A 70,339-nucleotide genomic window follows, 5' to 3' on the forward strand; every position below is an offset into this window, starting at 1 on the left:
AGGGACATAAACTGTGAGTCTATGTGGAGGAAAAAAAGAGTTGGTTTAGTGTATGTTTAAGGATAGTATTTAGGAAATGCACAACAGCCTTTATACCGTTTCTAAAAGGGAGTGAAGAACACGTGCGTGCGTGCGTGTGTGTGTGTGTGTGTTGCACACAGTGCATGATCTGGCTCGTGTTTTAACGTTTAATTAATTCCTGGAGATCACACCCATGCAGGTGGATGACACATGCTGAATTTCACACCTTAAAACATTCTTGGAAGCACAAACAAAGAACAGTGCCAGGACTTTGTGTGTGTCTACCGGGGATTGCTTTGTAATTAGACTCACAACTTCATAAACATCAGAAGTTTCCAAACACGACGGGTCATATTTGCTTCCAACTTCAGCGGTCTGAAATGTAAACGTTTTATTCTGTGTTGAGTTCGATTGAGTCGGTCTATCAGACTGCTCATTATATTTAGTTTTTTGGGTAAAAGAAGTAAGTCACGGAGCCTCTCAGTCACGGCTTGTCTGTTGTGTTTTGTTATATTTGTTTCTCAGGTGATCAGGTGGTCTATTGATAATAAATCCCATTTGCTTGGCTTTGGTAAGGTGTATTTTGTGCGTTATTTGTGGGCTGCCTTGTGGTGGGGCGTAACACTGGTGTACATTCAGACCTTTAGACACTTCTGTCGTCTTTCTACAAGTTTGGCTTGAAAATAATCACAAGACCGCCTCGTACTGACTTAAATAACAGCAGGATCATTTCATAAACTGAAGTAACTTCAACAGCATCACCATTTTACAAACGTGTAAGTACGGTTTTGCCTCATCTCTGTCAAGTACTGGCTGGCTTGAAGTCTTTAGCGTACTCCATCTGTTGGTAAATGTATGCATGGTATGTGTGGTTTATGGGACCAAGTTGCCCTCTGGGATACATAAAGATTTCCAAGTCTTCATGTAAGTCACCATATGTTGGACGAGGTGTTAGTCTGCACTGTTGGTTGACTCTGTAGATATGCGTCGGATAAAGTCATTCAATAATTTGCATAGACATTAATGACAAAAATGTTGTGAAATAAGGAGCAAGAGGTTAACGTAGTACAAAATGCAAATACTCAAGCAAATGATTGCTTTCTCAGGTGTGTGTTTAGGTAGACTGTGTAAACCTTCCCTTCTGACTATATGCAAATGAGGAGAGGAGTACGTGCATGTCATGTACAAACCGGTTTGTTGTATTTGCATAGCACTGATGCCTGTTTTCCGTCAAACATCTGTCCTCTGCGCTCTGAACACAGCGGGTCAGAAGGTCGTCAGAGGTGCAGGTTAAAATGCAAACGCCGTGTAAGCAACGACGAGTTGTCAAAACTTGTTTTTAAGCCCCCACAATTAACCGATTTGAGTATCAGCTGCACTGAATGAGGTCAAAGGAGTTGATCAGATAATAAGTGTATCAGATAACAGAGCGCATGCAAGAGTGGAAGAAGGTTACTGACATTTTAAACGCTTCACAATGTGCCATTTCGTCACATACAAGTACCAGGCGGTGTGTTTGCAGGAGGCAGGAGCTGAACACGATGAGCCGTGTGGTCAGTGAGTTTGCTTCACATTGTGTGTTGTTGCATCGCGAAGCTGCCAGAGACAAGAAAAGAAACAGAAGATACAAACATGTCTGAGTCATTCCCAAAGACAATTCTTCATTCGTGTTTTTTCCCTGCATACATTACAAGTTGATTCTGACTCAAAACAAATCGAAAGATTGAAATATCTCACACCGACCTGAATTTAAATGTGGAACATGAATATTTTACTTCAGCACTAAAACGTCACAGATTTGTGTGTGTAGGTTCGGCCGCTAAGGACTAGAGTTGTAATTTGAAGAGAGAAAAGGTCACCTCTGGTTTCGGTTCAACAATTAGTTCCTGACAGGACCTCAAAGGAGGGGGGGGGGGGGATTTGCAGGAGGTCAGAGATGAACAGAGGTGCAAAAACATTAAATGATGAATTTTGAAGGAATTTTAAATTGAACAGGGAGCCAGTGGAGGGCGGCGAGGGTGGGGTTGATGTCTTCACGCTTGCAGGAACCTGATGAAAGACAAGCAGCAGCATTTTCAACAGGTGGTTCTCAAGGGGTGGGTCTGGAACCAAAAGTGGGTCACAGGGATGCTTTCAGTGGGTCGCGAATGTGTGCCTGGATAAGATAAGCACTTTTTAAACATGTTTGTTTTTTTCTGTTTCTTATCTATTATGTTTTGTAGCTTCTGAGGTCCAGACTGTACAATTTTTCTTTAATGAATGTGATTGGCTGAAAATAAAACAACTGTCATTTGGGTTGTGAGTTTCCTTGAAGTGTTGTTTAAAAGGAAAAAACACAGAATGGACTTGTTACCCATTTTTGGGTCCTGATCCACCAGCTGAGAAAGATGGGGTCAACAAGAGAAAGTACTATTCAAGTCCAAGTCCATTTACCATGTACCTGAACTGAACTCCCACCACCTCAATCATATCCAATTAAACATAAATACAAGGCCTGGTACAAAAAGCCTTTGGGTTCTACTGCTTATATTCCCTTTAATGAACACTGAACAGCTGAAGACAACTATTAATTACTGACGTTAAACGGAGAATTATCAGCTCAAGCACAATCAAGGGAAGGGCTGCTTTGCGTGACAAGGCACTACCCATAAGCATCCCCTTTTGTTAAATATAGTTTTAATTTTAATTTGGTGCATTGCTCTGATTTAAATATTGATTTTATTTAATTACATTTTGAACAAATAATCCAAATCCACATGATGATAATCATGTGGCGGTGACGCCCACATGTAAAAGTGTCAATAAAGGCTTCCAGGTATCTAAGCCGGTCTGACTGCAGGGCTGGACACACTGTTCTGATCACGTCTGTTTTAAATGTCATCTTTAAGCATGACTCATGTTCTGTCTGCACCTTAACATAATATGCAAATCATCTGGGTGGACTACATGAAAGGATACGCTTCACTGAAAGTATGCTCAAGTCAAGACATGACGTGCTGTTTTTAGAGTTCAGTTTCAGAGCTGAAAGGAGTCCTCAGATCTGGACTAAAGCAGGCACAAATACCACACTGAAGAAATACACTGAAAACAACTTAATGAGGAAATTAGATAGAGTCAAATTATTCCAAAAGCACCAACAAAAAAGTACCAGTTTGCTGCACAGCTCATGTCGGACTCTTATTTAATATCATAAGATTAAAGTTAGTGGATCAATATAATCACAGTCTTTTGTTGCAGCTTTTAAAGATGCAGCTGATTTTAAAAACTTCATTTACTGTCTGTACATATATCGTGATTAGTTTGCTGAGTCATTGTTTTTATCAACGGTCTGACTTTGCAATTTTTCCCAAAATCAAGCTCAATAAATGTGCTGAAGTATTATCGTACAAAAATGTATTTTAAATGAAGTCTAGGTGACTTTTAAATAGCAAGAAAAGTCAATAAAACAATTTTCTCTATAGATCAGCATGTACTGTAAGTCAAAGTTCAAGATTCAAGGTTTCTTTATTGGTACCTGGAAAGGTAAGTGTGTTGTGCAGACAGGTGGTCCAATAGCTACATCAAACACATAACGATACAAATTAAAAGGTTAAAAAGACCAGAACATCGTCATCACATCAGGTCATGGCAAAGTCCTTCCGCTCAAAAGTGTAAATACCCGTCTGAGCTCCTCATCCGGCACACTCCCACCCACACTCTCTGCTCTGTTGATGCAAACCTCCTGCCCCTCGCCCCCCCCTTGCAGGACCAACCATGGGTCCTGGGAGGACAGGGGCCTTCTCCATCGCTGCTCCCACCCCTCTGAAACTCGAATCAGAGACTCTCCCTTACGCCCCACTTTCAAGAAACCCCTAAAAATTCAGGTTCATTATCACCTCTTTAACATCGCCTACACAACCACTCCTCCTTCTCTCAGGTACTTCTTTGTTGTATTGTTCTCATTGTTTTGTTTTGTTGTTATGATATTTTAAGCTATAAACCCAACATAGGCTTTGTTAACTATGATAGCTCTGCAGGTACAAAAGGATTAAAGACAGAGACTATGAGTGTGTTTATATGCAAATGTTTTGAAGCATGATGTAATACACTCTGAACGTTTCTAAAGGCCTTTGTTCATCCTGTAGAGCTTCAGCTGTGTCATGAACTTAGAAGAGAGGCATAAAGGGTTTCACACAGCGTCACTGACACAGCTTGTGTCTGACTTTGTACAGTCCGGTTCAAACTGACCTGCCCGTTTAACAGCTGAGGAGGGTCTGGATTTGTTTTTTTTAAATATTGGAAGGAACTTTTTGTATTTTGACCTCTTCAAAAAATAATGTCAATACACAATAATTAATTGCAGTGAGAAACTGTTGTGTTCTAATTTTTTGGAAAGAATAGTCAGGCTTTTATAGGTCTCCCTCGCTAACATGAAAAAGAAAAAAAAGAACGAAATATGCCATCTGACGAGGCCTGGGGCCAAAATCTTCTGATTCTTCGATTTGAAGTCAAGGGCCACAAAAAATCCACTCAAGGGCCACAAATGGCCCCCGGGCTGCACTTTGGACACCCCTGCTGTAAAACATCAGATACGTCCCTTCTATAGTTTTTGAATAGTTCATGGTCAAATGACGCCCCCTGCTGGTTTCAATGAATACACCCAATTGTGATTTTATCTGACGGTGAAGTTATTGATTTATAAAGTTGTTTTTTTGTTTTGTTATAGAAATGCTTTACAAATATACTTGGCGACCGTGTCACCATGAGCTGGGATTAATTTTTTTTCCTTAAAAAATGTCTTTATATTTGTGTGTAAAAAAAAAAATAAAAGGCAGAAGTGAACCAAAAAAGTAGGCTGGGACGGATCCCTTATATTGATATCCTTCCCAACTTTTGACGGCGATAAATTGAAAAAGGACCACGTGGTGGAAACGGGACTTTAAAAAAAAAAAACTTCAATAACCAGAAGGCAATTTGATCTCGCGCATGCGCAGTGTGATGACGCTGATTGTGTTGTCCTAACCCAGTTTACTGTAGCTGCTGCTACTCTGCCTCGTTTGTGAGAACTCGTGAATTTCATGTCGCAGTTATGTAGCACACAGGAGGAGGAGGAGGAGGAGGACTTTACCCCGCTGTGACAGCCTTTTATTCGGCTTGTTACACGACTGTGACCCCCCTGTTTGTCAACCAGCCAGCCAAGCTAGCTCAACTACAAGAAGCTGCTGTGAGCAATGCGACGTGCTGCTGTTTGTTTTTGTCGTCTCGGCTAGCTTTCTGACTCGGCTGGAAGAAGGAAACACACTACATTGTATTTTTTGTTTTGACCCTCACGTGCAGCTAAGATGTGGCAAAGTGTCGGGCTCACACTGCTGGTCATTGTGGCCACACTGGTGTGTGCGCTGCTCTTCATGCTGTTTGGTAAGTTTACAGGACATAAAGCCTTAACAACATACTTGCATAACTCCCTCTGCAGCTGCTTTAGCTTGGAGTTGTGGGATAAGGGTTCTTAGAGGCCTGAGAGTCACTTCATTTAAAATGCTCAATAAGAAGCTCAGGATTCAATCGATGCAGTTTTTGTTGTTGTTCAGCTGTTCCTTTAACATGTCCCCTCGGACAGTAGGAGGTCAGAGGATTGAATGTCGGGAAGTTTTGTGCACAGTAAGCAGTTTTCTATTTTTAACACGTGAGGAGGAGGTGCAGGAACATGGCTGCCCTGCTCTCCTCAAGTCTGCTGCAGGTTTAAATTCACCCCCAGTTACACAAAACCATCTGTGACTCCTCTGCCCACACTAAACCAGTTCAGCTCTTACCTGGACACGCTGGTTGGTTTGGCCATAGCTGATCTTGATAATCAGAGTAGTTTAAAGAGGACATTTCCCCCCCCCCCCCTTTTTTCCCCCACCTTTTCAAACAGACCCACCTGTGCTCTAAATGAAACATCTGTGCTTTGGTCCAAATATATCATGAATCAAGCACCAGAGGAGGTTTGTGACCCTGTAGAAACCGGCTCCCTAAGAACGCTCCGTTTTGGTGTGTGTCTCTTTAAATGCAATAAGCCCCGCCCCCTGAGTTAATAAAAATACCAGACCTGGGGGTGGGGGATTTTCTTACCAGAATCCAACTTGTGATGTCACAAACTGTCTGTGTGTGGTAAGACTTATGCAGACCACAAACAAATGACTGGGTGGATTTATTTCAAATTTTGTGGGTCAGTAGACGCTCGGGTTACCCAAATAAATGTTCAAAAACACTGTGAAAGTGGATTTGTCATGATATGTCCCCTTTTAAATTTGTTTTCAGACGATAATTTTCCTTCGCGTCTGACTTATCAGTGAATAAGCAGCACAAAGATCTAATGTTAAAAAGTACATTTCTTTTTCTCTTCTTTCCCTCTTCAGGTTGGTATGTAGTGTGGCAGCTCTTCTTATCCAAGTTCAAGTTCCTGCGCGAGCTTCTCGGCGACGCCAGCACCCCGCAGGCCGAATCGCAGCCGTCCGAAACCAAGAGTGAGCGAACGGCGAACGCCCCGACGAGGACCCGGCCCAGGAGCGCACGCCAAAGAATCGCCGCCGCAGAAAGCACTTGAGAAACCAAACTCTCACTCTCACTGTGACTGCTCATCGGCCATCTACGCATGACACTCGACGTTCTTCAGCCCTCCTCTCCTAAGGACACTTTAAACTGACCAGGCAGACCTCCTGGTGTGAAGGGAAAAGCCATCGCTGTCCATTTCTCTGTCTTTTACTTACGGTCGTGTGTGTGTGTGTGTGTGTGTGTGTGTGTGTGTGTGTGCGCAGTGCGGTGAGTCTGACGGGCTCCACTCGTGCTCTCGTCTTGCAGCAGTGACAGCTGCCTTCTTTCATGAGACCACTGCTGCTTCCTGCCAGAACGAGGACAACAAAGATCCTCCATTTTAGATGTTTTTTTATTTACATATTTTAAACTTGTTTTTTTTTTTTTCCTCAACTTTTTTTTTTTTTTGTTGAAGAGAGTCGTCAAAGAAATGTCAAATACTAGCTTGTCTTCATCATTTCAACAACGGAAACAGTGACTTGTACAACTGACAGTTAGATTTTCCCTTAAAAACGTAACAAAGTGCAATGAAAGGAATCGTCTCGTTGTTTTTCTGCACAGCGTATTTATCATGGAGGAGGTGGAGACCGTCTCTCTCTCTGTAGAAAAATGGCCCATGAAGCCTTTTTTTTTTTTTTTTTCTTTCCTCGAGGAAGACGACGAATGGCACGGGTTCGTTCCAGTTGTGTAACATGTGACCCCCCTCGCGACTTCTCCTCCGCGCTTGATTCTGGACTTGAAGAGTCGGGAGAATGTTTTCGAGAAAATGACGACGGTTGCTGTTTTTCGCAGCAGCGCCCGGACATCATCGGGTGTTTTCGGACCAAACAGACCCCTCTGAGAGGAACCGCCCACTATGGGACTCTGCTTTACCCCTGAGGCCTCCTTATTGTAGTTTGAGTTTGTCCTGTCCAATCAGAACGCAGAAGGTGGCGTGTGGCAGCTGGGGTCTGGTTTTAGAAACATAACGTGGATGAACAACAGACGGAGGACAGAGTGGGTTTAGAGCTCTATTCTTGTTCAGTCTTTTGGGTCATGTGACGACAGAAAGGGTGAATTGAAAACTTCCCCGTCGCTCCATTTGTCCGTCCTTTGTTCCACTTTTTTAACGCTACTAGGCGAGCTGTTCCACGTGCTTCTGACGGCGCCTGCGTAGGAATGGATACAGCGTTGGATGAGGGATCCTTCTTTAAATTTTTACGGTAGCTCCTCATTGGTGCGTGACAACAAAGGACGTGGGTCTAATTTATTTACAGCTTCAGGATAACTTGAGCAGTGTTAATTAAGCCCCGCCTCTAACCACCAAGATTAACAACAAATAACCCAAACAGCTCGACATAAGCAGCCGTTTGAAGGTTATTTAAGGGTCTGTGTTGGGTCGTAAAAGCCCAACAAAGAAAACTAGCTGCTTAATGTAATGTAGGTACAGTAGATGGTAAAAGTGCTTTAAAGGCTGGAGCTGCTCAAACGTTTGACAAATCAAAAAATGCTTCCGTCATTACATGTTAAAGGCTCCTCTTGTGTTATAGAGACTAAAATGGTTCCCAGGTCAAGTTGGGAGCTTCTCTGGTCTGAGACCCCCCCCCCCCCCCCCCCCCCCCTCTCCCCCCAAGGCTGCGCTCTGAACCTCCTCCTGCTCCCTGTGCCTCTGTCTGCTCCAGTGCCTGTTTAGATGGCATCCACTGTTTGTCACATGGCCTCCTTTTGTAAAGCTGACTAGTTCCCATTGCAGGGAGCATTAAAGCTGACCGGGGCGTCTTCAGTGTTTAATTACTCTCCCTCCAGGTAAAACTCATGTAACTTTGCACCTTTTTATCGGCTGTTTGATTTTCCAGTGGAGCAGAAGCTTCAAATAAATATCGCCATGAATAAAGATGTCGTCCTGATCTCTGTTCTGTGAAAAAAAAAAGTCTCTTAAAGTTTGTTATCAGTGGTTTTAAGAACATGAAAAATGTTGGGAAAATAAAGTACATAAACAGCTACAAGCCGTGTACAGTCTGCTCGTGGTTAAAATGGCGGCTGGGACTCGGTACATTCGGTCATCTCTGAGCCGGGGAGGTCAGAGGCTCCCTCCCTGTCTCCTGCAGCCTCGTGTCAGACGCTTCCTTGGGTAAAACACTTCACCCCAAGTGGCTCCAACCGTGTGTGGATGGGATGAGTGACTTCTGATGGTCGCCTCTGACATCAGTGTGTGACCATGTGCAGTAAGGTGTGACCTACAAAACGCTGTACAAGCCCATTACGTTTACCCTTCACAATAAAAGAAAAACAATACCAACATACAAAGAGCAAAAACTACCACAGTGCAGAATGATTCTGTTACAAGTAAAAAGCACAGTATTCCCCAGGGGGAAAGTTACCGCTGCTCAAAAACACGTTAGAAGTAAAGAAATACTTTAGACTGTTTAATAGAATAAAATAGAGAAACTAAAATAAGCATAAATACCAGGTTGAATCATAAACTATATACAAGCACAAATGACTTAAAGTTAAATGTACATAAAGAACCCTGAACTATAAACGTGAACTTGAAGGTTCATGTTGTTCATAATGAAATCCTGATTTGTTGGTTAATATGTGAAGTGTGATTATAAAGCTGGAGACCAAAAGGAAAAACTGCTGTGCTGTGATGTGCTTAAACCAAGTTTTTACCACAAGGTGGCAGTATGACACCAACACAGAAAAAAAGAACTGCAACAACAGAGTTTCTCATTTTCAAGACAAATACATTCAATAATAGAAGATAGTCAGTGATTTATTAGAATCAGTGTTTGTCCAAATGATCATATTGTCATAATCTGATGAATAGGCCACGATAGTGGACTGTAATTAACATTTGTGTTTTGTGAAAAGGTAAAACCATTGAATGTATAATTGTAAACATGAAGTGTTTGAACGTCACTATTTGTTTAGAGCCAATTCCTACCAAACGTTATCTCGAGACGCGTCACAACAGAGCAGGTAAGACAGCCGACTCTTTGTTATGTTCCAAAAGAAAAATGGGATCAGATAAAGGACGGATTTCTCCTTTGTATTCCTCACGTTCCTGTTGTCCACACTTCCTTCCCACATGATGTGTGGCATGATGAAGAGGAGGGATGTTGTTCAGCAAAAATATAACAAAGACCGAAATGTGCCAGTGGAGAATGAGTCCATGTGGCACGAGAGAGAGAGAGAGAGAGGGAGAGAGGGAGGGAGAGAGAGAGAGAGAGAGAGAGAGAGAGAGAGAGAGAGCGAGAGAGAGCGAGAGAGAGAGGGAGAGAGAGAGAGAGAGCGAGAGAGAGAGAGAGAGAGAGAGGGAGAGAGGGAGAGAGGGAGAGAGCGAGAGCGAGAGAGAGAGAGAGAGAGAGAGAGAGAGAGAGAGAGAGAGAGAAAGAGAGAGAGAGAGAGAGAGAGAGAAAGAGAGAGAGAGGGAGAGAGAGAGAGAGAGAGAGAGAGAGAGAGAGAAAGAGAGAGAGCCTCACTGTGGTGTGGCTTTTAATGCCCGGGGAGCAACAGGACCAGGTGTTCTGACTTGGACTGTCCGATCCCTCAGAGGATACTGGAGACAGAACCAATTAGAAGCCTGACAGTAAAGGCGAGGCAGTGACCATCAAAACACTTTGAGACGGAAACATTGAACGTCAGAGCTGTCTGAATTGAGTTATTGACCTTTGATAAACATCAGGTGTGGAAATGTAAATAAGAAATGATTAATCTGTTTAAATATCACTAATAGGTCGATATAAGGTTGTTTTCATCGTTCAGGAAAGGGTTCATGAAGTTTCTCTCGCACGTTAGAAGAAACTGTGCAGCTGTTTCGTTTTTCAGTGGAATCAAAACACACAAACACTCAGACAGGCTGAAACATATAAAAAAAAGCTAAAAATAAAACAAACATTGACACAAAACACATGTGAGGACTGCAGTGAACTTTTCTGCTAACCAGTTTGAGACTAAACTTTAACAACATATGTTTTTTCAAATTTAATTTTGACATTTATAAATCCCAGAGGGCAAAGTCTGGTTTTTACACTTTGTTAATCTGAAGCACACGTCGGCCAAAATGACAGAAATGCACAAACAGGACCTGTGGACATGCATTAGAGGAGAGATGTCAGAGTGGGGCTGCTACACAGGACTGCAACAAACCTGTCCGGTGGGGTCTGGTGCCTTGCTCAAGGACAACTCTGCAGTACTCAGGAAGTGGCCTTGTATCTCTCCAGCTGCCAGACCAACTGTTCCACATGAGACTCAAGCTGGTGACCCTCCGGATCCCAACCCAGGTCCCTACAGACTCAGCTTCTGCCGCCCCCAATTAGTTATCACATTGCTGCCACGCGTTATCGTCCCCGACCTCAAAACGCAGTGAAGGTGCAATATTATATAATAATATCGACTTATTCTTAAACGTCTCGTACCCAAATACACTCCAAAAATTTAAAAAAAAATCTTAAACAGAAGCATAAGGAGGTTTTTTTCTTTAGCTATATGAACAGGTACAGGACAGGATCAGCAAAGAAATCGGACAGGTAGGTTTGGCCACAAGGGGCCGCCAAACTGAAGAAACGAAAACCTCATGGCTATGAAACATTTTAAGTTCAGGATTTACTTAAACGTCTCTCTTATTGCTGTTTCACTAAAGCAGAGGAGTTTTTTCCACCGTTGCAAAGAGCATAAATCTAACTCAGTGTAATGAAGAAATATTTAAAGAGCAGTATTTGATACATTTTACTGCGGTATGACTCAAAAGTTGAGAATCCAGCCTTACAAAATATCATTCGCTCATCATCCACTTTAAACACATGCAGAACATTAAGAAACCACACTTACAGTAAATTGACTTTGAGGCAAACCTTCACTGCTAGTTTAATTCATGCTAATGATGCCACCTCTCCCTAAGATCTGGCTCAGTGTGTTTCTGCCTGCAGCTGGGGCCTTTTTTTTTTTTGTTGCTGAAAACTAGGCCCCGTGGAGCTACGAAGCTGTAATTTTGAAGCCTGCAAATACTTCACAGGAAATGATTGTGGTAAGCCAAGGAAATGACATAGACTCTGCAACGCTCCTCTAACTTGCTCTCTCTCTCTCTCTTTATTTACAGCTAAGAGCCAGCCCAAGCTCTCCTGTAGTTGGCCTGTGGTAGTGCACATTCACCTCCCTGATGACCTTTTACTGTCAGTGTGTTCAACCGACAGGTGAGCAGCTGACTTCTTTTTTTCTGCAGATTTCCACCTCAGCAGTCCAACACCTGTTTGCTGTTTCTCGAGCTTCGACTAGACGGTATCTCATCGGGGAGCGAGGAGACAACTGCTCCAGGGGACTTAAGCTAAAATGCAGCTTCAGCCCTCTTTGTCTCTGCAGCACCTTGCGTAGTTAGTGTGCAATTGTGGCGAGCCAAAAGACAGCCATTTACGAGATGTTTGGCAGGCTGCCCCTGGTGACGGACACACACAGAAGCTTCTGCTGCTGTTCAGTGCACGACTGTGTGTACTGGCCTGTGTGGATATATTAGAGCTGCCAAGACTGAAATAGCCCATTGATTCACTGTTTTCTCCCCAGGTCTCAGGCATTAATCACCTAAGAGCTATTTTTCTCACTTGTTTGGAGCCACATCATGGCCTGAGATGCACTCATCACTGCCAAACAAAGTAAAAAAAAAGACAACTAAACAAAGAGAGGTTATAGCTTTAGCTTAAGCTAACACCCCTGAATATATACAATAAAAAACATCTGGGTATGTAATTTAAAAGACAACAGAAACAACACAAAAAGCTTCCCAGCGAAACACTAGCTAATGGTAACTTAAGACAAAGTATAGATATTTTATGTTGAGGATTTTTTTGCACATCATAACATAAATGTATATTTTTTACATTTAACAGCTTCCTAATGTGTTGATGGGACTCTTTGCAGTTTTTTCTCGTCTTTTTTATAAAATGTAGTTTTCTATCTTTCCGTTAAATGTTCTTTAAACTGTGAATCCGATGAAAGGGATTAAAAGCAAATCTATTAATTTGACTCAAAATCTGAATTTAGTCGTATTAGCATGCTAACATTAGCTCTCGACTACAAAAGCACCACAGGTCGCAGTTTTGCTGCACTTTTCGGACGCTTTTATCTTTAGTGTAAATTATTTTCTTGTATTAAATATTCATCCTAAAAGTGGCGTTAAATTAAACTTTTCTCTCAACTCCATCTTTGTTTCCTGCTCTCAGGCCTTTTAATGGCAGAGACTACGTGTTCAAAAACAGACTCTTTATTGTGACCAGAGAGACGTCTCCTGATTTACCACGTCGTTGTGGCAGTTTGTGTTAAATGGGAACTCTTTTAAAAGTCATTGCAAATTCCTTTCTCTCTCATCTCCCCGGAGAGCACAGCGAGGAATGCGTAGAATAATAAAAACAGTTAGATTGCTTGTAAGTGCCAGCCTGTGTGAGCTCGGAGGATTTTTAATGAGATTTCCTGATTGGGAGCTTAGAGAAGGGGGGCGGGGGGGGGGAGTGGAAATGTTACTGAGCATGTTTTCTTAACTCCAATCAATCAATCTTGAAAGCAAGTTCTCGACAGGGACATACTAAATGTCACTCAGATTATAAAGAGGAGCAGGTTTAGATGTGGAAAACACACCGAGCCTTTATGCTCCCTCTTTATGCACATTATATGGATTCACTACACTTTAAAGCAGAGGAAATGTCCGGTCCTGTCTGAAAACCATAATTCTCACGGTCCAGAGGATGTGTATAGCAGCGTCTTGTCCTTTCCTTGCCCCTCATTATTTTCTGTGTGTCACGTCTAATGTTCTACAAACTAAGGAAGTATTTGGCACAGGAACGTCATCCAGCAGCCGCGTCCCTGCTCACTGTGAAATCCGTTCAGCCCTCTCAGACTTTTTTTTTTTTTAAGATTAGAAGGTACAAATAACTCGGATCAGATATGACTCCAAATCAAAAACATCCCCCGGGGGCCGTGCTGGGATTTGATTCAATCTGACAGGACTTTGGACAAGCGCAGTCACATAAGAAACCAAAAACCTGTTGAGCTTTTGTATTTTCCGATGTAGTTCTTCTTGGTATTATTAGAAAAGCGTTGCTTGAATCCACTCTTTATGCAAGTTCTCTTGCTCACCACTAAACTGGAGATCATAGCACAGTGAATGTTCATTCCTGGCATGATGATGTTATGTGGGTAAGACTGTGAGATGTGAGAAGCTCAAGAGTCACATCAGATTCATAATCATTGTCCAGAGGCGGGTCACTGTCCTCTCTGAATAAAGCCCCAGAATACATCTTATCGATTATATAATACAGGGGCATTATATAATACATTTATAACCATTATTGGCCTTTGCACTCTTTTGATTTTATGAACGTGATGTAACAGATGGTCAAGAAGCTTAAAACTCATCTGAGCCTGTCGTTAGGTTGTCTGAAAGTTCGGGTGAGACAGCATTTCCAGCATGGCGGCTGCTGCTGATGAGACTCCGCCTCTGTATATATTAATATTTACAGTCTATGACTAAAACTGACTCCAATCACAGCTACTTTGTCTTCTATGTTACGCCAGAGGAAATGAACGACACAGTCCCACGGTTAAGAACAATCCTTTACTTTGTGGGGAGCTCCACACACGAGTACACACAAGTACACACACGCACACACATTTGCACAATAACATGATTTACAGGGAGATTTACTGTCACGTCCAGCAGTAAAGACACATCGACGACATTCTACAGGTAAAAATGAAAGAACAGGACTCATCTCATAAGGTGCTTTATGAATAATATACGACAGGAATGTTACGAAAAACATCTACATGATCCTACGGACACCAAAAAACTGCATCTACATATATATTCATACCATAATATAAAACAATCTAAACAAAAATAGAGCAGATATTTACAGAACTGACTATGTACAACGTCAAAAAAAGGCTTAAAGATGAGGAGCAATATATATATATTTATATATAAATGAACTGTAAATATATAGATTTATGCTCGAAGCATGTACACTTGGAGTCTGTGAGGAAATTCACCGGAGCGACGCGGGTGTAAATCACAAATTGGCCAACTGCATCAACTGTTCTTTGAACTGCTGCGAGTGATGCGAGAGATCCGTGACTCTGTCCACCATCTCCTGGATGGCGGCCGTGTTCGGGTAGTTCAGCGCGGCCGTTTTAGTCGCAGCCACGACCGTCTTTAACAAGTCACACAGCACGTTGCTGGAGTTCATCACCCTGTTGGCCACCTCGGGCGCCGTCGCCTGCCTGGACAGTGTGTCTCCGATGAAGACCAGTTTGTGCGCGCTCAGGATGACGAACTTGCTGTGAGCGACAAAGATGCGCGGGGGCTGCCCGGCGCTGACGCAGCCGAAAAAGGCGTCCACGGCGCTGAGGAGCGTGACGAAGTGCTGCTCGCACTGCTCCGAGTAGAAGCTGAGCAGCTGGCGGTCCCGGGCGCACACAGGGGTGGAGGGGGACAGGGAGGAGGAGGAGTCAGAGGGGGAGGAGCCCGAGTGTTGGTGGGAGATCCACTGTGTGATGTCGTTCTCCACAGGTTTGATCACTTCCTGCTCCAGCTTCTTGAACTGATTGATCTGTGAAGAGTGAAAGGATTGAAATTATAGACTCATTTACAAACACTCTTGTTCTATTTTTTTTCTGATTTAACAGAAATAATCTAATAGGGTTCGAAACGTGTTGATAAATCTTACATTTCTACATTTGTATGGCCTTGTGGAGCAGTCATTTCATGTCACTGCAAATCTATATGAGCATGTGACAAATACAAATCTTAACTAAATCAATAAAAAGCAGTTGAAATTGTGTCCCATTAAGAATCTGATGAAAAAAATGTGTTTAAAGCTTCTTAATGAAATCTCGGTGAAACGATTTCTACACTCTGTGTGAAACTACGAGACTCCATCTGGCTGCACAAAAAAAAAAAAAAAAAAAAAAAAAAGAGAAGTCCTCTGGCTTCAGTCTCGTTGCGTCTCTGCACCCACGAGACTCTAAATGTCACCAGCTGTGCGTGTCTGATGGCACGACATGAATATGTAAACATCTATGATGGATTATCATGTCGCGTTATCAATCTAAAAGCATCGTTCAGGGCAACATCATCATCATCATCATCATCGTCTGCATCCGAGGGGAAGTCTCACCTGTTCCTGTCCCAGCTGGACCTGGCTCTGCTTTATGATGTTTTCTTTGTCCAGGAGCTCCTTCTGCTGCCGTTCAAAGTCGTCTTTGCCCTGAAGAGAACAATTGATATTTCAGCCGACTGATTTAGGATGAAGGCTTTCTCCAAAAATGGACGATTAAGAAGCTGAAACTTTCCGGAGACTTTTCTCTTTTTAAACATTTACCTGCAGATGAACATAATCGTAGTCCTCCATCCAGCTCTTCACGCACTTCTCGCTGTTGTTCATGTTGTCTTTGTCCTGGCTGGAGGACACGGGGAAGGGTTTGGTCTGTCCTCCGTAGTTGTCGTTATCCGAGGAGGGCGAGGTGAGCGGGTGGATCACGTTCTCCTCGGGTGTGCTCCCGATGGAGAACGATCCGTCCATGTGCGTCCGCCTGAACAGCAGCTCCGCGTTGCTGCCTATCGTGGACGCCAGCTGCTTGGCGTCGTCGGGAACCGTCCTGGAGACCATGACGAAGCGATCCAGCTCGTCGCTCTTGTTGTGTTGTCTCCCCGACGACGCTAAGGCGTTCAGAGCCCAGCTGCAGTTCTCCAGGACCTGATAGATCTGCAGGAGGATCTGCTGCGAGTCCTCCAGGCGGCCCAGCTGTCGTCTGAGTTTACTGTGCAGGCTGGAGTCTGACAGAGCGGTGGCGTTGGCTGCAGCCCCTCGACCAAACACGACAAAGTCCCCCAGAGTGGCCCGCACCCTGTCCAGAACCGTGCGGACGTCGTTAGCGTGGCGCTCCATGAAAGGGAAAGTCCTCCAGTGAGGGGAGGCTGACATCGAGTGCAACGCCCCGACTGAGGTGTCAACGCACTGCTGCAGGCGGTACAACCTCTGCAGGGCGGCGTCCACGTCCAGCGCGAGGCGTCCCTCGGAGCTGGACCCCGTTGAGGACGAGGACGTGGACATGCTGCTGCGCGTGCTGCCGGTGCTCGAGAAAGACAGGCGATTCACTCCGTCCGTCACGTCTGCTACGGCGCGAGCGTCCTGAGCGGGGATGTCGTAGATGCCTTTGCCGCCGTCTCTGTCGGCCGGCGAGGTTCTGTGCTGCACGCCCCGAGGGATGTCGTACACATCCCTCTGGGACCCCGCCCCAGAGTGCAGAGCAGGCGGAGGTACGTCGTAAATGCCTTCGTTGCCGTTGGCGTTCGGTTGTTGGTGGTGGTGGACAGAAGGCTCCACGTTGGGGGGGAAATCGTAATTGGACTGGGGGCTCTGGGTGGGCTTGGTGAGGGCAGGCGGCGGCACGTCGTAGATGCCTTCCTGCTTGTGTTTGAGAGACTGCGGGAAGTCGTAGTTCCCCTCCTCGAGGGCGGGGTTGGTCCTGCAGGGAGGCACCGAGTAGACCTGCAGAGGAAGGCAATAAAAGATGTTTAGATCGGCTTTTAAAAAGATCCTAAACATGCTGAACGACAAAGACAAAAACATTTATTTTGGCTCGTGTCAGCTGTCTCCAACTCCACCCCCAAAACGCTGGATTCACTGAAAAGTCTTTTGGTATTCATCTTTCCGTTTGGAAAACCCAGAACACAACAGAAGAACAATAGGACACGAAACAGACTCTATCTTCAGTCTGCAGCTGCTTTAACGTGGCTCAGCCTCCACAGCATGTTCTTCATTTGAGCTCGTCCTGAACTGTAACAGAACTTTGTTCCTTGTAAATCAGGAACACGATGCGTGGAAGTGACCAATTGAATCAGAGAAAACCCGGTGATGCAGGTGAACAGAGGAGACTTGTGTGCTTCCTGTAAATCCGTGTTTAGATGCAGCACGTCGGTAATCAGATGGTTGGATGTTCATTATATGGTTTATGATGACATAGTACTTCTATGTTTTTTTTTAAATCCCTTCACTCGGGGAACCCTGACCCGTGTTCTCGACTCTGGTAGATTCATGTGGTCCAAACTCCTGTTCTCCAAAAGAACAGCGTTTCTATAAACTGGGCTCAGGTTTGATACCGTGACTCAACAGAGGATCAGATTAGGAATAAGAGAGGTTTCAGCTAACTTGATGTCACCCATCGGATTCAGGACGAGTTTTAAAGAATCAAGTCTGGCACTTTGGCCACCGCCATCTTGTTTTCGGAGCCTGAAGGGACATATTTGAGGCGTCTTGTCAATCGTCTTATTAATTCATTCGATTAGTTTTACTGGGGAAATACATCAAGTGAGGATCAGAAGAGTTTTTTCTCTCCCTGCTGGCCAAAAAGAAGAAAGCAGGTTGTATTCACTTCACTCTTCCTACATACAGTATCTGAGTTTTCCAAACTTCTGACAGGATTATTTGTCGAACAGAAAAAGTGTAAATTTGCCATGTCACACGATTTGTGGCTCAGAGGGGGAAGTTCTTTCCAATCAGAGGCTTGTTGATTGGCACTAGTTGCCCTTAAGTTAAAGATAAAATGCTCTAAAGGGACGACGGACGTCCAAGAGAAACCGCTGCTCTGGTTTACATGACAGTAAAGAAATCAGCTCACTGGAAAAAGCTGACTGCACTTCTGGTTTTCACCATCTAAACAGAACAGTTAGACGTTGAGGAAGTGAAAGCCTCCACTGGCTTGTGTCAATACTATATTTACAACCTCAAACTTTCTGCCTCAGATTCCTTCCTCTAACGCAGAGTCGAGAGCCCATCGGATCTCTGACCTCCCACTAACTCCACTCGGAGCGGCGAGCGCGATGGGAGCGCAGTGGGCCCGAGTGAAACGCCCGCCTGTGAGTGATTTCCATCAGCCTTGAAATGCACTCTTTACAGCTAGACAGGCTTACCCCAAAACTGTAATTAGGAATGACGCAAATAACAGGTCCCGGCATATTTCAGGTTATTACAAACAAACTGATGGCGCTCGGCCCGGTCGGGTCTGGCAGTCTGGGGAAATCTTAGAGGCTCTGGAAGGAGAAGAGTTATGTCCTCGACACTGAACCGTACTCTGGGAGTTTTGGTTTAACTCTACTGGCAGGCGAAGCTTTCATTTAAAGCCGCCACAAGAATGTCATAAATATGCCATTTGACTTTTTATTCATTTATTACGCACAATTAAAAGAAATACTAGAAACTGTATCAATAAACGTAAAATAATACTTTCTGCCACCGCTTCCTTTTAGACTGACTTCACTTGAGTGTCGGACTGATGAACCGTCTCGTTCTGGTGGAAAATCTGCAAAGTGCTAAAATGTTCTCTTACCCCCTGTGAAGAGGGAGGCACGTCATAAACGCCCTCATGTTGTCCCCCCGTCCTCAGGTCCATTTGAGATGGGGGGACATCGTAGACCCCCTGGTTTCTCGCAGCAGGAAACATCTGACCGGGTGGAATATCGTAAATCTGAAATGAAAAGGTCGACGATGAGTGAGTGAAAAAAATTGGACACTTGGAGCTTTGTTGGCTGCTCGGGAAAAATCTAATTCTAACAATAACAATAAAGCAGCTTAATGTCATTTAAAAAAAAAAAAAAAAAAAAAAAAAGACTGTTGCATTATGGGATTTGGTGTCTACATGAGGCGACAGAGGCAGACTCTTACTCACAGATGAGAAAATGTAAAACCGTGTTATTAATGAGTTGATTCCTTTGAAAGAGAGACTCTTTCATGTGAAATCTTATTTGAAGTAAAGGACGCTCAGAGGTTTCAATGTTTCCCAGAAGTCACTGGGCCCAATAAGACACACAACTTACTGTCTAAAGGTCGACTTTTTTACGGGGTTTGAGCACTGTGAGAAACAGTTTCGCTAAACTAAGAAACATGCGACATTACAAAACTTTCTACACTGAAGTGTTTCTCAGCTGACGGCCAGATGACAGGACAGAACTGTAATTGTCGAGGATCTCTTCTCAGAAACGAAGGTCACTGCTGCAGAGAACAGGAAGTGTGGCGGAGAATAGAAACAGAACAAACTGAAGATCAAAGGAGCAGCTCTCTCACCGACAAATAAAAACCTCCGACTTTAACCCTTCATATGAGAGAAGAAGATGCGGTACGTAACCCTTAATGGTTCCATCACACAACTCAAAGATCCATGAAGCTTTCAGAACGAGCAACGCAAGATTTTTGTTTTCTCGTCTGCTCCAGGCAACCAATCAGATTTGGTCTGAGCGGTCTGTAAATTTCGATAAATCGATTTTTTCATTTTGACTTAATTTTATTCCTACATAGATGAACCTCAGTAAAGTTAGTCAACATGTCACCTTATTGTCACGTGAAATCAGATGGAGCACTGATGATTTATTGACAGGATGAGATTCAAACCAAGCTTTATTATTAGCTGTACATGCTGTGGACACATGAGACACCTACCCCCTGTGCTCTACTTGGTGGGACGTCATAGAGGTCCTGCTGGTTGTGCTGTCCCGGGCTGTAGGTGTAGGACTGTCCCACTCTGGTCGGGGTCACCACCTGTCAGATCACAGCAGGGGGGGAGGAGAGACAAACAGTCAGAGCTGCAGTGAAGGAAAAAAAAAAAAAAAAAAAACGACACCTGGGGCAAAGCAGCAAACTACAAACACAGCGGCCTGACCAACCAGCTGCACACACTGTGTGTGTGTGTGTGCCCCATTGTTGTGACCTGTTTTTAATCTGGGGACAATAAGTGTTAACAGTTCAGCTCGAGATGCTTCGACGACAGAGACGGACCGACATCCTCCCCGTTTCAGGCTGCTTGTAAACAACCCAGGAAGCAAAGAGATCAACAGAAACCTGGTACTGCAGAGCTTCCTGTCAGCTGTGCACCATATATTATCAAACCAGACCCCCCCCCCCCCCCACGAATCTTAAAAGCATTAGTTTCAAATTGTACCTTTACTAATGATTCACCTGTCACATTAACAAATGCAAATGTATGCCCGTGATACTACAGTATATGCAGCAGTCACACTGTATGTGGAGCAATGAAAACATGGATTTTTTTTTTACCATCAATCTGAACTAAATGAACAAAAATCTATTTTTAGTAAGCAAACAAAGAGACACACTGGGGCATTATATCTTTTTAACCTTATTCAAATTCAGTTCTTTGTGTTTGATATGATTGATAGTAAAGTTTCATGTATTCTCTAAAACGTGCTAATGTGTTAAATGTTGTTGTAATGCTGTCTTCTAAATGTGATGGGTTTTTTTGGACTATATAGTGATGTTAATGTTTTTTTTCTTTATATGAGGAAGGACAGCTGAGCTCAAAGGGATCCCAACAAATAAACAAACGCAAGTGACGGTTTTGTTCCAGTTTTTAAAACCACATTTTCTCTCCTCTTTTTTTTTTCCAGTCACACTAATCAGTCCTTCCACACCTCCTAATGCTTACGTTTCCGTCCCCCCCCTCCCCCCCCTCCCGACGTCGTCCCTAAAAGCAGAGCTGCAGACCTCCTTGCTGCGTCTGACAGACACAGGAATGTCAGGAATGTCTTTCTCTTATTGCCTCCACGTACGGCTATCACCACTCTGGGGCGAGCTGGGTTCATTAACGGGGCTCCAAAATAAGAACCATACGCATGGCTTCCTGGCAGAGGGACAAGTCTCCGGGGACGTATAAGACTTTAGTCCCAGTATATAGCAGAGTTAATATCCTTATTACATTTCTGGTTGTGTGGAGAGATTTAACGCGAGCCTGAGCAGTAGGAGCTGTAACTTAAGCCAACTGAGAATGGGATTAACGTCTCTGAGGAAGAAGAAGAAGAAGAGATGGAGAAGGGGGGGGGGGGGGGGGGGGGAAGAGGGAGCTGGTTTGTAAAAGAGATTTATGGAAAAGGCTAACAGAGGTGGAAAGTGAGATGAACGGAAAAATGAGAGTACGTCTCCTAGTATGGAAAGGAATGCCATTCATGTGAGCTGGAGTCTGACTAACAGTAGTCCATATGGTTCTGATGAGGGCGATCAGAACAAGGCCGCGGTGATTTAAGGTGTTCATTGTTGGCATTCCTATCCGAGTATACATCATCCCAGCAGGGCCTGTGGGGTCATTCACTGTGGGCTTTAACGGCGTCACACCAGGATCTGAAATAAACCAGCAGAAGAAGAAATAGACTCTCTGCTTTGGGCTCGCTCCGACACTTCAGCCGGCGCTCTCTCTCTGCAACTCAGCTAGATTGTAATTCTAGTTTGTACATCACTTTGTTGCTGTTGTTTTGTCTTTCGATCTATGGTTGCTAACCTCGACGTATTTATGTTCATCGTTAGCTAAACTTGAATACGCCTCAGATTGGGAGCTGGTATTTTTTTTTGCGAAGAAACAACAAAGTGACTCCTTCCTGCTGACGAGGAGACGAACTCTGGACTCCGCTGTCACAGGCAGATGGCAGCTCGGTGTCTGTCAAGGACCCGGGGGCGACCTTTACCGCAGGTACGTGTCACTGCTTCGAGCGGCACTCGTTCCCATCAGCCCCGCTGCCAGATGCACACCGCTCATTTATCTCCCCTCTCTGCCCTCTGTTTACCCAGCAGGCTGTTGCTCCGAAGCTGCTCGGCGCTGCTGTAATTGCTGGTGGGTAAATATTTACAGCTACCAATGAGGTCGGCTCTTACGTGGCGGCGGTGGCAGCGGGCAGAGGGCCTTTCATCGAGCGATGACATCACGAGGAGCCAGGCGGACTTGAGCAAACATTTTGTTCCCGCTCAGGTGATAGGAGGCTGAAAGATTCCTTGGTGGAGGAGGCGGAACAGCGACTAAAAGGGAGATCAGGTTTAAACTGGGGCCCCGAGGAGTCAAACACACGCCTCGTTAAGTGACTCACGGCTCTTTCAGCAACGCTGCGTTTACTCTGCAGGCTCGGGTTTGAGCAGGTAGGAGTTTCCAGCTTAACTTCACAGAGCGTTGAGAGGTGTCGTCATAACGTCAACAACTACCTCATGAGCTTTTTAGAACGAGATTTCATGGAATCATGACGAGCGCTTGACGGAAGTGAACGATCAGCAGAATCAGAGCCTGTTATTATTCTGCAGCGAAACACGTCATCCCAGATCGAAATTAACTGCAACGCTTTTTAATTACCTACTTTTCATCTTCACCAAGTCAGCTTCAGGCTCCTGTGCGGAGCGACCTCTGTGGACAAAGTGACTTCTGTCTTTGGAAAACCTCGTCTGTAGGATCGTCTATCCAGACTGAATTCTCTCCGTCTCTCCTCCCTGTGGCCGAGGTTTCAAACCTTAAACATAACTTCAAAGTTCACCGATTGTTTCATGTTGTCAGTCTGTGAGTGCAGATAAAACTTACACTGTCAAATGTTTCACTGTCTTTCACTGATTCGACCGGAGTTTGAGCCCGGCCTGTGGCTCCTTTTCTGCACGTCATTCCCCACTCGCTCTCTATCCACCGTCCCGTCTCTGAAGGCCCAAAATAAAAACCTCTAAAATATGAGCCGAATGTCTTCAAGGCTAAGATTAAAACGTCTTTGTTGTTGAAACGTATCATATATTTTAGACAAAGCTTGATTAAAAGTGGAATACAAGAGGGGGCTTATTCTTCTTCTCATTTGTCAAGTACATGTTTAAAATTCAACGTTGTTTCGCACATGTAAGACAGATGACAAACAGAGAAGAAAAAAAAGTCCAGTTCAAACATGTTAGGTTCAAACTCTACAGAGAACAACATCACGTCTGCAGCCACATCATTCAGCCTTAGCAGGGGTCGACTTTCTGCCCCTCTGGTCTGTGTTTGTGGGAAGATTTCCCAGGAAATCATCACTTCTCACCTTTTCATTGGTTACGTACACGCCATAGACTGTACATGCACGCACAAGCGCTTCCCCTTGCTAATGGCCTGCTGACACAAATCAACAACCCTAATGCACTCTTTTGTCACCAAAGGATCGGTTTATAAAAGAGACGGCCGCCAAAGTGGCACTCTTTTGAATTTCGTCCATCCACGTCTTCATTCACGCCTCCTCATCTTCTCTCTTGTTCTCTTATCCGTCCATCTGAATGCTGTAAAAGACCACCTCACCCTTTTTGTTTTTTTACCAGTAACTTTTTCAGCACAGTGCAAGGTCAACTGAAAAATCAAATCTGCACCACCAGCTGTTCCACTTAACCATGCCATCAGTCATATATTAGGTCAAATTCGAGTTTTTAATGTGACAACATTGAGATGTAGGGTGCGTCCTTCTCTTCTTTGCTGAATCACAGTACAAAAACGTCCTTTGCTGTGTGTTTTGGGTCAGTTTCCTTCCCTACTCAGAACTGCTCAATAATGTTCCCCTCCGCCACTCGCAGCGGCACCAGCCTATTAAAGTGCCAAACTAATTAATGCAGGTAATTAACTCGTGAATCCTGCGAGGCTCACGGCCATCTCCATAACACGACCGAGAGGAGAAACCCAAACAGTGAGCGGGCCCCTAATGAGGAGCATTATAAGAGAACACACTGATTCACGCACTAATAAAACGATCCTCTTTCATCCCCTCTGATCAAAGCAGCTTTTGTAATCCGCTGGCGTGATAATCCGAAGAGACGTAATGCTAAAAGATGTGTCTGACATTCAGTGTTTACTTTCTAGGAAAAAAAAACATCATCATGAGACAGTCCTCTGAGAAACCGAGGGGGGGATTATGTGAGATGAGAAATGTCTTCAGTGACCCGCTGATCTTGAAAGGGAGCTCGACAAAGACTCTCTGATCATGTTAGCAGCTCTGTGAGGACGTGTGAAGGCATGGTCGTACTTTGAACTGAAAGCTAACGCTAAACTGTATCCACTTTGTAACAAGGACATTGTCAAAACTCGGACTTTAAGATGTTATGTTTACCAAAGAGTCATATATTCCGATCTTGGATCAGAACCATTATTCTTTATTGGGAACAAAACAAAGGCGGTGTCTAAAAACCACAGAGTAGTGTCGAGTAACACGCTGCCCACCACATTTTGTAACAGTATATTCTGTATTAAGATAGCTAACATCCAGGCATTTCTTGTTAACACAAAAGTGCATGCTATGAATTACAATGTGTTTCCATACTTAGTATGAATTATTTGGTTTTTCGCACACAGCCAAAAACTACAAACATGCTTGCAGCTCTGGAAAGTCTTGCTAACGTAAGGCAATACATTTAGCTAACAGCTAATGCTAAACAGTAAACATGCCATTACAAATACACTTACAGTAAGAAGTAGTTGTTTATTTCAGTAGTAGTTTCACATCTATCGCCGAATAATTACAGATAGGAGTCACGTAGATTACAATTAAATTGAGGTATTAAATACTTTAGCCTCTTAAGTTTAGCATGTTAGCGTGCTTGTCTGTATTCATTAGCACTACACTCAAACTATAGTAGAGGGTAATTTGGTGGGGAAATTAAAGTTTTGAGTTTTTGATCGGATCAACAAAGTAATAAAAATGAAATCTATTGTGTACATCTGAGTGACTAGGATTCCCTTTTTGTCTTCTATCACCGACTGTTAAACTGAATCCCTTTCTTTTGTTTGGATGAAACGATCTGAATGTCAAGTTTGCTTTTGGTAATTGCCGCCTTGCTGCTTAAATGTTAGCTTTCAGCGGAGCGTTTCCTGCCTTCCCTCCCTTGTTCTTCTACTCATTTGTCAAGTTGGAAACTTTCAAGGGGAGAAAGTCCTCTCAGTATGCACGCCGCGCAGCAGATTAGTTTTGGTGCGACTTGATTTATGACCTCGCCTGCACGGTCAAACCTCATGGGCCAGCGATTCATCACAACCGCGACAATGGCAAGCGGACAAGCGTCTGAAGGAGCCGGCCCGCTGCAGGAAGAAATAACTCACTTATCTGGTGCGGGGATTGTCGTGTGCATGATTAGGCAGAGAAAATATGAGCGAGGCAAACAAACTAGCCATTCATTACACACAACCTGGTTTCTCCCCAAAGACGACTTTGTCAAGGTAGATGGCACACCCTTAAGACCCATAAACAGCTATCAGAGCACTTCCTTCAGTTGTGTGGGAGTTTATTAAGCCTTTTGTTGCAGCCATTCCTCTTTATGGCACCAATGAGCAGATTGGATCTATGGGTATGACAGACTGATGCAGGAAATACCCATACAGGGAACAGACCACATAGAAGGGAAGTCAGGAATGAAAGGGCCGTCTGGAAGGAGTAGATAAGACGCTAGTCTGAAATCTTTGAACTCTGAACCCAACCCATCTTTGAACGCGGTGACCTCAGCGCCTGAGTCAGAGGGAGAGGCACACAGGAAATGAGAACACTGAGGAGAGACTGATGCAGTGAAACAAACACACCTTTCAGAGCCCGAGGAGAAGAAATGAAGAGGCAGCAGACTCGGATGAAAAATGGGCCTCCGAGAGCAGAATGATAAAAAGGCGTTGCACAGCTTCTCCTGGCCTCCATCTGAGGAGGCTCTTTGTGTGGCCGAGAGCTCCGAGCAGCTTGAAAGCCTTGACACAGGGTTTAAAGGGGGTTGGGGGGCAGCTGCGTAGCACACCCTCCCTCGAGGGTCACCCAAGGACAAGGCTTCAGCATCAAACCAAACATCCAGAGTGGCCGAGAGCGCCAAACCTCAGCGTGCCTTTTTTTATACCAGAACATCACACCACATGAAGGGGAAAATAACCAGTCGCCAATCTGGATTTGCACTGCCGTGTTGGCACAACATGACTGAGGAGGAACTTTAAAGCTCTGCATGGTGGAGCTCGCACAGGAACCTTTCTCTCAGGGCGGCTTTAGGGTAATACGAGATGGGATTATCGGTCCAGGAGGCCTGCATCAATCCTAATAATCATTTGGGAAGCAAGTGTGTGTCTGTGTTGCACTTTAAGACAAGGAAATGTCTGTTTTCCCTTCAGCTCTGAGCACATGCAGCATGAGTCAACACTCGCAGCCTGTCATTTATATCTGCTCCACAGAGACGAGCTGCAGTAAACAACACTGAGTTTTAAGGGCAAAGGTCAGGGCTTTGGATTTCAGGAAAACAAAAATAATCTCTAAAAATACTGTGATGAGGTGCACAGGGCCGACACAGTTTCAAAGTGGAATCAGCTGCTGGTTAGCTGGTTGTGTCTCCTGGATAATTCGATACCTAGTGGGAGACTATATATGCAATGAATGTCAGTTTAACTCAGTAACTTCAGATACAATAAAATAATCCTTCATGTATCTCGCAAACAGAGAAATTTACAAACTTCATCATGAGTTTGGTTAAAAAAGTGAATATTAGTTGCTTTTGTTGAAAAAAAAAGAGATACAATCTAATTAATCTGATAGATTTTATTATTATTGACCTTATTATGAACACCTTTGTTTCTTCACCATGCAGGACACTCTGAGAGGCAATCTGTGGATGCACACACTTATATTAGGTTTCTGCTGAATAACAACAGTCTAGTTAAGTTTCTTTGATTTTGTTCACCAAATAGCTAAATGAAAGCTCTAAGTGTATATTTGTGCAAATGGTTGAATACAGGCCGAACAATCATGCCAACAGAAACGAGGACTTTTTAAACTGGACGGCCAAATTTGCTGCCTTTTTTTCCACTTTTCCCTGAAATTATTTTCGCAGTCTTAACATCAGATTTTGCTGTTTGACATCACGAATGTGGCCACAGAAACCGATGGACGTTCTGTAACACGGTCAGACGTCAGTGGAACACAACAGAGCCCTGTCTGAACGCCTGAAACACACACACAGACACACACACACACACACACACACACACACACACACAGAAGTATAACACACAGTGAGCAGCGTTCTATTTAACAGACAGGAACAACCGCTGAAAATTACACCACTTTTGATAGCCACAGATTGGTGGGAAAGTTAAACGCCCAGAACTGAATCCAATCTCTGAATAACATGATTACAGCACAAAAACGTCCTCTCATGAGAAGCACATTTCATTTTCCATGTTATCACAAAAAACCTTTTTTGATAGCGCTTCTCGTTTGAGCCTTGAGGCCTGCTCGTAGGAAGAGAGAGAGGTGTTGTTAGAGAGCTTGATTGACAGGTCTCTCTGAGCTCCTGTGGCCAGGCTTACTTTATCACAAACTGAATCACACTAAGTCCTCTAAGCCCTCGGCGTCTGCCGCCTATTTACCTGGAGAAATGCACACCTTAGCTCATTTCTATGATTGCAGGAGCTGATTTGCTCGAAGAAGAAAAAACACTGCAGGATATTAAAAGCTCATCCAGCATATAATTACTCCCCGTCTCCTGGATGGACGCTCATGTCTGAGGTGTTGGAAAGACTTTAATGGTTGAATAAACGGGAACATTCTCCCGTCCTGTTCAAGCACAGCCCTGCAGATGATTTCCCATTGTAATCATCAGGATCATTTCACCAAGACTATGGAAGTTTTAAATAGAAAACCAATAATGATGCTAATGAAAACTACAGACAAAGGACAGGTGACACTTTGTAACGCTAACATACGATGAGGGCTCCATGTAAAAGACATAATTAGACATGTTGATATTACTTTGCAATGTTTTGTGAACTGGTTTTATAAACATTGTGGAGAATTTTATGGATTTTAATTTGAACTGGAGAATCTCAAACTTGTGAAATCTCCCTTCGCTGTAATTCATTTTATTTTATTCTTCGGTACGTCGGATTCAGTTAACTCAACATTTATTCTTTTTGTTCCATTTTCCATTTCTTCTGTTAGTTTAAATATCACTGCATGTTATTATGTTACCATTCATCGGCCCTTTACCATCGCTCTGTTGGGACCGACATTGAGCCAGCAGCTAAACCATTTATCCCAGTTACTCCTCAGAGTTCGACACAGATATGATAGAGATGATCATTTGTCCAAATTATCGCCTCCGCGTTAGAATAAATGTGAGTACAAGGGAAACTGTTCGCTTCTGTGTAGCAATAACAGGCTGAATTTTCCAGGACGTCTTGAGATACATGAGCCCTCAATGATGCACCATCCAGCCAATAAAAACACAAATACATTATACAAAATGGACACAGAGCCTGGGCGATTATATTTATAGCTTCAATGTAAAAGACTACACCAGGGTTTGCTAACCACCCTGTGTACTGTCGATAAACACAGAAAACCTACTTTGAGGCAGCTGCGCTCCACCAAAAACAGCTCTGTGCTGTTTGCTTTTCCACAGGTTTTTCCCAGGCTCACTGCCCTTCTGTGGCTCAGACTGGCTCTGCCACACACACTGTGCCAAAATACAAGAAAAGCTAAATGGGAGCGCTGCACACACACAAAAAAAAAAAACACTACCCTGCTCTGTGGTGAGCGCCAGGCCCAGGCACACCCTGTGCACATTTCACATCGCAGACCCACAATCTCTTTTTAAGCTGCTTTTGCTGCGTGAGCGTGATATAACAACGACGGGAGTCGTGGCAGGCAGGCAGGCCGAAGAGCAAGTCACGGTGTAAATGTGCCATGTCCTCTCACGTCTAATAACCACACTCGCAAGCAAAGGCCACACCCACCACAGGTCAGAAAACAAACAGCTCTCCGTTTATTTTCATCTCTTAACCCTTTCTGTAATATGGATTTATGTATGCTTCCATCTCCCTCTCTTTCTCTGTATCTGATCGATTAAACTTGTACTTTGCAGTGTCATCTTAAAGTGCAGCCAAAAATCTGTGGACTGGGGCAACTTTTTTGGTTCTCTTTTACATTTTTTCATGAAGATGTACGATAGAGAGCAGACAGAGCTCTGGTTCTTGCTTCTGAGGTGTGCTTCACTCATGCCTCCTTCCTCTTTGCTTAAAGGAATGCTCATCAGTGAAATCAGCTGGTGCAGCCTCGTTAGCTCTTCATGGTGCACGATCGGATTAAAAGATTCATTTTCAAACTAATTGACGGACTCGCTGATAATGAAAATAGTCATTAGTGGCAGCCTGCGGTCTCACCTTGCTCGGAGTGTTTTCGGCTGCTAGCGTGCTCCTCGGTGGGACTTGGTAGACGTCTTGTGAGGGGGGCACCTGGTAGATGCTCTGCTGACTCTGCTGCTGTGGACTCTGGAGGGACGGAGGGACCTGGTAGAGCCCTTGAGACCCCGAGCCAACCTTCTGCTGATAGGCCGAGCTCTGAGGGGAGGACTGGGCGGCGCTGGAGGCGGAAGCCGCGGCCGGCGACTGGGCCTCAAACATGGGTCCGATCAGCAGCTTCAGGCGGTTGCCAGGGGCGATGCCTTGGCGGCCGTGCAGGGAGCAGAGCCACCATCCCTCCAGGCCCCCTGTGTTCTGCTCTATGACGGTGAGGATGTCCCCCTTACGGAAGGCCAGCTCCTCGGGGGACTCGGGCACGTTGTCGTACAATGCTTTGGCCATCAGGTTCTGTGTAGGAAGAGAAGAGGAGGCACAGTTACAAAATCTGACAAGATGGAGGCTCCTGACGTCTTTTGAAACCTGACTAGATGTACCAGTACGTAGACTTCTTGTCCTGGGTAAAAGCAACATAACACAATATTAATCTGTCAGAGTTTGGCTTCCTTTAGTAAGTGCCTGTTTTAATCTTTAAATGTAGCTTAACAGCTGCTAAGGTTTAGCTAACAAAAAATCTGTGAATGTTATCCTTCTCTCCATAAAAAAGGGAAAATATCTATTTCCCGTAATCATTTTACTTTAAAACTACAGACTTTGTTACTGTGCTGCTTCAGTGGCAGTTTTGCAAAAAGGCTTTAGTGAGTGGCATGCTGGTGAACGTCTCTCTGCACATCAAATTAGCATGCAGAGTAGCATTAGCCCCCAGCTTTGCACCAGATGTCTTCCAAACCAATCTGAACTTGATGGGATTTTCTCAGCTTGCGCCCCGCTCCAGGGCACAGTTATCTAAAAGGCCAGCGAAGGCTGAGGGATAATGACCCGAAACCACAGATTTTGGAGATTGGGAAAGCCCCAGAGTGTGCCACTTGTGTGTCTGAGCGGGGCATTTAGGACTAATTGCCTCCGTAAATGCATCAATCTTTTCCCTCTTTCCTTTATTCATCCAGGGAAGGAGTTAACTGAGCATGAGTACTCCTTTTCAGCTGCTTTGTACTCCATTAAAAACAAACTTTAACTTGTGGGCGATGCCTTACATAAGAACAGTCCTGTACTTAAATCTATGAGAGCTCCACAATAACACAATAAGGGATTAACCACTTGCTCAAGGGCACCTTATCGTGAGTTAATGATAGGAGGGGAGGGAGGCTGTTTGTTCTGCTTGTCATTGGTTTGTGAAACAAAAAAAAACAACAACCCCCAATTTGATAATTTCCTCGAGCCAGAATCAGATAAGCTTTGTGAGGAGAGTAAAAAAGAAAGCGACACATTTTTTGTTTGTGCACAGTTATTGCTGCTGCTTCGGCACTAAACTGTCTGACAATGAAGATGAAACAACAGAGGAACAGCAGAGTCCAAATCACACTTTAAATCTGAACCAACGGTCGCTTTGCAACAAAGCTTTCTGGATTAAATCCACTGAAATCAAAAGGAAAGAGCTCAGCAGATGACACCTTAGCTAGCAGATATAAAGCTACTTGCATATTCGTACATTTCTTCCCAGTGAGGGTTTTTAGAAAGTGGCAGATGACTCAGTCAAACCCATCTTGTGCCTTTCTTAATCCGAGTGATGGATTCCTCACGCTTCAGTGGCTCAGTGTGGGAATCAGGAAGTCCACCGTGTGGCTGCTGCTGGTTGGTGGCTTTCTTGAACCCTCGCTAGCCTTCCTCTTTGCTAACGGTCCAGTTCCCATGTGAAACTCCCTCTGTGAGTAACATCGTTATCTCTCTCTCGGAGGGCCTGGCCTCCCTGGCTATTGTCTGAGTACACTGTCTGTCAGGGCCGTTAGCCAGCAACACCCAACGCACAATTACACCCTGACAATCACCCCGGGCCACGGCCACCAGCTCAGCTAGCTGCAACAAGCTCCACTGTGACCCAGAGAGGTTAATGTCGCCCGATGAGGTGTCTGCTCGTCCCAATAATCTGATCAGAGCTGGCAGAGGCATCCATGAGTAAACTGAACCGATGATCACTGTGATTTCAACGTGTCGTGATAAACAGGGGACAGCACAGACGTCTCAGAGGTTAAACATCACCGTGTTCCTACTGAAAGATTTTCTCATGATGAGTTTTATTTAACCACTCGGAAACAGGCAGACTGCTTGTGTGATCTAAATTAAATAAGAGATGAGTTGTACGTGCCTCTTTCACACAAACCTAAAGTGGTTTTAAAGAGGCCTGCTGTGGTCCCCTATTAGAGAGAGATTCAATCAGACAGGAAAAGTGACACTTAGAAAAGTGATATAAAAGTTGAATTTCATTCCTGAATTTCATCATTACTATTATTATTATTATTGGGAGACAGGATGCTGTGTCTCTACTCATAACAGAGATCTCACGATCACAAACCAACGCGTGCAACTTCTGAAACCACTTTTTTCGATGGCTCGCTTTGCAGCTGGTGGCTGAAAGAGATGTGAGAGAGACTGTGGCCAAAGCACCTCTACCCCTAAACCACACCGACACACTCATCGCTGCACTTCTTCCAGCTTAGAGACACGACCTCTTTAAGGTTTGCGTGTGCCTGTGTGAACGCAAAACAAGCCCGACTTTACCAGGAATGCTCCTTCACAGTCTCCGAGTACACGTGAAGTCAAGGTGAGCTGATGTGAGAAAGCGGCAGTAAACATTCAGGAAAATTCAACGTCAGTCGGAGGACGAGATGACATCCAGGTCATGCGGCCGCTGCACGAAACTTTTATATTTTCTGTCGGCAGGTGAGTTTTTCTCTGCTCTTTTGTTGATATCAGGAATATGTGGCACATACAGGGATAGTCCCCCGCTCTTTTTTAAAAACTTGAGATGTAATTTCTGAAAGCAGGCGCTCCGTGGACATGGCAGAGATGTTGAAAGCGATAGTACTCTTTGATCGATTTTGAAGCCACTATTATACGACATAAAAGTGGCATCGTCATTTTACACGCCTTACACTGCTAGCAAGATTAAGTGCTAACATGATGAACATACACATGAGATGTTCTGCTGCGGTGGGGACCTCAGGTGGACCGGGGACCACGAGGACTCCAAACGGGGCCATGACACATTAGCTCCCATTGTGGTTTTGTTTTATTGCTGCTGAGCTTAAAACAGAAATGATGATCACTTTTACAGCACCTCTGTGCAAAGCTGTGGAAAAGTCCACTTCAAACATGTGGAGTGACACTGCACTTTAAATCTGAACTCAAGGCTCATGTGAAACTAAAATCTTATTAGCTGTGGATGCTAACAGCTAAACCTGGCTTCAAACCGGCAGCATTGTTCAAATCTCAGCAGGTGAATATTAAACCATGCGTCTGATCTCATGGTGTAAACATTATTTAGTCACAACCCAGTGACTTCTCACCCACCATTGGTCCTCCTTCAAACACATGTGTTTGCAGTTTGTCAGTGTGAGGCGGGCAGGGAGGGGACGCCCCTTCTGCTTTTGTCACAGATGAGCTTCCAGGAAGTGATATGTTAAACGCCAACGAGGCGTTGCGAGCACTCGTGCTGCTTCTTGGAAGCGACTGTGGTCCTGACCTCAAATTTAAATACATAACACAGGCTGGCAGAGGTGAACCAAGACACTGTAAAATAACACCCAGCATACATGTATTAAGACTTTGAATGGATTTGCTCTTTTCCATACTTCAGATATTGGTGGTCTGTAGGAGCTTTTGAAAGGCTGACTCATTGTATGCCAGTTATGGGTCAGGACAGGAAAATAAGTCTGTGAAGTGCAACATGTTGGATATGTTTGGTTTTCTTGTTTCTGTCTTGTTTTTACCGGCTGATTTCCAAACTGCACAATACAAATCAGAATTTTCCCGGATGAGTCCAAAGGCTCGACAAGTTGAGAACCGACGCTTTAAACCTTAAGATGATGTGGCTAAAAGAGTAAAACTATTTTTTTTTGCATGAACTCAATTCTTTTCCATCCCATGAAAAACAACACACAACTTTGACGAGACCAAAGTTTAATCAACCAACAGTCGTAGACCCAAAGACAACCAGTCTGATTTAGCTGATTAAGGGATCATTTATTAATAACAGACAAACAATCTTTGGCCAACTTGCTGACATCAACAGATCAGAAGTCTTTTAACTCATATTAAAGGGCTCCCAGTTCTCTCTTCACTCTGCAAAGACGGACCCTCTCATGACCTTGTCTGTTTTTGTCATTAGTTTTTAGAAATCGTGCAAAGCGGAGCTGTCTGAGTCTCACACCTGGGACACTCGATCCAGTCTGCAGGCCCAGCTGTGTGAGGCCCCTCCACCCCGAGCCCCTCTCTCTCTGCTCTGACTCATTCAGAGTCTACATCAACAACTACCCACCAGCGTCTCGCCTGAACACAAACTGTGTAAACGTCCTCTCATTCAAGGGAGAGCCCGCGCTGACCAGGCCAAAAAAAAAAACCTTATGTAACTTCACCGCCTGCCTGTTGAAAGGTTCCAACCTTTGCTTTCAGTTCGAGCTCTCTGGGTGGTTTTGGCTCGGCCTCTTCAGGGATTCACGTCAGTCTACTAATAATGAACGCGGCTTTGGCAAACAAGCATGCATATACACAAAAAAAAAATAAAATACAAGCACACACAAATCAAAGTGTCCCCAGGGTAACGGGAGCAGCTTACAACAAAAACAAACCAATGTGCTCCCAAAAAAAAAAAAAAAAAAAGTGGTACGCTCCGTCTGCGAGAACATCACACAGTCTCTCGCAGTGTGAAAAACCAGGGCTGCACCACTGCAACACGTGTCCCGGGGTGGTTTCGCGGAAAAAGGGGCGAAGCAGCACACTCATTTGGCCTCATTTCACGTGGTTAAATATAGAAAATAATTATAGTAATGGCGGTAATGAGGACCTGATGACTTTTACGAGCCGTTCCTGGGAGTGCGGCCTGCTGCGGGTGAGAGCCAGTTCAAATAAATGGGCCGTGTGAAGGGCTCATGGGAAGCGGTTCAGGGCTCAGAGTGCACGGTAATTTCTTCATTTGGACAGTTTTCAGGGAGGCTGACCCTCTGATTACAGCCTCCTTACGAGCCAGTGGCCTCGCATTAACATAATTACACAGCAGGATCGGTGAAACTTCGCCTTCCTCTATTTTTGAGCAAGCACAGTGGAAAAGTCGCAACTGGAGTTTGTATTTTAAAGCCCGTTAGCTCACAACACATGCATCATCACCACCATGCAGTAACTGATTGATTTATTATGCAAGAGGCTGCAGATCCATAGTTATGACACAGTTACAGTGGCATGGAGAGAGCCATGCGTCAATACTTTATTCCAGCCCTTTGGTTGAGACTAATCATTACCAAAAAAAGATTTAATGCCTTTTCATGAGCAGTTTACGTCAGACAAAACAAGAGATTTTTTAAAAGTGCTATTCTCAAAAATGACGAGTGTCATTATCGAACTCATTTCTGATTTCTGGTTTTAAGGACAAAACGAGAAATCGGTTAAATAATCCATTGATAATTAACCATTTAGTCTTCAACCTCAGAAGGAGAAGATTTTTATTATTATTATTGTTTCTCTTTATTTTGACCTCTGATTAAAAAAACACAGCACACAGAGCTCCTCCAGTCGGACAGAAAAAGCTTCTATTCATTGTGCCGGTTGCTGAAGAAAAGACTATTGTGTCCCCCAGTGTAAATATGACACCCTCCGCCTTCCCTCCCTCCCTCCCTCGTTTGTGATTCACGAGGTGCAGCACTGCAAGGAAATCTACACACCCTGGATCAGCATCAGTGTGTCTGGGCGACCATCCCCTTTCACAGGAAATGATGTGCCATGTTGTGTCTAACCACCCTCACTGCAAGCTGTGACAAACCACTGCCGCTCAAAAACAACATCGCCAAGAGCTACGATATTTGTTGAACACGCATGTTTAAACCTGAATCATTACAGGGAAGTTCCCCAGAAAACTAAACCCAAAGCATTAACACGTCTGTAGTCTGCACAGGCTTTAAGTTTCCGGTCGTGTGTGTTTGCAGACCTGTGTTAAGATTTAGAAGAACAATGGTCATCAGTTTTTAAGACAAAGAATCAACCAACATTATATGCCTCCTTAAATATACAAGCTGCTCTTTTACGGTTAAATTTAAAAAGCTAGTTCTAATATTTCTGTGGCTGCTTAGCAATTGCTAACAAGCTCACAATTTACTTAAGTACGTTCACAAGGTAATAAAAAAACTGCCCAATATTGAGTAAAGAGCAACCACTTAAAGAAGGAGTCAGCCTCTATTTGTTTGATAATGGATAACTGAAGTACCAAACCAAACTATGGGAGCTAGCCAACTTGCGAAATGTGTTTATGCTAGCTAGTTTCCTCTATCGGTATCAGGACAATGATTTTGCAGTTTATTCAAAAGACACATCTCTATCAGGCTCCTGCCTCGTCACACTTACTTTGACTCATAGTCAAACAGATAAGTGTTAAATATAAAGTAAGCTGATAATTTAACAAAGCTTATATGCTACATTAGCTAACTCTATTTTGGCTACGCATTGTCATGACATCTTGAATGGCACGTATCAAGAGTGTCACCGGGCCTTAATAATGGATCACTAACCCTGGGAGATGTCTTAAGTTTACAAATCCAGCTCTCCTTGAGCTTTTAAGAGAGTGTTAACATCTATTAGCTTACTTATTTAGCTAATCTCCTTAGGGTTGTTTCTCGCTGAGTTTGCTGTTTTCAGTAAATAAGCTCTTTCGAAACTGGCTAAAAACAGAATGATCCGGAAACAGCAGACAGAAAAAGTGAGCAACTATAGCTGGTGGACATTAAGGCACAGAAAGGAATTAAATGGCCAAATGTTGTTTCAAGAGTTGGTGGAGACCAAAAACAGGAATAAAAGGAAATTATATAAATAATCTAACATTTATTCACAAGACTATTACACAACTCTACATAAATGCTTTGTTTCTCTTTCTTTACTGGGTGCATATATGAAAGTGTTTACTATCAAGTTTGCAAATTAACACATAAGTGATACAACAGATTGTTTCTGCTGTTATCAGTTATGTTCAGATATTGTATTGACTTTCTTATTGATAAGCTAGCTCTCCTTTCATCATGAGGGATTTTGATTTTGAAACACAAGGAAGTGATCTTATCTTAAGTCCAAATATGATTTCAATCCGACGGATAATCAATGAACTAAAAGGGAAGAGTTTCTGGAATAAAACAGGGGCAGGACACAACAAGTCAAAGGAAGTGATTTGAGGGATTTCTTGTTTAAAAAAAATGACTGTTCTTCTCCTTCCCGCTCCTTCTTACTCAGTGCATTCGTCACAGACGTTTTATTTTCTTAGTGTGACATTAACTTCAAGGTAACCTGACATAATGCCCTTCTCTGTTTCCATCCCACTCCTTAGCCTGAAGCATTTCCTGCCTCCCGCAGGACCCAAGCTAACGCTGACCTTGTCTTATCTTTACACATATTGCACCCCCTCCTGATCACCAAGTACAACCTGTAATTATAGGTGAAAACCACACTGGAGGTATTCTGTCAAATGTGTATCGAATTCTGTGAACTGGAAGAGCTACTAGGGCAACATTGCTTCTCATGTTCTGCTAACTCATTCTGAAGCAGCAGGAAGACAAGCTGTCCTTGAGTTTGAGGACTGCTGAAGTGTCTTTGAGCAATGCTGTGAATCTCTGTAAGCTCTTGGGACTTTGTTGCTGACACTGGCCTTTGACCTAGAACAACAATTTACTGCACCTAAGGAGTCAAAAAACCATCAGCAACACACAAAAACAACAGTATGGATGGTATTCAAGGGGCCCCAGCCAAGAAGTGTTGGCAGAGAGGAGTGATGGATTATTTCCAAGTTTGGCATTGATGCCAAACGAGGGTACATAAGTGCATGGCGGTAACCCCGAGAGACGGGAGCTAATCCCTCCAGGGGGGAATGAACGAGATGTGAAATATGTTTCACGGTATCTCTGCAGGGCCACATTGAATGGTTTTACATATAGGAATAGCCAATGAGATGGAGATTCACTCGAGTGTCTTCCCGATTTCACGCTACGCAAAGATGTCATTGATACAAAAAGCCAAAAGACGGAGGCTGCCATCTTCCCCCTTTGACACATGAAGGGGGTCGGAGATAAAAGGGCAATCTTTTGTTTCTAACATGGAAAAGACTCTTAACACTTAAATACCTAAATGCTTCAGAAACAGCTAATGATGATACTTTGTTTCAGTTTCTTTTAATTCTGTGGCTAACTAATCGGCTAACTTCCTCGGCTACTCTTGTTTGGAGTGTATTGAGCATGGGAATTTTTTTTTTTTCACTTAAAAACAGTGAAGACACTGAAGGAGCTACATCTTTACTTCAAAATAAAAGTGAAAAAATATACATTTTTCAAAAACAGTTGGTTATTTTCTGCTGACTGGCTCGTTTATTGCTCAATCACAAAATTATAAGCTGTAAAGCCACATGTGAGAAACTAAAGGTGATTTGCCACAAACACATCTTGAAACAAAAACAAAAAAAACCCAACTCAGACTTTGAAACCAATCAGCTGAAACTAATCTTTTGGCATACAACCGTTTGATTAATCCACAATTAAATGTAGTCATTTAAAAACCCGAAGCTTTTGCTATCCTTAAACGTAGCAACACTATAACTACAGTGTTTACGAGTCCATAAACTGGGACATTTGAAAACAACATTGAACCCAGTCCTGAAAAATGGCTAAGAGCAACATTTTTAGGAACAAAAAATGCCTGCATCGTGTTCCCACCTAACTCAAGATACCTTGATTAACACTTCCACCATATTTGTGGTTTCTGCAGTGAAGAATCAAGGTTAAATAAAATAGAGGTTCTACTTCCGGTTTACACTTACATGCACATGCTCAGTTCATATAAAGTGAAGTGAGAGGTGTTTCGGAACTTCTGCATTGATCACTTTAAAATAGAAACAGAGCAGCTGACGTAGCCGTTATGACCAACAGTCCTTTTTAACAAATATTTTAACACTTTTTCCTCCCTGGTGCTCCCAGCTGTCGCACGTGCTCTTATCTGCCAAGAGGACATACTCTCTTCAGGGTCAAGCTGACAGAGGTCTGCTACATCTTTTAAGAAACGACCCTGCAGAATAGTTGGCATTCCTCAGGGGGAAGGAACAGGGCGGCGAGAATTATTTCCGCCAAAGGTCAAACATGGAAATGATTATGCACATTGTTGCTGATGTGTAGTAGTCTCTCGCTCTCTCTCTCTCCCCCTCGCTCTTCTGTCTCTTTGGCTGAAATGAACACACAATAAAGTCTGTCTCCCCGCTGACCGTTTTCAAATGTTAATGGCTGGCTCATGGTGCGAGGGCGCAGCAGGGGGATTCAGGAGGGTGGAGGGAAGGCTATTCATTCTGGCTGGGGGAGAAGCCCTTCACGCGCGCTGAAAATCTTGCACATGAGCAAAGATGTGGCACAGGGGCAAGTAATTCTGCTCTTAAAAAAAAAACAAAAAAAAACAAAAAAAAACGCTGAAATAACGCAAAATCACAGCATGAAAATACCTCCACTTCTTAACAGGCACTGTGGTGGTTAAACGGTCTATGGGACAGCTTGTGAAAATAGGAAAAAGCTTCACGGAAAGCTATTTTATGGCCTGAATGTGTGCTTTAAACTTGCAGAGGTTTCCTAAAAAGGTTAAACAAGCAGAGAAAAGGGATTGTTTGCCTGGTCTGCATTCAGGAGAATACAAATGTCTCTTTCTACGCACCCCAGAAAAGCTGCAGTATCCCTGTGGGCCCTGCCACCACACTCATTATCAATCTAAAGGGGCACCTTGAAACAATCATGTGCATCTTCCGAAACAGCCTTCCCACGCACAATCGCATGGAATGCTCTCATTCTCACGGGGCGCTCCTCGACCTCCCTGCCCCCATCCCCTCCAAAAAAAACCTCCACCCAACACATCCAACTCTGTTTGCCCTCTCGTTCCCCCCACAACTTCCTCTTTCTTTCATTTTCCGCAGGATCCTTTCAGCATCACAGATCCTCCTCCCCCTCCCTCCCAGAACAATGTCTGCCCCACTCCTCCAGCTCTCTTTGCTTTTTGGACCAAAGCCTGGAACCTGAACCCATAAAAAAAAACATGTATTGGCTAGAATCTGGGTTCACCTAATCATTCTTCTCTGTGGTTGTGAAGCTATTTCTGAAGCAGTTACGTCAGCTACGAAGGAATGAGTTAAAGGTTGTGGAAGTCACCAGGCAAGAATGTAGAAATGACGACTACTCAAAACACTCTTAAAGTTTAAGGGCTTATTTAAATTCACTTCTTCACGTTCAGGTCGAGAGTGGGAGGAGAAGATCGTTATGTCTCCAATACAAGTCGTATGAAACAGTTAACTTAGCATAGGAATTTGAAAGCTGGCTGAAACCGTTAGCTAGCTTGATTTTGTAAAAAAAAAAAAAAAAAAAAAAAAAAAGGCTTTCTGTAATTTTTAAATGAACAATCAAACCACATGTAAAATTAAATACTCCTCCTGCTTCCAGTCTTCAAGATAAGCTAACTTGACCCAAAGCGGACAAAGCACTGTCACTGCAAAGCTAGCTATTTAACAAACCGCTTGTTTTCAAGCTGTATGCTATGCTAAGCTAACAGTCTGCTGGTCAAGCTCCATATATACTTTTAAGATGTGAGTTTGTGTCTTGAAAACATTACCTCCTACTTCCATCTGAAAATGTATATGCCCATTGTAAAAAAAAAATTAAATTGTCATTTCTCTAAATGTGCATCTTCGTTTCCTCAGAGGGATTCTAAGGATCAGGTGACCTCTGAAAGAAGGTTTCACACCTTCACACCCCCTCTGTGATGTCACAGAGGTGGGGAGGGAGGAGTCTGGCGATATGCACCTCAGGACATGTGACGGCTGGAGTGACCTCTTCAAGCTTCTGTTGAATCATCAGCACTCTGCGAGGGGGGGGAGGAGCGCTTAATATAGCTGTGAATTATTCATTAATGCTGAGATCTGATAGTTGCCTTTGACACTATTTAACAGACTTCTGACCTGTGAGAAACATAGTAAACAGTGTGAAGCAAGCAGACGTCTCCATGGCTGCCTTATTCCACCTTTTCTTCTCTGTGTCTGTGACCTTAATCCCTCAAGTGCTGTTGCATAATTCAGAAATGTTAATCATAAGCAAAAGGCTCTCAGCATGGTTTCTATGCCCTCCTTATCTCGACTCTATGTGATATAAGCAAACAAAGATAAACACATATTACATCAGAATGGCAGCTGGAGAGTGATAACAGCATGGAAACGCTGTTCTAAATATTCACTCATCAATCTAGTCCATCATGGTGCAGCGTGTTTCCACCCCTGAAATCCTTGCTACGCACTCAAACACATCATCGTCCCCGTCTCCCTTTCTCCACTCTGTTAGCGGTGTATTCGGACAATGAGTCAGTTTGGGAACATGACGCAGATCCAAACAGCGTGGACGCCCTCCGATCAGCACCCCACCCACACACACACACACACACACACACACACACACACACACACACACACACACACACACACACACACACACACACACACACACACACACACACACACACACACACACACACACACACACACACACACACAGAGTGACACAGGGCCCAAGTAGACACTGAGACCCAAAACACAGCTTACAGCTTTAACTATGTCCGAGAGATTCCAGGCCAAAAGTCTGGAAAACAAGCCACTTCACACTTCTTAAAAACAGCTTGTGAAAGGATGAGGCCAGGGCTCTCCAAACCCCTGAATCATCCAAACACTTAGCACCGTTTTGCATGGGAGAGTACAGATTCCTTATATGGTGAGGCTGATTCGGACACTTAAATGAGCCCAACAAATAACCTTCAAATCTTAGAAACAGTCTCAAAGCAGGGGAGACGCACGTCAACATCAACAGAAGTCAAACCAAAGCTTCCTGTAAGGTGACAGTGAGCCAAATCAAGCTGTCAATCACATAAAGAAACCCCGATGACGGATGAGACGAAGCGCCTGATTAGCTACGTGCTGACCAGAGCATCAACTGACTTATATGATTCATTTGAACTGAAAGTGGAAATGATCCAACCAAGAAGTAGAACAACATAAAAGCAGCTTTCTCTTCTATGAAGTTGCCAGATTGTTGCGTCAGTGTGACCACGTTTTAGTTATTTTACTCACTTGATAAGCCCCCTAAAAATAGACTTTCACTTCAGGGATTTTCAAACAGTGATTCAATTGAGCTTCTAGAAAAAGTTTTTATGACAGCAGTCTCCCGTTTTTACTATGAGCATCACAAAGTTTTTTTTATCTTTGACATTTTAAGAGGGGAAAAGGGAACTTTTCTACTCATTGACATGTTTTGATCAATTAGAGTGTGACACAGTAAGGTACAAAATAATAGGCTAAACTATCACATATTCAAAATTTATAGCTGCCAACCAACTGGAATTCTTGCACAAATTTCAGCCAAATTACAGATTTTTTTATTTTTATTTATAATTTTTTTTTGGGGGGGGGGGGGTCGAGGGGGTTCTAGGGGGCACGCTAAGTGATGTCTGTGTACGCCCCTGTGATGGGAGTCGCATTAATGGATCCTGGAGGCACATAATAGTACATAGAGACAGATGCAGGCTGGACATGTGAGACTCAGAAGTATATACATATATATGTATTCACATTTTCACTCAGACATCTTCCGAAAAAAGTGACTCTTTTCCTCACACAGTACAGTTTCCTCTTTTTAGATTTCTTTTTTTTGCATGGCAGCGCAATTTATGAGACGAACCCGGAGGCGGTATTTAAAGCACTTCGCTTATTTATCGCCGTGGAAATCAAAGTTTAGCAGCTGTCACTGTTGGAGCTCAAACGTCGACACATCGTGCAAAGCCAGCTTGTGTTGGTCTTCACTATAAAAGTATTTTATTATTTTTTTAAAAAAGAAATGAGATAAAGAGCAGGCAGCAGAATCAACCTGTGTGCCGCTTCACTTACTTTGTACTTCATCTCGCAGCTCTTCTTTTTGTGACTTCCAGTGAAAGTGAGAAATAAATCCGCTCTATCGCATCAAAGAGCTGCACATCTGTGGACTGACTGTTTTTTTTTTTATTCTGTGAGATTAATTAGCCATCCAGATCTTCATCGACGGGAGAAACACGCAGGTAGGAAACTGTCCGGATCAGCTCCGCTTCTCTCTCTCTCCACTCCTCTAAACCAGACTACCGCTCGGCTCACCACATTCACGCTCCAGCAGCTCCTTTGCATAAACACCGCTGATTGGTCGGAATAAAAACTCTGACTCCGCCCCTTTAGCGCCCCCTCTCTTTCAAAAGTGACGTCATTTTAACAATACAAGAGCAGACGTACAAAATAAAACACTTTGAATCTATAAATATCTACAACAATGGAGTTATTTATAATAATAATAATAATAATAATAATACATTTAATTTGTAAGCGCTTTTACGAGGGCTCAAAGGCACTTTACATGTAAAAAGAAATCACAGTAAACAGTTAAAAACAGTAGACATACTGTATGTATGTTATGTTGAAGAAGAGTCAGTGACACCATACATGTAAAATAAAATACAAAAACGGATTCTCTTACTTATAATAAATGCCTAAAAGTTTTTAATTTCCTTTCAAAATGTGGTTTAATGTGGGTGTTAGGTACCAAACCAAACTGCAATGAGCATTTTTTAGGCCTATTTGCATTCTAAATTTTTTTTTTTTTAAATATCAGAAGTTTTTCATGTTTCTGTCCTTAAAATAAAAGACAAATGTGTGTTGGATTGAGAAGCACTGAGGGTGGGTAATTTAACTTCATTGAACTTAACGGGTCATTAGTGTAATGGAGATGTGATTTTAGTTATATCTCAGGGTTGGCTGTGTTAAAAAAAGATTTAAGCTTAAGTATAAAGCTAGATAACATTAGATAAGAACAGTTTGGACTGGCATGAAAAGAGTAAGCTGAAGTTCATTATGCCTGATTTTTCTTAAATGTCATCTAAATGTTAACAAAAAGCTATGAAATCAAAAGCCCATAATAATAGCATTAACATGTACTAGCTTAGCTTTGATTTTCTTTGTTACACAGAGCACTTCATATATTTATCTTTAAACTTAAAGTTATATTCAGACTTTATCATATATCGTATATTGACACGTTTATAGAAGTTTCCATTTATCAAAAATGGTCAAAAAGACTGCTTCTTTCCTTTTCATGCTTTCACTTATCACTTAAAAAGTCCTACCAAGGAAGAAAGAAGTGTTTCTGAGAAAAAGTGAAACAGTATAATTGAGGGAAGTGTCTTTTTTTATGTTGTACTTTCTTCCGCACAGAAATGTGTCAGCGGGTTCAGATGAGGTGAAAACGCTCCTTTAACATGACTTCATTAACAAATTAGACCAGTCAGGGTACAAGCCGAAACACGCTCGTCTAATTTGTTAAAAAAGTTGATCTTCATGCTCAAAATTGTCTTTCACTCTTCATGCACCATGAAGGTGGCATGGTGCCAGACAATCCCACTTTGTTTCTTCAATTTTTTTCAGAAGAAACAGATGACACAAATATGTTCTGAAACATCAGCGCTTCCAGAAATTAAAATCCCTGATGTACAACAACAAAGGTACTCATGTTCTCTCTTGGGTAGTTTCCAACTTTAGGGTGACACAAAAAGAGAAGACAGAAAGGAAAAAGGTGTTACAGCATTTCTGTTTCATCGATTTTCTTTTAGAGACAATCACTGCTGCTGTCACTGTGCCAATAGAGGAAAAACTAAACCAAGCATGAACGCACCATAAATAATAAAAGTCTTGACTTATGATTGTTGAATGTTGGTGGATACAGCTGTGCACTAAAGGAGCTTTCTCCAAATATCAGAAAATGTCAATCAACCACTGTTTTAAATGTGCTATCAATAAGCAGAACACCTTACCTGGAACTGGTTTATTTGAAGAACCTGGCAGGAAAAGCACAAATTGTACAAAGGAGCAATGGTGTCAAACTCTTTGTCTAAAACAAGGATAACTCTGACTCTGCTGCAGATAGAGCAGATGTGGCAGAGATGTCACCTCTGCACAGCCGGTCGAGGATGTAATTGAGGTGACAAGAAACACCCTGGCTGATGTCTGATAAGCTGACGAACTCACAGGAAAGCTCCTCGCCTCTCTGCGTCCTTCTGCTCACACCTCCTCCGTGCTCGCAGCTCGCTTCTGCAAAGTATCACTTTTTAAGCTCTGCATCTTGCAAGCCCAGAAAAAAAAAGGGACTTCTCAGAATGTGCATGCATGCAGACCTGATGTGTTTGTGTCTGTTTGTTATTTAGACTGTTTACTGTGCAGCATTAAAAGGGGCAGAAATGTCCTGCAATTAGCAAAAATGGCCGGATGCTTTAATTTGCTCCAGCTCGATTATGACAATCACAGGGACCCTCATCGGGCCCCCCCCCCCCCCCCCCCCCCCGAACAGTCATATCCTCAGATGAATGCCTCCTGTAAGGGCACTCAAAACACTTGTTTGTGTAACATACACCATGCCCAGCTGCAGCCCATTCTCTGGGCCACTAGTGGGTTACAGGGGGGCTATTCTTTTCAGTGTATGGCATGTGATTATGTGCATGTGAGCACCTGTTTCCTATGACAAACACAACTCATTTTCCCCATCTGGAGGAAGACAGCCTGAAAAAAAAAAAAAAAAAAAAGGTCATTCATCCCTCTTCACAACATTTGGCTGGATTGAATGAGTCCATTAGTCTCTAGTCTCTAGTGGTGTGTCATTTTGGTTGGTTTCAACCAAAGCCTGATATGCATTTTTTATCAGCTCGTGTAGCTGGTGGTGGATTTAAAAAGAAACCGTCCTTGCAAGCTTGAGCTTCAGAACCAAAATCCTCCCTTTTGAATCTCGGTGGAGAAGTCAAACAATCACTGGCTTGGGGAAGATTTGTATTGGCATTTGGACTTGAGCAGAGAGCCCCAGTCGCCATGACAACAGCCACTATACCCGTCGTATTTGTGGGCTCACACCGACTGTATTACATGAGCAGGAGAGGGGCCTTCAGTGGAGGTGCAGAGAGGTCTTTCAGGAGGATTATGGCACATTTCAGTGTGGAAATAGACCGGTAATAGTGCTGAGTGAAAAATGAGCCGCCCGCCTTTCATCTCCGCCAGGTGTCTGTGATGTTTGTGTTACATAAGCGCCCCTGCAGGTCTTACCCTCGGTTTAACAGAGGGCAGAGAAGCCATACGTCTTCCATAAGTGGAGATCACAGAGGCTCTGTTGCCTGGAGCACAGACCCTCGTCGCAGGTCCCGGTGGACGGACAGAAGCAGGAGGTGTTGGTCTGACAACAGCTCCTCTGTGCATGCTGGGCGGAGGAGGAGGCCTCTCACCGCTCCCTGTGAAACACTGTCCCTCAAACTCTCGCAAACCAGCTCAGGCAGATTTATGGGACGCCACTATCCCCACCAACACCACCCTTTTCGGTGCATTACTCAGACAAGTCAGGCCCCCCACTCGTCCTCACTGTCTCTGTCTCTGTGCCCTTTTGTGACCTTGTGCAGCGTTGTGGCCGGGCAGCGGCAGAGAGGAATGCACAGAACACACACAAACAGCAGATTGAGAAAATATGAGTCTGACACACAGTTGGGGTCACAATGTTTTTCTGCACCCTAAAGTTGAAGATTATGTTACTTAAAGGGTCATTTTCCCATCATGAAATCATTTATCAATTATCCCTTCCTCAGACTGTCTCGATTTGTCTGATTGGTGTCTCTCAGAATTTTTGATCACTAAAATACAAAGGAAATTAAGCGAGTCAGCATCTGCATCTCTTTTTTTTTTCTCTTCCAAAACTTGTTTAATTATTTGAACTGATGTTCTCTGTGTTATTCAAAGTTAAAGGAAAACTGATTTATGTCTCTTAAAATGTATTTTCAGGCCAATCACAAACATTTGTATTGACTCTGAGCTGAAGTATTTTGTAAACTGAAATGTGCCTCCGCGTAGTCTCGTTAAGTCGGGTGACATTGTCGGTAGTTGTTGATTACTTTTTTGTTTAAAGCAATCAATCTTGAAGTGTAGACTTTATTGTCCCCGAGGGGAAATTCTTTTTCACCAAGCAGTGCAGTTTAAAGGCTGCGCGCCAACATCGATGTTATGTATATGTTCAATATTTCTTTGTATAGAAGCAAAGACACAAACGAGCAGGTAAAAGAAGTAACTCTTTGTTATCTAATACTAGAAAAGAGCCTGCTGTTATTTTTTTTTAACATTTTTTACAAAGACCCAGAATGATTCCACCATGACACAGCACTAAGCAACATTTAGATAGATAGATAGATAGATAGATAGATAGATAGATAGATAGATAGATAGATACAGACTGCAAACATCGCTGGCCTGTATTTTTCAAAGCAATAAGCACACGATAGTAAATGTGATTTACCAGCTCCACTATACTAGTGTGAAGAAGAAAAAAACCTTTCAGAGGAATATATGAGATGGAAACTTAAAACCTCAACTATCTGCTTGCATAGACAACCAGAGGGAAGACAAATGACTTGCTGCCTTATTTGTGGATTCATGGTGACAGTTCAGATGAACACATCGCTCATTCATGTTCCTCAAACATAAGAGGAAAGACAATATTTGTTTTAAGGTTTCAAAACTGGGACCAGTGTGATCCTCCCTCACACTGTTTACTTTTCCTCTTCTCGTAAATTCGCAGTATATCTGACAAAGCACTGCTGCTCACTGCTTTGTAAATACACACTTGCCGCAGGTATTTCCTTCTTCTCTCTTTCTGTGGATGGGAGGTGATCTAGAAGAGTCTGAAAAGGCAGGGGAAAAAATGAACACAAAAGTCTCAGATTAAAATGAGTGATGAAGCAGCAAGTTAAACTGTAGCGTTCAGACTTAAAGATCATAGAAATAATAATAATATCAAGAAATATTTCAACATTTATTCGTAGCAATTCACCTATTACAATATAAACGTGCAAACTGAACAAAAGGCAGTTGAAAGAGACTTGTTGGACACACGTCCTCTTGGTGCCTTGGAAGTAAATGACAGGTTATATTCAGTCTAATTGGCTCCCAGCAGGGTCCTGGGGTCTCTGAGCCTTTATCAAAGTGGGACCAAGCTAATCACTGGCAATCACACAATATGCCATTCATCATCACAGAGTGAAAATAGCTTCATGAGGAAGGACTGAGATACGTTAGCTGTGATACGACAGTTAAAATGAGTGTAATCATCCATCGGGTTATTTTAAAATGCGTCCCCTTCAGGTCACATTCACTTTTAAAATAATAATAATTTTAAAAAAAAGAAAAGTGCATTTCCACTTTTTGCAGGTTTTCAATCTAAAGCAGCACGGTAACATAAATGCTTCATGATGGACATAAATGGTGAAGATGTGGGCTTAAAGTGCTAGTAGTAGTTATTTGTTCTAAATATATCAATAACAGTTACCTACACATCAAGTGTATTTCTTGTTTGTTTTTATGCTCCATAGGTTTCCTTCCACGTCTGCCTTCGACATATTCCTGCCTCAGGGATGTTAAATAATGAGTTCTGCAGTTTAGGGATGCTTTGCAAAGCTATAAGCATAAATATTATAAGCTCATCAGGCTCTTAAAAAAATGCTTCCACATTCGTGAAGCTTCCTGATTAGCAGTTGAAAAATGCCCGTTTGTCTTTTTTTGGTGAAGGTAGAGGTGTGCTTTCAGCGTGATGTTAAGCTATAGGCTAATCTTGGCCTGTCTCCAGCAGCATACTTAATACACAGACACAGGATTCATATTAATCCTCTCATCTGTTTGAAAGACAGAAAGTAAGCACATTTTCATTCAATGCTTTTAAACGGGTTTTTTTGTCCACATTTTCACTTTTTCAACATTTTTGGGCTTTTTACCTTCATTTGGGAGAGAGAGAGAGAGAGAGAGAGATTGAGAGAGAGAGAGGGAGAGAGGGAGAGAGAGAGAGAGAGAGAGAGATTGAGAGAGAGAGAGGGAGAGAGGGAGAGAGAGAGAGAGAGAGAGAGAGAGAGAGAGAGAGATTGAGAGAGAGAGAGGGAGAGAGGGAGAGAGCGAGAGAGAGGGAGAGAGAGAGAGAGAGAGAGAGAGAGAGAGAGAGAGAGCGAGAGAGAGAGAGAGAGATTGAGAGAGGTAGAGGGAGAGGGAGAGAGAGAGGGTAAGGGGGGGGGGGAGAGAGAGAGAGAGAGAGAGAGAGAGAGAGAGAGAGAGAGAGAGAGAGAGAGATGACATGAGGAAAAGGAGCCACAGTCTGGACCACGACCCGGGCCACCCAGCTGGAGGTCTACAGCAGCTACACATGAAACACGACCCGACCCTTCAGCAACTTCTCTTCAAGATGACAAACTAATGTCATCGACTTGAAATCCTTCACACTGAGCTGCACGCAATGATCTAATTTAAATGACTTGTGATTTCCTCCTTGAGCGTGAACTTTGGTCAGAACAACACAATTATACCACACTGACATCCATCCTCTCAAGTCATCGCCTTTCCAAGTCTAAAAACAGCTCCCCCAAACATTACGCAGAGTACTTAATGTTCTCCGTCACACTGCTCAAACATTACAGCAGATTGATTCCCTTCTGCATCATTAGCTGAATCCACCACAGATCAGAGCAAACAGTCACCGCTCTATAGCTCTGGAGCCTTTAGCAAGCGCTCCAAGAATCCAGTCTGACCCAAACCTCACAAACATGAACAGTTTCATTTACGTCTGATTGTCACAGTTGTATTTCAATGACCTGAATAGCTTCTTGTACGTGGATAAAGGCTTCGCTTTATTTGGCCTTCAACTTGGCAGTGATATAAGTGATCCGCAGTCACTGAAAAACAAGGCCATAAAAGTCTGCATCAGACTGAGCTTGTGCTGCACACGTAAACGCTCACTGTGTGAACGTGAATTACTCTTAAATGGAAGCCAAGGCCATCTTTTAAAAATCCAGAGTTCAATGTTCACTCTGTTTTTTTTGTTTTTTTTTATCCCTCTTACTTGTCCATTCATTGTACATTGCCCGGGCACACCTTCCCCTGTGAGTAATTTGCTCTGGATCGGTCTTGTATTCTGCTGCAGAGCCAACTGTTCATCATTCTGTCACCAGCCACTGCAGGATAATACTTCAGTGTCAAGAGCAGTTTTAAAATTCAGACAACATCCAGGTCCCTGCATACAGCAGACCCTGTATTAGTGGAAACAAGAGAGGTGAAAACACCTATTTCACACTTTAAATGTGAGGACACCGAGGTCGCACATGAGATACTGACACAGTGTTGGCTCAGGGTCCTGCTCCCAATCATCCACTCCACCGACCAGTAAGATGGTGAATAGGTGTCTCTCAGTCCACAGCAGCATGTGGACTTACTGTCTCTGTGTTAGTTTACAGAGTGGCAGAAATCTTCAGTGAGACTCTGGACGGGGGAGGCTGGCTATGAATACATGTGTACCTGCTGTAATTCATTTTGAAATACATGTTGGACTTCGAACTCTGTCAACGGACTCCCGGCACCATGCGCCTCGGCTGTGTAGTCGAGGACAGTACGAGAGGGGAAAGTATTTTTTAAAAGTGGGAGAGAAAAAAGCTGGTAGTTAACTTGAAGTGATGGATAAGTGGTGAAACAGGTCGCTAAAAGAAACCATCATCAGGTTAGAGCAATAGATAAGTTGGCTGTAAGTGACGGATGAAATAAATGGGACTATAGAGCTAGCTAGCTAAAATGAAAGACGGATGTAATAACTGTCAAAACATCAAGCAATCTCAAGACAATGAGCAGCTGTAGACCTCGTTCAGTTTATTAACATTCATTCACTGCTACTCTTTTTTTCCCTCTATTTTTATCTAATTTAATTGTTGAATATTTTTCTCCTGCTCTCCTGCTTTGCTGCTGTAACACTGTAAATTCCTGTTTGTGAGACGAATATACGATTATATTATCTTATGTTGTCTTTCAAGTGCAGCACTATGACACATTTAGGAAAGTATGAAAACCTTCCTTTCAACATGCAGAAACCTCGAACATAGTGAGTTCAGTTCTATGTCGTTATAGAAGGAATATGATTTCCTTTATTTACTGTGGTAGGTAAGATCCGGTTTAACCCGATGGCGGGTGTGTGTGAACGCAGCCTCCCTGACTCTACCTGTAAGACGCTGTGAGGTTTCTTTGAGCAGAAAATGACAGGATCCACTGGTCTGGGATTTAGCGTGCAGGCTGTGATTTGCGGGGTGATGATGCCTGATAACGTGTTCACACTCCCATCTCTGCAGCGAGCTGCTTCTCTGCACGGTTGGAAGCGTGATGATAAGACCTCCAGTTGGCAAGGTGACAGACGGAAGGTGTTGACCCCCTCTGCTTCCAGTGTGATTGGAGTGTGTGTGTGTGTGTGCTTGTGCGCCCCGGTGAGCATGTATGTTTGCTGTATGAGTTGTGTATTGCAGCGATGTGTGAGCACATGCAGCTTTAATCATGCCAGTAATCCCAGGGAGCTTTAAAGCTGCTGCATTGTGGGAGTGAAATGAGACACTTTAAGCAGAGGGTGAGATGATGAGGGTGGTTTTTTCTTCTGTGCATGTGTGTGTGCATTTTGAGTTTATAGTTTTACTTCAGGCTGTAGTGCAACTATTATTTCTCATCATGACTTTATTTTCATAGCTCTGATTAATCTATCACGTGTTTAGTGTATCGTATGAGCCAAGGTTGGTGTCTCAAATAGTGACATAAAACAGATGAAGAATGTATTTTTACAAAGGGATTTTGTGCTTATCAGCTTAGTGCTCAGTTATCTTCACTTACCTGCCTTGTTCTTCTTTTTTTTTTTGCAGGAAAGCACATTTTATTAAATACTTCCGAACTGATAAGAAAAGCAAAAACAACACGCTGCGTCTTCTGCGAGCAGAAGTCAGAGCTGAGGGGAACCGCAGACGGGCTGCAATTTCACACTTTCAAAACGATGCTCTCTGCAATCTCAAGTGCACAGAAGTTTGTCTAATTTCATCATCACAGTGAAGACGCTGTTTTATTCTCCCGTATCTTCTCAGTTCTGTTTTGTATTTTCCTTTTTTTTTTCCCTAGTGTGTGCCAGAGATTTATCAGCCTGTGTGATGGATCCAGCACATTTCATTTGGACGGCTACTTTCTGGAGAGAGCTGCAGTCCAGGCCTTTGAAACAAAGCATGCAGAGAAAAACATTGTGGTTTTGGCTTTGCTCTGCCGGTTATTTATGGAGAGGATCCATCCATCCTTTTGTGCTCTGTGGGCAGGGGCGATGCGGGTGGGAATTCTGGGAAGTAGTGGATCTAAACGAGGCAACAACCCCCTCCAACATGTCGGTGGACGTTGAAGACCGCCAGTGCCTCCGGCTTACGAAATATGGTGCTCCAGAGTGCACCCAAGCGCACACACGCTTGAATATTCACACACAGAAAACAAACAGGATTTTAAGAGAGATTCCTGACCTTTGTGTCCCCCTCCGGTCCTGTTACTCACCTTATTGTTGCAGCCTCTCTTCCAAGTGACCTACTTTTGGCTTATTTGTTGCTGCACTGTACACATTAACCTTTTTTTTTTTTTTTTTTTTTCCTGTTCTATTTAACCTGAGCTTCTCAAATTCACTCTGGCTGCACTCTCTTGTTTTCATACCTGCATGCAAATGTTTACTTAACTTAATCCGAGCGGAACACAATACGAACAAAACACAATCATATCGGAGGAGTTGTGCAAATATGTCTCTATCCTGTAAGGAAAAATCAGTGCTACAATGCGAGCAATCCGTGCTGGGGTCTTTGTGAGTGTGTGTGTGTCTCTGGTATGGCCAGCGGTGTATTGGAAATGGGGGTTCTGGTTTCCTGCATACTCTGCTGACCGAGATGAATGGGTGTAGTGTGGGTATAGTTTCTTAATGAACTCTTAGCAGGGTGTAGTCTGGGTTGGCGAATTGCTCAACACCAGGTCTGGAGAGAAAAAAACGCTACAAATCTAATTGTGGCTCCTGAGAGCGGGGCCTGACTGCTTGATTGCTTTCTGGTTTGCTGTTGTCAGAACACGGAGCTCTGCCCGGGATCTGCGGCTGAAAGGCAAAGCGAGCGTCTGGCTTTGGCTTACATGAGGATTTGGTGCCGGTTGTGGGCTGAGGAGACATGAACCGACACGGTGAAATGAGGGACATCTATTGATGATGCTATGTGAGTTCAATATGAAACAGAAACAAAGATTACAATTGCATCAATAAACTGTAGGAGGAGAGCCTTGAAAAACATGTGAGGCACCACGATGCAAATGTTTGATCTGTTACAGCCTCGGGTAGTCGTCCTTGAAGTAAAAATATAAATACACTGTAAAAAAAGTTGCCTCATTTAGCAGCCACAAATATATTTGTAGGAGGGACAGATCATGTTTAGATGGCCATGTCTCTGTTCCCGTGCAAATGACACTCAGCGTTGTGCAGCCCTGAACACCAGGATGAAGCAGCAGGATGGCGGTCTTAAAACAGAATGTCGAGATACAGAAATGCTTTGGGGTCGAAACGATTCCTCGAATCTATCTGAGAAGTTGATTTCTAAAAAACCTTGAGGCAAATTGTTTGACTCTGGGCTTTATTGAAATCTGGACTACTACACAGTGCTCTGTCGAAAGACACAAACACCCAATACAAAGAATTCACTTATTTATGAGTTTGATTCCAGCAGAGCATGAACATCTATATTTATGTCACTCTGTCCTAATTAATGTCTTTGCTCTGCTCGTATTTTCCCACTGAAGCGTCTTTGAAACAATCACACTGACTGATGCCACAATGTTTATTTAGCCCTAGTTGTTTTGCTCTAAAGCTAACCAGCTAATTAGCCTGATAATGCTAACTGAAGACTGCACTGGGATGGCATCCTACATTAGAGGAAGAGTTTCATGCATGTTCCCTTTGTGACCCCCTGTTTTTTTTTTCTCCAGTTGAAGGCTGTTTTCGTACGAGCGTCTGCCACAAAAACGTCCATATAGCCACTGGGGTATTAGCTAGCACACAAAACAGATGTTTGCAACTGGCCTGTGATTGTTCGCACACGATAATCGATCTGATGCTCCATCGAGGAAACCTCAGCATCAAAAACTGCACCGATATAAAACAAGTCTCTCCAGGCGGCTGGGTTTTATATTTAGAAAGTCACTCAGCCGATGACCTACAATAAGTTAACCATCACCTGAGAGTCCTCTGCTTTCTGTTTCTTGATTTTTGGAGCACATATAGGCTCCAACTCGGCCAAACCTGTGGTCAGGAGTTTTGATCCAGTTTCTGCTCTCAGCCATCAGGAGTGGTTTCCTCTCAGTGTTATGTCCTCCATGCAGTCAGAGTCAATCTGAGTCATGGCAGCCACACATACTGGAGTTAAACACCGGCCTTCAGACTGAGTGCAGCTAGTTTCTGCAGCGTTTTGCAACGTTTTGCAAAGGTCCATTTCCATTTCCTTAATGCACTGCCAGCATATTGATACTTAAAATACTCTATTATGAATATGTAATCTGGAGGAAATGAATAGATCATTTAAATAATGTAATCAAAAACATGTAGTGCAGTCAAATGACAATGTTTACCTGAAAATAAACACCTTTAAAACTTAACCAACCAAACTTTATCGAGACTTTTTTTCTGGCCCGTTCGCTTTAGTAAAAAGTCAGCATGAAGTTGGGAATGTTATTTGTGTGAACGGAGCAGGTAATATAGTCTGGAACATTTACTGTGATTGATTTACCAAACAGACCTCAGCACCTCTCACCTAACAGAAACATTTCCACAAACTCACACCTCAGAGTGGTACGGCTTTCATATTTCCAAACAACAGATGCTAAAAAAAAAAAAAGGAAATAGACAAAAAAGCTTCACAGCAGATGAAAAATCCATTCGGTGAAAGAATGCACGCAGGGCTTGGTGCCTGACTTAACCAGCCGTTTGTTTTTGCTATCAAGTTCATGTGGGCGCAGGAACTTTAACTGATGTTTATATTTGTATTCCTCTGGCTCGGGAGAGCACCTCAGAGTTTTGATGTGGGTGACTCACAGTAAATCATTTCATATTCCAAACATGGACCGAACAACGGGAGCCTGAGCCAAAGAGGTGATGTGTTGTGATCCTGGGAAATGCTGTTTTGTTGTCATTCTTGCATGAAATACAATGTTTGGAAATTCAAATCGTGTGCCATTTGGAGAACGTTTTCATCCAAACCTCATTTCAACTAAACTACAATAAAATATAGCAAAATGTAGTGTTTTTGTGATTAAATAGACATTTCATGCATAAAAAGACAAAGAAAAATGCAAACAGCCAAGCTTTTTTTTTCTCCGAGGCAAACATGTCTGGTTTATCGTGTTTAAAAAGTTCAGCGCAGATTTCCCTACTAGATGAAAATATGGATTCCTCATCCGCTGCTACCCGGGGCTAAACCAATTCCAGCGTATCCAGTCCCCAAGCAGACAGCTGGAATGAAAACAGGGCAGGATACCAGCTCGACTGGCCGCTGCAGGGTATCCAGCTCCCATCCTGACCTGATACAACCCGCCTGCATGAAGCTCCCCTTGAGGCTCCTCTGCAGCTGAACGGAGCGACTTCACCCACTTAGAGAGTCCAAATTTCATCTCGTTAAACACACAAACTGAGAGGAGGCCACGCTACGCTGTAAGCGATGGGGAAGGGTGTTTGTTAGTGTGTGTGGAGAGACCCGGGGGGGGGGGGGGGGGTCTACCTGATCTCTAGAGGACTGTTAGAGCTACAATCTATATTTACTGTACGTGGGTGTTACTCATTGTACAGTTCAAGTGTTTCTGTAACTACAACATACTGAAGATTCTGCAGAGACAACTTCTCTTCCTCTTTACAGACATGCACACTCAGCTTTAATTACTGCACTTTGTATATTTTAGTAATCATGTGTTTACTTGTGTTCAATTCAAAGGTCTTTATTTGAATTACAATCACATTTTAAGTAAAAAAAAACCCAAAACAAAAACATGTTGTTGGGTTTAATCCCATGACTGTTGTGCTTCAGTCTTTTTTAAACTCAAGATTGCTCTTTATTGTCTGCACTATTCAGCTCTCATCAACTCTCTCCTCCCTCATTTGTTGTCATGGTTCGGATCATATTTGTATTTCTTTTGTATTTTGAGATCTTCCTCTCGACATACTCTAAGTTCAGGCTGAGGTCTCACACAAGCTTGAATCGGCCTGATTGTCATCAGCTGCTTTATTCACGCTCCACAATCAGCAGCTCATTCTTTGGCTGCTCGGCCTCCAGCTGATTGGTAATCATGTTCAATCAGAACCTTTTGGAAAAACGGATCCATTTTCTACAAATCAAACAAAATCCATTTAGTTTATCCAGGTTTTTTTTATTTTTTTAAAGTGCGTTAAACAAAACAAAAGTTAGCTTTATTTTAAGATTTCAGCTGTTAACAGTGTCTTACGACATTCATTTTCACGAAGTCATGGTGTTGTTGTTTGGACTAGCCAGTGTGACAAAGCCCATGTTGTGTTTATTATCTCAGTCTGCTGGGCAACTTAGGAACAATGGACAGTTTATCAGCAGAGTTTCCTATTCTCATATTATGCAATTGTGCAGCTGGATTCGTGCCGAGCGTGGCCGCCAAAGGCCTCGTCCTGTTATAACAACATGTCTGCTCTCACTCGTCGCTGCCACCTCGTCTGTTTCCAGCCTTCAGGGCCGTTTACTGTACATCACTGTCACACTGCAGCTGGATTTGTCTGTCACTTGGGATACAACATTCCCATTATGAAGTGACCTGATTTTATTCAGAGCTATGAATATGATTTAAGCTGTCAGACCGCAGGCGTTTTTTTATATGAACTCTAATCCATTCAGGGCCGAACAACAACGCTAAAGCCTTTTAACCTTTTATTTGCTCGTGTTATATCGATCCATAGATCTCTTCATCCTCCTGGTTTTTGTGGGACTTGAAGGTCGTTGTATTTCACCCTGACAGCTCTGTTGAGGTATTTGTACAGTACTATCACCACGCCCTCCCGTTAGCTCAGCCATTCACAACAAAAGAGCTCCGTTCAGGGATTATACCGTGCAGGATGTAACAACAGGTTTCGCCATTCACTCTCCTTGTTTGTTTGCTTTTCTGCGTCTCCAGTGAATGAACATGAGGGCAACTTGAGCGCCTTTATTAGCGTGCACCACAAACATGACTGAATGTTTAAGTGGACCCAAAGAAATATGAGGAGGGGGAGGGAAGTACATGCTGGAAACACAAAGTTTAGACGCTGTTTGCTGGGGGGGAAAAAGAGGCTTAACAATACGTTCTTTAAAAGTGATTATCTCATTTATTAAAGTGGATTTAAGAATCTGGCAGATGATTTAACATTTTCAGGTTTGAACCTTGATATGTTGTTTTATTTCACTCTTAAACAATCTTATCATGAACAGAAATACATGTTACTGTCCGTCTAAAATGGGTTTTTATACAGGGTGATGACTGCCTGTGATTGGTTGAAAGTGTAACATGGCTGCTTGTGTTTCTCATTTATTCAACAAAGCAGGAGTTTTGAGGTTAGCCTGATCTGTAGGAGGCCTTTTTTATGCAGTTACAGGAATTTTTGTTTAATGATGTAAATCAGGGCGCAGCAGGAGCTCAGTTTGATGATCACAGGTGTGTGTGTGTGTGTGTGTGTGTGTGTGTGTGTGTGTGTGTGTGTGTGTCTGTGTGTGTGTGTGTGTGTGTGTGTGTGTGTGTGTGTGTGTGTGTGTGAACTCAACTTATTGAGAAGACAAAGACACATAGTTTTCAACTGTGTTAGACAACTTTAGCCTACAGGACACTTCGGAAAAGACTTAATGAAACAACCTCAGTTTTTTTAGCCTAAAAAGTGACAAGAGATATATAATAAAATAATTTTAAAATCAAATTCAAAGTATGATAAAAGTGTAATAATTGCCTCCCAAACCGTGATTGATCTAAGAGTAGTGGTAGTTTAGTAGTTTCAAATTGATATACTGTGTTAAAATAAAAGTTACTAAAATATTGTAGCTCCTATTATTCCCCTGCCCTTTACGATGTCGCAATCAGATTTTACTGGCTTTTGTGTAGACACTTTTATTTGAGGTTTAAGGCATCATAAATACAAAAGCGCCTTCTCCATATCACATCAAGGGTTGAGCTCCTGAAAAGTGGGTCATGGAAGCTGTTTCTGAACCAGGCAAGCTCCTCTCGGCAAAACCCAGCCAGACTTTAGTCCCCCCGGCACGAAAACCTCGAGTCTTTTCCACCGCTGCTACATTTAGGTTAGAGCTCCGAGTACGTGATGTCTTTAAAGCCTCTTCTCTGTCTTGTCACAGAAATGCAAAAAAAAAAAAAAATCAATGAAATATTGGTCTGAGCTTTAACAGAAGAGAGAAGGCCGTGTGTGTGGAGGCCTGCAGGGAACCGTACCTGCTCCCCCGCTGTTCTCACATCCGTCTCAGCAGAACACAAGAACAGATGCAGCTTTGTTTTACTGAGCTGTCAGGACATCTCAGCATCTCAAAAAATCCAACTTGGCTTTTGTTTCTTATTGATTCTTTTTTTTCTCCTGTCCACCTAAAGACTACTGTATTTCCAACCTGATAGCACTCTTTGTTATATATAATGGACACATTTTTCCTCTATTTACATATTTCTTATCTTTTTTTTTTTGTGTCGAACGAAGCTTGAAATTAACTTCTGTTCCGGCAAACAAAGACGTTTTCAGCGTGTATTCTGGGAGAGATTCTTGTTTCTTTGTGCCCGGCAGCTGCTGAGTGACAGCAAACGGAGTGAAACATAATGAAGCGACTGATGGAATAATCAAAAGAGATGATAAAAGAGAAACTGAATGAAGGCTTCCTCTTTATTGTGGTGGATTCTGCAGAAGACTCTACTGCTTTGGCTGCAGCTATTATGTTCAATATCATTGGATCTGCTGATTAACTGGTCTATAGAATATGAGAAAACAGTGATTAATACACAACATGATTCATCAGAGCTCAAGCTTATGGCTTCAATAGTCATTATTTGTCTGACTAAATGTCCAAACCCCCCAAATAATCTTCTTTTTGTATTCTGTGTGAATGTGACAAGACAACCAATGGAAAGCAAAAGGAAGTTTTTGTTACAAACCTGAAAAGAAATTATCCATAATTTTCTGAAATGCAGTTATGTCTGTGGGTTGGAGATGCTCAAAGTCATGTGTTTGGATATGTGGCTCGTAGACATAATAAATGTGTGTATGTTAAGGGATCACTCCATTGTTTATACTCTGGGAAATCCCTCCAGCCTCGGGCTGACTGCTGGGGTCAAAGGCTCTGCTGGTTTGGTGCTCAGTCTAAATCCTAGACAACATGAAGAGCACCCAGGGGAGACCTGAAGTCTTCAGACACGTTTTCACTGTCAACAAACCGGCAGTGATTGCTCACTGTTTCTTTTTCGATGAATGATACAAGAGATTTAAACAACCAAAACATAGTATAGGACATAGGATAGTGTGTGATGATGATTCAAGAAAATATTCTTCTTTGTTGATTGAGATCGATCCTCTGCTAGTTTCTTATGTATTTAAACCATTCGAAGGTTACATGTGTACTGGAGACAAGCTGTCTTCTTCCCTCTTACCTGTGGAGCCTCTCTAACCTGTGCATGCTATTTAGGAAACATCCAGAGCTGGTTTCAGTGTAAACTGCAAGTACAGACTGTTTCCGCCCTGTTTACAGTCTGAACATCCAGCTGACCTCGGCCTTTAGATCTGATAAAGACAAAGGTTTTAAAAGTCTGCCAACCTTGAATGTCTCAAATAAATCCCTACAAACATGTCCTCCTACTCAGCCAGCAGACTCCTGGCTTCGCCTCTGTCACTTTTCTCTTTGCAACAAGAGCTCTTGCATTGCAATAATGAATGTAAATTTGGTCAGTTCTGATCCTATTAATGTGCTTTTATTTAGGACAGACTCAATGAACACATGGAGAGTTTTACTTGAAGTGTAACTCAAAACAAAAGTCTGTGTAAGCTTCATAGCGTAACATAACATTTACAATATTTTGTTGTAATTTAACGAACACAGCATGTCTTTTGAAAAGTTGAAAGATGAATGGGAGACGTGTGTTGGTGTTTGTGTAATGTGACAGCAGCTGGCAGGCTGAGCTCCAGCAGGGGACAAAAGCTAAATAAACAAACTGAAGCTGTAGCCTGCATGTCTTTGGCAGACATCTTGTTGTTAGCAGTGATTTTGTAGAGGTTGGACATAACGGAGCGTGAGGTACATTAGCTCCAATGTTTACGTTCTGTGTGATGCTCTTAGGAACTTATTTTAATGACTATAATATAGAGAACATTTTAAAAATGGCTAAAGAGTGTTTTAAAGCCAATGTTAACAATTATATAAAATATTTTAAAATGTGGATGAGATTAGCAAGTATGTTTATAAAATGCTAATTGGCAGCGCTTATGGCCTAGCGGTTAGCTGCGTGCCCCATGTACAGAGGCTGTAGTCCTGTGGGTTCAGGTCAGACCTCAGCTCTTTGCTGCACGTCATCCCTCGCTCCCAACATTTCCCGTCACTTCAGCTGTCCTGTCTAATAAAAGCAAAAAGCCCCCCAAAAATACCAAAAAAATAAGATAAAATGCTACTTGTCAAGCCATGTTAGTGTTTGTGGCTAACAGCGGAAGCTAGGTGTTACACTGTCCAAACTGTATAATTTGTGATTCTACAAAGAGCTGGAGTTCGTTAACAAACATTATTTTGTTTGTAAAATCTAAAGGAGATTTTCTTCCTTGAACAAAGTCCATCATATTTTCTTTACTCTGGCTAACATCTGAGCTGTAATAAATGTTAATATTGCAGTTTACACTGTGGGGAATGTGTTTCATTCACTTGTTTGTTTTTACTACACAACAAAACTAAAGCCTGAGCTGGTTGGTTTTGTTTCAGCCCCTTGTGCCACATAAGTAGTCCATAGAAAACCTGCTGTAGGATGAATTAACAAGCTTGTTTCCCATGTACTCCTCTGGCCTCCCAGCAGCCCATTAGCAGAACAAGGAGCACTCAAAGAGGGAAACCAAGAGTCCTTATGTCCATCCAGTCTCAGTTTAATCAGTAATCCATGTCATGGCTTTGTGCCTGGTGGTGGGAATGTGTGGTATCATTGTTTTAAGAAGGATGGAATATTTTTCAGTGCCCTGCTGCGTAATTGACGCCGCTAGATTTTTGAACGGGAGGTTTAAGATTTAGGGGAAAAACTTAAGAAATGAATGCTTATTTTTGGTTTACCCTCAAGATGAAATGATTTGAAAGAATTCTTCCTGGTTCATGCAAACACAAGTTACAAAGTGCAGTCCAGCGGTTTGACATTACCGTTGTAAATTCATCCATCATCTGAACTGCACGTCGTGTTTCGGGGTCGTGTGTGCTTGGAGCTGGTCCCAGCTGTCATTGAGCGAGAGGTGGGGTATACCCAGGACGGGTCGCCGGTCAGTAACAGGGCTGAGATGTAAAAAAGCTTCAAGAACATTTGGTCTCACTCTTAGTAGTTTGGCTCTGTGGTTAAATCAAACGTCCCATGTTGAGCATGTCGCCCTTGAAGCGGTGTCACATGGTTCATCTTCTATCCTCATCAATTTACTGCATCTTATCTCCAACTCTCTCATCCCTGTTTCCAACTCTATCAACTGTCCTGACCTTTAAATACCTGCATGTATAGAACTCTACTGTTGTTATTATTATTATTATTATTATTATCATCAAGAATGTCATGATCACAATGAACATATCTCACTTCAAAAAGTGTCCCTTGTACGCTCTGGGATCCATTTACGTTTGCAGGAAACGTTTCAGCTGATGAGACATTTTTGCGAGGACCAAAGTAATTGACCGAGAGTACAACTTTAAAACTCTGGTGTGTCAGTTTCTGTGATGAGTTAACCAGCAGACTGGCTGAACAAGGGAGAGCACAATGTATTGAACATGTATCTGACAACACTTTCTCTGATATGCGACGGTAACTGACTCTCACAGGAAAGACCGTTACACGGTGGTGTTAAATATGCCACAAACCCACTTCCTTCACACTGTCTTGTTTCTGGTCAGGCCTCTGGTGTTACAGTTGGTAACACCTGTTGATGTATGCAGCACACACACACACACACACACACACACACACACTCATGCACATAAAACTCCCATACCCTGTGTGTGTGCATCTCCACCGGAAAATAAAACATCCCCATTGTGCTGAAGCAGAGGATTCCTACTTCATATGAAGAACCAGACTTTTGGTGTGAGGCCAAATGGGGTCTGAGAACAGCAGAACCGAGGCTGTAAATCCACTTCATGCTTTGTCAGCATTGATGTAGAGGGGGAATAAAAAGGTGGCTGAACTATTAGCCACACTTCTGAATGCAACCTAAAACTCTCTTAGATTTCTCGCTAGCTGCTTTAACCCACACTGCGTCCATGTGCAACAGCAGGACTTTAAAGAGGAAGAGCAAACTGAGCTACACTCGAATGTAAGAAAATAGCTAACATTAACCATTTATCTAAAGACACAATGAAGATTTTTGAAGATTCCTCATTTGTCCTAAGGTGGCCGAAAAGCGTGGAAATGAACTTTACTGCAACATGAGTCTAAAACCAGATTTTCATAAACATCAGCATGAAGGTCGAGTAAAATCCTATCATGAGACGTTTCCTGTTATGAAGATTAAATGAAGTATATTATTAAAGGGTGTTACCACATATACATATATTGTTGTTTTTTTTTTTTACATGATTTCATGTTACTACAAGATTTACTTTTTGCCCCCATATTTTCTAATGATTGATACTGTCTGAGGTGGTGACGGTTGGTGGGTTCGTGTGCTACATGTTACTAGTCATTGTTCGTGTCTTCTTGGAGAGCTGCTAATAAAAATCCTCCTTTACAGGTTTCTATGAGTCCTGAACCAATAAAGCAGAAGTGTTCCCTGCAGACAGAGGCTGAAGTTTCTGGAGTGCTTGATATTTGGAGGGGAAATTATTTTTTTTTGGAGCAGTGTTTGTGTTGAGACTTAAATATCTGATGGTAAAAACACCTGTTGAAGCGTGACGGGCCGAGCTGAACTCATCTGAACTGAGACCAACACCAGCTGTGAGCTGTATCCTCTTTGTCTTTTTGATGTATGTCGGGGTTTCCCTGTACTCTTGTCTTTTACATATGTAGATTGTGATTCATGATTTACATGATGGTAATACAGATGCACACTGACACTCACTCGGTCTTGTAACTTCTTAAAGTGAACTTACAACCATCCAAACTGACTACAAAGAAGACTTTGAGGTTCAGTTGAAAAGATGATGAAAAAAGCAGTAAAGCCAGTCCGATTCTTGGGAAACAATTTTGTGATTTTATAAGATTTCATGAAAGGTTTGATTAAAAAAAGTCATTCTTTAATATATTTTCCGGTTTAAAAAAAAAAAAAAAAGCTCCTCCTGTGACCTAGTTACAGAGCTTAAACTAATCCTGAAACGTTTGGGCTGTGTACATCTTTACTGCTCTCTATAGTATGATCTCTGCCTTCATTATGAGGATTACTCCTCCCACTGTGTTTGTTTGAGGTGTGTGGTATGAAGTCAGGTCAGAGAAGGTCAAGGATTAAACCACCTGAGCCTTTAATGCTGCTGTTATTCTGGCAGCTTCTACAGTAAAGCCAAGACAAGTCTGAACCCGGCGCACCTCTTTCAGGTGAGCCCTGCGTCAGACGTGGGAGCTGAAAGCTGATCGTCCTGCGTTCTCCGATCCCCTCAGCCTGGATGGAGGAGAAAGGAGTGTCGAGTTTCTGATGTTTCGTGCAACACACAGCGTACTGTGGGAAAACAGGGCACAAAAGACAAAAGAGAATCACCCCCAGCGGAGAGTGAAACCTGAGAGAGAACCACTTAAAGCACGAGAGAGATCAGGTATTCCCCCGCCTTGTTAAGAGAAGTCCTCGGGGACGGTGAAGGGGACGCACAATGAACGAGCGTGACATATGCTACTATGGAACTCAATGAGGTGTCAATTCAACGGAACGATTACGAAACATGTGGACCGCCAGCGCTTTCATTCAAGCATCATGATCAGTGACGTGATTCATGAATGATAGTGGGAAAAAAGTGGCAGAATGACTTCAAAGAGATGCCAAGCAAACATTTTTAGTGACACACAAAGAACACGGTGAGATGGAAAGGACCGCTTAGAGAGCAAAGCAGCAAACCCTCAAAGTGACCACGTTGGTAAAGATGATGAAGAACAGACAGGAGAAAGAGGAAACAAAGAGGAAACAACAGGATGCAGAACTTAAAGTGGAGACGCTTAGAGGTCGACACAAGATGCAAAATAATCCCAGGATGGAAAATAAAAGGACTCCACAAGAAGTAAAACTTTGACCCCCCCCCCTGAAAATAATCTCTTTCAATCTGGAGATCTTTCTGCTGTGTTCTGTTTGTGCCTTAGGCTGCATTGTCATTGCAATCCCTCTATGATCATGTCATGCAAACAACACTTCCTGAATGTTATTTTCAGTGGATGAATGGACCTGACATTTTGATATGTCGTCTGTTTGAACGAATCTGAGGCGTCTGCAGGACTCGGGTACAGAGTGTACAGAGTGTGTCGTTGACGTTTTAGTTCAACCCATCTCGGCTCCTGACCTTTGACCTTTGGACTCGTCATGTGTTTCAGACTGAGCCGGTCTTCTGGAGAGTTCCCCGGGGGGGGGATTCATCCTGAGACAGACTGACAGCAGAACATGTTCTCAGGGCCGCTGAGGGACTCAGAGCTGACAGCGCTGCAACGTTTTCTTTAGGGAACATTTTCTTCTTTGAAAGAAAAAAAAAACGCTCCACATTTGTTCTTTGTGTGCCTCGGGAGAGTTTGAGTCAATACTTGAGAACATGCAGCAGAGTTGGGCTGGATTCTTGACAGCCAACCTTTTTCACCGTCACTTAGATGTAAAATCTGGCACCGTCTCGTTGATGATGAATGGAGTTTTGTTTGCTCCTGAAGTTTTTGTTACTCCAGCTTCTGCACCCCACATGGGTTTCAATCTCAGTTTTGGATGTTTCCTGGTGGGAGTCCCACAGCAGTTAGAGAAAACAGATTGACGGGCATGGTTTATAATGAACTAGCAGATATTTTCTGCACGAGTATTCATAGTTTTATGTCTAATCTTGATTCCTAAGGAGCATCACTGTCAAATACAACAGGGGTTGAATACTTAAAAGAAACACACAAGTCCCACAAATCCACTAAAACTGAACACGTTCACCAAATCAGCCATGCTGCAACACTTCCATCTGTGGATGTACCTGCTTCCAAAGCAATAGTTGTGGTAAAAGATGCTTGTTTGGTTTCTTCTGATGTTGGTCCAGAGAAGGAGCCTGGAGGCGATAACCTTAGCTTAGCATAAGGCCAAGGGAAACACCGGCCTTGTTCTAATCTATGTTTTAACATTTCATGATTTTCAATTTGCAAGATGAAAACGTGTTGAAGACTGTAGTTAAAAAAACTAAAACATTTTATAACACCGAGCAAGTAAGACATGATCCATTTAGATAATAATTCAAGCACAGTTTTGGTTGGTTCTTGCAGTCTCAGCTCTCTGATATTCTTCTTAAAATCACAACAGACGTGTGTTAACTCATTTGGTTCAGCGCTCACAGCCTGCCACTTCCCCAGGCAGACATTACATGTGTGCATTTTATCAGGGCTTCACATGGAGATTTACTGCGTCTAGTTTTGACTCCTCTGGGACTCAACATGGAGCTGATGTTCATGGACACGGGCTGAGAAGCAGCAGGGAGCTCTGTGGGGTCACTGAGGGAAATATTTCATGTTGGAGGAGAGTCAGGAGATGACAGGAGGAGAAAAAATAAGACCCGAGAAACTCGTCTTTTTTCCCCCCCTGCTTTGTTGTGGTCTGTCCAACAAAAACCTGAAGACCTGAGTGAACCAGTGCATCTGCATGAGGATGCAGAAGTCCTTCCTTTTTCGTTATTAACTACTAAAACTACCAGAATGACTAATTGGCTGAATCCATTATTAATAGTTTTAAGACCCTGAATGCCACTAGCCCGAGCTAAGGGTCCTGATCCTCTGGCTCTACTACCGGGATGTTAACAAACACAGTGAATGGATGCGGTCTGGCAGTGTTATGTAGGCTGTGTCAAATTCAACTTGAATATCGACCAGAGCAATGCGCTAACCACAGTTAGCACGGGCATGTGGATGTTAACTTGCAAGGAGGACCACAGGCTGGTGGTGCCAACACTGCTCCTGTAAGCCAAAGTGGGCAAATCAAATAACATTGTTTATCTGCAGAACATTTAAAATCAAGCTGAAATAGAAGAGGAAAAGAAGAAAGAGGCTTCTTGTTGATTCACATCAGTTTTGGTTCTGTGGCTTGACAGACGTTGCTGAGCATAAAGACCACCCACAGGCTGGTGTTATCACTCAGAGGATTATCTGAGCTCCTGTTGTGTTCGGATAAAGGAGCTCAGAGTGAAAGTTAGACTGAAAGCTGAGGGTAGAGTGAGAGCTGAGACAGAAAATCACAAAGTGTCAGTGCAGGAGTCCCTCCTTAAAACATCAACTTTCTTCATGGTGGAAATAAAACATGGCACTGTGTTTGGGTAAAGCAGCTATAATGATGCAGCAGATGTTTTAAGAAAATGTAAAAACAAAGTGATGCATGAATGATAAGTAGGATAAAGGAACATTTTGCATCACGTTGACTTCTTCTCACTCATTATTTTATGTCATTAGTGTAGAAAAGGCCCAAAGTTAGGGACATGTTATTGACTGATAACGTGAGAAGTGAGCCTGCCCATGTGGTAGCAGTATCAACAAGCTGACGAGTGAGCTTCGGTTGTCACGTTATAACTTAATAGAAGCTGTTTGTGCGTAAATGAAAGTGTGAGTATTCATCTCCTGCTTATTTATCATATTGTTTACTCATGTTGATGCTTTTTGGTTTATATGAATGAAAGTCGCAGCCTGCGTGTTCGCGGTATGATCAGTCACGTTAATGATAGCTGATTGCACGCATGCTAATTTACGACGCTCTGCGCGTCAGTGTGAGATGCGTCATGTTGAGTTAAAGGCGTCATGTTGAGTTAAAGGCAGGTTCATTTATACACTTAATACATAGTGTTAAGACAGTTTATGATTGAGCCGAAGGTGTTTAGTGATAATTATTAAGTATTGTTACTCAGGTTGCTTTTCAACCACGCTAATTCGGCAACAGGATGTTGCAGCTTGCCTGTATGTTTCAAAATAAAAGCATCCTGCTGGTTTCGGCAGTTAGAGGATTTATATAACAGTCTTGTCAAGTTGTTCACAGTATCTTAACAGGACTGAAATGTTAAAGAGACCTGTGCATTCTGTGTTTGAGTTAGTTAGTTTAAGACAGTGTGAAGAGAAATGTGATTATAACTACTGAATCACTTTCTGTGTAAATGTATGGTTATATTTGACTGACATTATTACTTTATATAGGTGAAGTCATTTATGTTCTTTATTATTGAGACGGTATTTTGTTTTTCTTTCTTTTTATAGAAAACCACACACACACACACACACACACACACACACACACACACACACACACACACACATTCACATGCATATAGTAACCCGAAACAACCAGTTCCAACTGCCTGTATGTGCTGCTCTATTGTAAAGTAAAGAAGAGCTGAACAGTGTGAAATCTCTCTCTGCCCTTTCTTTCATCATACTCCCTGGTAACGTGGCCTTAAGTGGTGTTCTGGCCGACACTTTGGTGCGAACCTAGTGACAAACGCAGAACTAGCGCCCAGCCTGAGCTATTGTTATTATCTCTACTACAATTAAAGTTGAATAACTTTGCAAACAAGAGTTGAGTTATGACTATGGGATGTAGAGACGAGATTAATCCCGTGAACTACTTCCAGTTTGTTTAAGTTCAGGCACCAAAACTCCCTGGTTTGGTTTATAGAAAGATCATTATTTGAGTTAAAATAAGAATGTTAGTTATGCTAATTAGGTTTGTAATTCAAGGTCAGAACTTAATAAATAACCATAATGTTTAAGGAAATAACGTTGGTACAGTATATTTTGTTTTCATTAAGGACTCGAACAGTAGTCTTATTGGTGTAAATCCTATAATGTTTGTCCTGTTGTAGGCATGTCTACCTTTGTACTTCTTCACCTGACATTTGTTTTCTGACATTCAATAATTCAAATGACACAACTCTACATAACAGACCAAATGGAAAAAGAACGCAGTCAACAGTAATAAGGAAAGATTCGCACCAAGTTGCTTTCTTGGACATGTTTTCGCTCCGACTTTAAAACCTTCAAACAAACTTATTTTAAGAACACCAAAATCCTTAAAGTAGGAACAATACACAAACGATCCAGAATTTGTTTCCAGTCAGTATGGAAAGACCTCTGTTTTAACAAAGACACCACAAAGTCTCACAACGGGGACAAAAGATCCAAGAGGTAACAAAAAAAGGCCACAACAAAATGTGCAGTAAAACCACAAAAAGATGCAAGACTACAACAGAAAAATGCAAAACAACTCCGGCCAAACAGAATGAGCACAGTGAGACAAAAAGTGACAAAAAATATGACCACAAAGAGCAGGGTGATTCATGCTGATGACAAAGACACGCATCATGAAATCATAGAGATGCAACGTGATAACAGATTAAGATCACCAAAACTAGTTTAGAGACACAGAGTGACGAAATGCAAAACAGCGTCCAGTACAACCATATAAAGCACTGAAGTGACCATAAGGAATAAATAAGAAGTGCATGAAAGCTAAATGACACAAACATGCAGTGTCTCCTCTGCAAAGAGACTTGGAGAGCGTTGGGATGGGAGGGTGCAGAAGTCTGCGTCTCCGTCCGACCTCAGCGACTGTCTGCGTCTCCACCTGAAAAAGCAAAAAGCAGCCATTAGATTGACTGTGAGAGTCTGACAGGCCTGTCCAAACACAGACAGAGGTTTGTCTCTGTCACACTCTGTGACACACGTGCTGACTCTATCAGTTAAAGACACAACGTAAAAGTGACATCAGTGATTAACAACTGCAAGGACGTCTTTAAATGTAACTCGGTCATTCAGATCAGCCCTCTGCAGCCAAACATGTCAGACCTGTCAGCAGCACATTTCCTCTTCACTGATTGTTATTTTCATGACTTGTTTCAAAAGGGGGATCAGTCAGGTCTCTTTCCTTGCATTCAGGTTGAGTCACTTAATATTGATTTTAGTTTAAGTGTAGTTGTTGAATCAGTCACACGATGATTATGCACATTAAAATGCTAACACTCATATTAAATGACACATCATTTGGACAATAACTGACATAGAAATGATGATTTAAATCAGGAAAACGCACAACATAATTAAAACAGTTTACCTACAAAACACGGACATTTAAAGGAGCAATATGTATTTCTGACACCTAGTGTTTAAAAGTGGTACTGCAGTCATTCAAATCATTGGAGAGAGCCTCCTAATTTTACATTAATTAATTAATATTTTTGGTTCGCTGAAATATACTCAATATTAGTGGCAGTATGTTCGCTGTTTGCAACTTTACCTTTCCTTGTTTGATTTTGGTCGTATATTTATTAAAGCATCATGAGTCAAATTGAACCCCTTAAAAAGATCAAACTTTCAACTTTTTTATTACATTGTAAGTAAGTAATACTTGCTGTTTTTTTAAGTGGATGTCTCCCTAATCATTTAATTTAATCGATTGAAGCACAAAAATCCCTTTTACGCTAAACTGACCAAAGTTACTGACTACATGTTCCAGCATGCACTGCACATCTTGCTTTAGATAGCCTAAGCTATGCATGTATTCAGCTGTTTACTGTCTTAAATATTTATAAATCAGAATATCTAAGTCAACTAAATTACTGTTTAATGAAGCTCTCGTGTTTCCAGAGCGTTCCCTACCAGGATCCCATTCGGCCCCTCTGTCTCTGATTTGTGATTTTCATCACGTGAAGTTTTCCTAAAGCTGGAGTCCCTGATAAAAAAACCTTCTTTTGACTGCCACACCGTCATTTTTCATACCAGTTAACCTTCCTCGAGTCTTATCCAGGCCTTCTGTAGCTGGGTTTTTTTTTCTTCCAAACTTTAAATCACTAAAATGCCACCATCATTTATTTGGGATTACAGTGACATCTGTTTTGGCTTGAGAGTTGTCAGTCTGGAGGAAAAGTCTGCGTGGAATTTAAATAAATCCTCACACCAATCTGTTAGAAAACACTCACAGTTAACAGAGGTTTACTTTGACAAAGACAGGCTAATAACCAGTTAATGAACTTTCCTCTTCCAGTAAACAGGAAATCTCTGAAAAAGAAGAAAAACGGAATAAAAACAGAAAGAAATGTAGAGAATTTTGTAAAAAAAATAAAAAAAATAATTGATAAAGTGAAAATGAAAAAAAGCCCTCCTATTTGTTCAGAGTGATGGCATTAATGCAAACCAAACTGAATTTTTGCTGTGCAGCCAACTAGTAATTATTTCCACCATTTGCATTTCAAATTCAATTCCCTGTTGTGGATAACGGAGAGATAATAACATGCAAATGAGTTCATCAGACTGAGAGGAGAGAAGAAAAAAAAA

General features: G+C 42.7%; 2 protein-coding genes across 2 annotated transcripts; one reads left to right on the forward strand and one right to left on the reverse strand.

The window, feature by feature from the left end:
- The first annotated feature begins 4,958 nt into the window (after window positions 1-4,958).
- Window positions 4,959-8,446, forward strand: smim13 (small integral membrane protein 13). The gene is made up of 2 exons (XM_079367752.1): window positions 4,959-5,418; window positions 6,399-8,446. The coding sequence occupies exons 1-2, from the start codon at window positions 5,343-5,345 to the stop codon at window positions 6,584-6,586; spliced, it is 264 nt and encodes an 87-aa protein (XP_079223878.1). The 5' UTR covers window positions 4,959-5,342; the 3' UTR covers window positions 6,587-8,446.
- Window positions 8,447-14,136: 5,690 nt separating this feature from the next.
- Window positions 14,137-42,927, reverse strand: nedd9 (neural precursor cell expressed, developmentally down-regulated 9). Its single transcript, XM_079368082.1, has 7 exons — window positions 42,647-42,927; window positions 29,542-29,967; window positions 20,037-20,135; window positions 18,931-19,068; window positions 15,924-17,093; window positions 15,720-15,809; window positions 14,137-15,152 (listed from the first exon to the last, which is right to left on the reverse strand). Exons 1-7 carry the CDS (start codon window positions 42,656-42,658, stop codon window positions 14,613-14,615), a joined length of 2,475 nt encoding a protein of 824 aa, XP_079224208.1. The 5' UTR covers window positions 42,659-42,927; the 3' UTR covers window positions 14,137-14,612.
- Window positions 42,928-70,339: the final 27,412 nt, after the last annotated feature.

Source organism: Symphodus melops, assembly GCF_947650265.1.
Source record: "Symphodus melops genome assembly, chromosome: 18".
Lineage (NCBI taxonomy): Eukaryota > Metazoa > Chordata > Actinopteri > Labriformes > Labridae > Symphodus > Symphodus melops.

Bases quoted from the DNA above. Each gene is read 5' to 3' on its own strand.
- smim13 (XM_079367752.1), top strand. From the start codon at position 5,343: ATGTGGCAAAGTGTCGGGCTCACACTGCTGGTCATTGTGGCCACACTG. The intron at 5,419-6,398 runs GTAAGTTTACAG...TTCCCTCTTCAG, and splicing joins GCTGCTCTTCATGCTGTTTG to GTTGGTATGTAGTGTGGCAG.
- nedd9 (XM_079368082.1), bottom strand. The intron at 19,069-20,036 runs GTAGGTGTCTCA...TTTTCATTTCAG, and splicing joins CACCAAGTAGAGCACAGGGG to ATTTACGATATTCCACCCGG. The intron at 15,810-15,923 runs GTAAATGTTTAA...TGTTCTCTTCAG, and splicing joins ACGATTATGTTCATCTGCAG to GGCAAAGACGACTTTGAACG.